Source organism: Alnus glutinosa, chromosome 3, assembly GCF_958979055.1.
Source record: "Alnus glutinosa chromosome 3, dhAlnGlut1.1, whole genome shotgun sequence".
In the NCBI taxonomy this organism is placed as follows: domain Eukaryota; kingdom Viridiplantae; phylum Streptophyta; class Magnoliopsida; order Fagales; family Betulaceae; genus Alnus; species Alnus glutinosa.
Window position 1 is genome coordinate 21,606,421 of NC_084888.1, and position 61,987 is coordinate 21,668,407.

At 37.2% G+C, this 61,987-nt stretch overlaps 2 protein-coding genes across 2 annotated transcripts; one reads left to right on the forward strand and one right to left on the reverse strand.

Annotated features, from left to right (window-relative positions):
• The first annotated feature begins 14,177 nt into the window (after window positions 1-14,177).
• On the forward strand, window positions 14,178-43,193 carry LOC133862399 (mannosyl-oligosaccharide 1,2-alpha-mannosidase MNS1). Its single transcript, XM_062298198.1, has 14 exons — window positions 14,178-14,744; window positions 28,728-28,775; window positions 29,140-29,295; window positions 31,166-31,278; window positions 31,365-31,430; window positions 31,589-31,760; window positions 32,252-32,341; window positions 32,629-32,753; window positions 33,289-33,354; window positions 34,079-34,187; window positions 34,363-34,461; window positions 37,593-37,673; window positions 37,748-37,918; window positions 42,577-43,193. The coding sequence occupies exons 1-14, from the start codon at window positions 14,583-14,585 to the stop codon at window positions 42,814-42,816; spliced, it is 1,698 nt and encodes a 565-aa protein (XP_062154182.1). The 5' UTR covers window positions 14,178-14,582; the 3' UTR covers window positions 42,817-43,193.
• Window positions 43,194-55,783: 12,590 nt separating this feature from the next.
• Window positions 55,784-57,174, reverse strand: LOC133863261 (uncharacterized). The gene is made up of 3 exons (XM_062299218.1): window positions 57,013-57,174; window positions 56,472-56,694; window positions 55,784-56,073 (listed from the first exon to the last, which is right to left on the reverse strand). Exons 1-3 carry the CDS (start codon window positions 57,172-57,174, stop codon window positions 55,784-55,786), a joined length of 675 nt encoding a protein of 224 aa, XP_062155202.1.
• Window positions 57,175-61,987: the final 4,813 nt, after the last annotated feature.

A 61,987-nucleotide genomic window follows, 5' to 3' on the forward strand; every position in this document is an offset into this window, starting at 1 on the left:
TCGATCATTTGATCGTATCACAATCGATTAGGCATCCAATTGTAGGCATTTTTGTAACGGGAGGAGGAAGAAAAAAAGTAAAAAATGAAAGAATTAGTGACGTTTTACATTTGGCACACCACTAATTAGTGGCAGATATTCTATCGATCCTATGATTCTGTCATGATCGATCGAACTAGTACTTATAAGGATCGATCGGACATTAGATCGAACATTCACTATGTCAAGTACAATTGATCGAACTCTATCACGATCAATCAGACTAATTAATGCACTATGATCGATTGGATAATCTATCAATCATGTTGATCTATCATGATCGATCGGATGATTTATTAATCCTATTAATATATCATGATTGATCCAATGATCTATTGATCCTATCGATCGTATTGATGTATCATGATCGATCGGATGATCTATTAATCCTATTGATCTATCATGATCGATCGAATGATCTATTGATCCTATTGATATATCATGATTGATTAGATGATCTATCGATCCTATTGATCTATCATGATCGATCAGATGATCTACTATGATTGATCGGATGATCTATCGATCCTATTGATCTATGATGATTGATCGGATAATCTATCGATCGTAATAGAGTTTGATCGACCAGACTTGACACAGTGAAGGTTCGATCGAAAGTTCGATCGATCCTAATGTAGTAGACTAATCAATCATGATATAACAATATGATCGATAGACCATCCGATCAATCATAGTGCATTAATTAGTCCGATTGATCGTGATAGAGTTAGATCAATCATATTTGACATATATAAAAAAATAAATTGAAATTAAATTCTTTAATGATGTGCGAATTTAGTTAATTAATAATATAATTATATTAAATAAAAATTATTTAGTAATGTGCCAAAACTTGCCAAGTTATTTTTTTTAAAAAAAAAAAAAAAAAGAAAAACAACAAAAAGAAAAACAACAAAAAAAAAAAACGAAAAAAAAATGGATTTTTCTTTTAAAAAAATAGAAACAAAAAAAAATAATTGAAAATTATGAAAACAATTTTTTTTTTAAAAAAACGAAATATATATATATATATATAAATTTTTTTTTTATTATTATTATTTCTTTAAAAAAAAAAACTCATGATTAACCATTTAAGCCTTTGGGGGGGGGGGGGGGGAGCGTCTCCCGTGCACGCCACTTCCCAAAAGTTAAAACCGAGGCTTCTTTTTTTTTTTTTTTTTTTTTTTTTTTTTTCTTTTCCAGCCTCTTTGTCTTCAAGATTGAGTAATGTTTATCTCCTTACATATTCTTTGCACGTTCTTCTTTCTCCTACCTCATTCTTTTTCTTCATTTTTTTTCCTAAAAGGCCGAGAGAGGGAGATTGAGAGATCGGGAGCGGGAAACATTTCTGGTGGGTCGGCTGCCGTTGGGGAGGACGCCGATGCCGGCGACCTCAGAGAAGGATTTTTCTGGCGTTTTCATGGATCCCAAACAGCGAGGAGGATCCAATTTTTGGGTAAATAGCTTCTCAGATTTTGAATTCCGGTTGATGGGTACCGAATTTTTGGGTAGAAATCTCTGAGAAAGCCGTATGGGTATGCAAAAATTTCCTAAGTTCTTGAGGGTTTTCCTGTAAAAAATTTTGGACCAAAGGGGCTTTGAGTTTGAGTTTAATTTTTTTCCTTGTTTTTTCCCTAGCAAATTAAGCATGCCCAATATTTGGCACATGGGTTAGATGCCAGATTTGGACAACAAGGGATTGTTGCTTCAGTTCGGGTTTGATGTTCTCTTTGTTCGGTTGGAAGTATTAGTAGCACTCTTATGTCTTATGGTGCAAAATGTTATACAGGGGCACACACCATTGGAAGGGCTTCTTATAGTTCCATCCAACAAAGGGTCTTTAACTACAGCGGGAAAGGGAAACCAGATCCATCCATTGATGGAAAATATTTGAACTTCTTGAAAAGAAAATGCAAATGGGCGTCGGATTTGGTTGACTTTGATGAGCGATTTTCTGTTTGGAGGAGCGATTTCCGGCGAGTAACGTGATTGTCGTCGGTGTCTCTCTCCGGCAACGAGCAGCTCTTTTTTTTTATATATATTTTTAATTTTAATTTTTTAATTTAGTAACGTGCAAAAGTTTTTATCATGTTACTCATTGTAGTAACATGCAAAAATGACAGGTTACTATTTAGTAACCTGCAACACTTTTGCGCGTTACTAAAAATTTAGTAATGTGCAAAAGTTTTGCAAGTGACAATTTTCATGTTACCAAAATTATTTTAGTAACCGAAGGTGTAACTTGAGCATCACGTTACTAAAGTAAGGTTACTACACGTTAGGAACCTGCAAATGAGTTTTGCACGTTACTAAAGTAAGGTTACTAAAACCTAAATTTTTTGTAGTGACACCGTAAATTAGAAGTCTTTTATTTTTCAATTGGTATCAGAGCGGATACACTCGTGTTTGGATTAAATTCCTGAGTGTGATCTATATTTTTATCGACTTCGTTTATCATGAATCGTTCTCAACTATCTGAAGAGAATTCTGATAATGAGCTTTTTGAAGATTTTCTTAAATTGAGTAAAATTTCTAAAAATTCCAATAAAGAGCTCAAAAGTTAAGCAAGAAAAAGAGTCTTTGATCATTAAACTGTCTGAATGACATGCTTTGATTGACTCTTTGAAATCTGAGAATACCATGTTGTTTAACACTATTAATACACTTGAGAATAAATTAAAAGATTCTGAAGATCTCTTGAATAAATTCTCTAGTGATAATTTAAAAAGCATGCTTTGTATTCATACAGATATTTCTAACAAGCCTGACTTGATTATTAATGATTTGAGTGCTTCTACTTCACATGCTTCTGATTCTGAATTATATTCTATTATTATTAAGCATGTGATAGTAGATACAGCTTGTTCGGATAATTTTGAAAATTCTTACTTAATTGATGGTGAGAAGCCTAAATCCAAGGAATCACGAACACAATGTAAGTTTATTCCTACTTGTCATAATTGTGGGAAGATTGGTCATATTAAACCAAACTGTTATTTGTTAAAATTCCACTGGTCTTGGAATAAGCAGGTTGCTCCTAAAAAGGAAAATATTGCAAAACCTTCTTCTGATAAATATGTCCCACCCCATAGGAGACATTTATTTCAAGAAAGTAAGAACTTTGTCTTGTGTAAGAATGCTAGCCTTAAAATTGTATAACCTATCAAGAATTATTTCAGCAAACAAAGTCAACCTACCTGCCATTATTGTGGTGTCACAGGACACATTAGGCCACATTGTCATTAAATCTGGCATTAGAAGCCTTGAATCAAGAAGAAAGAGCCAAAGACAAATAAGTGTAGCTCTAAACCTTCTAAGCCTCATCAAGCTTCTCGACAAAAACGGCAATACCCTCAAAGGGGTTCTCCCTCATGCCGTCACATTGGCAAGAATGGCCACACCAATGCCAAATACTTTAAAGAAAAGCCTCACAAGCCCAAGAAAGTTTAGATCTATGAATGGCTTGTCTACATGATGAAGAATGTCCTAGTAAGTTTGGACAAATTGGACATGGCTTATACCTCTCAGGTAAAGAAGGTATGGATAAGGAAGGATGAGACCATTCACCCCTTGAGGGGGAGTGGACTCACCTAGTAGAGGTGCAGTCTCACCATGCCTAGGATTTTGGTTCCTATCCTAGTGCATGTCAGGTACTTTTGCATTGCATTACTTATCATGTCATATTCATGCCTTACATTCTATTTGAGGAACCATTTATTCTATTCCCATACTTTCTCTTGTTGTCTTGAGAAAATTCTGAATAAATTTTTTTGGGGATGACAGATAAAGCACATAGGGCGACTACTTTTCTGTCTTGGTAATTCCAAACCTCTTTCCCTGAGGTCAAGTTTGATCTTACCTTACATGCTAGTACTAGATATTATTTCTTCTCCATAAGTATGTCGTTGTTAGTTTTCTATCTATTTTTTTTCAACATAAAATATATATATATATATATATATTGGGGGAGAAGATGCTGAATTTTTATATTTTCTTTTGATGGCTTTTCAGATATTGCATATATTTTTACCTGATAGCTCATTTCATTGTGCTTTGATTAAATATGCTTATATGTGATTGGGAGTTTATGTCTGATATCTGTTAAGTTTTTCTATTGCATCTTAATGCTAGATAGTTGTTTTTCTCATGCAATCAAAAAGTGTGCTTTATCCAAAGCTCCCCTAAGGTACATTTTTTTTACTCTCTGATTTTTAACTTCTGAAAATTCTAATGAGAGAGATTTTTTTGCTAAGATGGTCAAATTGACCAACTCGCTAGTTGAACCTATAACCCATAAAATATGGTATTCCTTCTAAGTTGCAGCATCAAGTGATAAAAAGCATTTAAATTTCAGTAAATATGGATATTTCAAAAGATCCACTGCTTATTGAGCTATAAATCTGTTCTTAAACTTGTCCATAAAGAAACAGTCAGTGGCCAAATCATTGCGGAAATAGACGGTCACTAAAGGACTAAGTAAAAGAAAAGTGTTGCATCTTAGGGGGATTGTATCAAATGAGGGTGACTATGCCCTAACAAAATAAGGTTTGACTTTTGACTAATCTATCATTAATTTTATCTCTTGTTTAGAAAATTCAGTTGCTTTAAATCATATCAACGAACTTCTTACCTTATTGAGAAAACTTTCACACACACACACATTGCATGAGTTGAGTAATCTATTTAAAATTTCTATCTGCAGGGAAATTTGTGCTCATTTAATGCTTAACTCTCAATTATATCTTTGCATATTTTTGAATTGCTATTTGACTGTCTTATCAGTTATTTATACATGTGTGTTTTGAAGCTATCTATAGGGAAAACCTATTTTTTTGCAAATTTTTCTCTAATTTTCAGCTTTTCAGTGTGAAGTGTCCAGACGGACTTGGCTTGCAGTCCGGACGCAAGCGGCCCTACCGATTGCTAATATGGCAGTGGACCATCCGGATGAGTTGGTAATGCGTCCGGACGCGATCCTTACAAGTATTTTTCGCCGCTTTCTTTCTCAGCCAGCCGCACACCACTATATTTTTATTGATTTATCATGTCATGTTGTGTGTTTTTCTCCCAGATTTCTCCCAAGATTTTGGCAGTCTCTGCACATCTCTTCTCATTCCATGATATTCTCTGTGTCTTCCTTTGTTCTTTTAAGTTTTTGTGCTTTTTAGAATATTGGTATATTTATTGATTGAAATATTTTCTTGAGATATTGTGTATGAAAATCTTATTCTGTCTGCATATTGGGTTAGTCTTGATTTATCTGGGCCATACAGATTGCTGCTTTACTTGTGTAAATTATTTTGGCATCCATTTGACAACCGTCATAATACCACATTGTTTTTGGAAGTAACAAGATCTAATCTTTCTTGGTGGTGATATTTTTGGAAATATTTCTGTTTGAATTTTTTCAAGAATATGTCCGCCAACGTCTCCTTACACAAAGTTCGACAGATGGATCCTTTGAAAAACAGACTGTTGTTGAAAATATATGCTCAAATTCAAAAGGTCTTAGGATTTAGATGAGGTTTTTCCCCCCAGCTCATGCAGAGCCTTCCGTAGCTTCTTTCTTTAGATCTATACTAGTTAGAGATTTAATGGTGAATCTTCTTATTTATCTTGTAGACCAGTTGACTAGAGGATTTCAATCTGCAGTGATCTGTTTCAGGGTTTGCAGACTCAAGTGACTAAAGGTTTTCAATCCATGGATTTCCGACTTCAGGAGCAAGAAGCCGAAGTGGCTCAAATTCATATCAATGTGTAGAACACTATCCGTCACTTAATGCCAGAGGACTAGTGAGATTTGGAGCCTTGAGGTTTTTGCTTTCCTCCTATGGTTATTTGAGTTTCCGTTAAGACACTTTACTATTATCCTTGTTGTTTTGGATTTTAATACTTTTTGTGTGTGGTTTTTACTACTCTGTTTACCCTTTGTCCTTTTGAGACAAAAAATTGGAGTAATTTTTTTTTATCGGGAACGTATTTTTAAACCGGTTAAGTGATTTTTGTCCCAAAATGGCCAAAGGCGGAGTTTGTTAGTTTTGTTGGCTGCATTCTGTTGACAAAATCACTATCATGTAATGTTGCTGTCATAAACAGGAATGCCGTATATTTCAGAATCTTACAAAAAGGCGTAGGTGAAAATTTCTATTTTCACGTATCGTTATGACATCGTCAATGATGTCATCAGAGTATAAATTGGCAGCGGAAAATAATTTTTCTTTACAATGACACATCAAAGCTGACAGAATAACCTTAATATATAAAATAATAACCTTTCGTTCTGATATAATAATTACATTCAAATTAATAACATGTGCCACAAGCGGCAGTTAATAAAGTATTAGTCATACCGTAATAAATATCATAGCACCAAAGAAACATATGAAAAGAGTCTGACACATGTGCATGAAAGGATAGACTAAGCAGGGTAGTCCATCACATCCAAGAGTCCACAACATAGGAGGCAACCTAGCCTCAAAAGACCTCCACTAGGATCCATCTAAGAATCTGAATAGTCCTAATACTCTTCGTCCTCAAACCATGTATTAAGAAATAATACAAAAATACCTAAGTGAGTCAGCTGTTTCCAATAATATAATGAATGCTCATTTATTTATGAAATGCAACCCAATGAAATATAACTCTATGATTATATGTATATAAAATTTATGTTCTGGGCATGAATTGAAGATATATATATATAATGTTAGTTTGTAATTGACTACATTCTATTTGACAAAATCACTTTTATGTAATGATGCATTTAAACGGGGATTCAGCTATTCAGAGGTCTTCTAGAAGATTCTGCACAATCTACAAGTCAGAGAAATCGGATCCCTTACAGCCGTTCGAACGACGTGATATACCGTTCAGACGCCCAACTGTCCAAAGCATTATTCTTCCGAACGACGAGAGCTTTCCGTCCGGACCTTCCTCTGTGTCAAGAAGCTTCAAACTGCTCCAGTTTGCATCCGTCAAGACGTTTCAGCAGCACCTCCGGACGACACTCGGTGTTTGATCAGCTATGTGGTTTCTTCCCAAAACACATATATAGGAAGATAGCTGCAACCGTCCGGACGATGTGGTTTCCCATCCAGACACGCTCATCCATAAGGCAAGTCTTGCATTCAAAATCAAGACGTCCGGACGCCAGTCTTCATGGTTCGGAAGTGCAAGCTACATATATGGAAATTGCGTTCATCAGATCAATCGTCCGGACGCGCGAAACCTTAATATGGAAATTGCGTGAAACTAAGGTACGATCGTCTGGGCGACAGGGCAACACTGTCCGGATGCAGCTCAAATCAGGAAAGAATTTCAGCAAAATTTTGAAAACCCGATCGCACAATTGTCCGTCCGGACGCCTTATGTCTACCGTCCAGATGGCGCCTAGGTTTTTCAAGCCAGACGCTCATTTGACCCTGCAGCCTATAAATAGAGGTCCATAGGCTTGAGAACTGTAAGAATTCGGTATTGAATTCCTTAGTGCTTAGAGAGTTATATTTTAGAGTTGCTATGCTGAGTTAGTCTCTCTCAAGTCGTTGTCGTTGTGTACTGTTGTTGCGATAAATTGAAGTCTATCTTAGGGATTGGCCCTAGGGTTAAGGATTCCATTGAAGACCCATTCAAGTAAGAGACTTGGTTGGGAGGCGTTCGTGTTGGGTTACACGTTAGAGTTCAAGGTACAACCACTACATAAGTTTGTGTGAGTGCTACTACTTTGTAACTAGTCTTATCTTTTGAATAGTGGATATCTTGGGTTTGGCTGCCCAGAGTGATTTTTCTCTTGATTGAGCTTCCACTTCGTTAACAAAATATCTGTTCCTTTAATTCCGCATTTTGATATTTTGTTGCACACATTTTTGCACACACTTGTTTATATTAGAAGTCATTTAATTTTTCAATTGGTATTAGAGCTTGGTACACTCTGTTTAGATTCAATTCTTTAGTGTTAATCTTTCCTCTTTGACTTCTATTTGATAAAATGTCTCAAAGTCTTAATAATGTTCCTGCCTTTTGGTACGAACTATGGCTATTAGAAATCTCGTATGCGGTTCTTTTTAAAATCTATTGACCGTTGGAGCATTGTTGAAACTTGTTGGACTAAGCCAGCAGATGCAACTCTCAAACGTGGACCAAGTGGGCATGTCAGTTGATTATACATGAGTGTTCTGAAGCTAACTTTAGGAAAAATATTTTCTGCGAATTTTCCTTCAGTTTCTGTCTTTTCAGTGTTAAGCGTCTGGACGGTCTCTCATTGCGTCTGAACGGAAGTGGCTCAGACGGTCGGACTGTAAGGTTACACGTCCAAACGTGTGCGGCTCAGACAGCCGGACGGTAAGGTTACACGTCCGGACGCGCGTGGCCTGTCTCATGCTTATGTGGCAACGCGCGTCCGGACGGGTTAATGAGCCGTCCGGACTGGGACCCCACAGGTTTTAAAAACCCTAGCCGCCGCATACCCCACTCATTTTTCTTAAAATTTTGTCTTTTGGTGCGATTTTCTCGTGGGTTAGTGCAAAATCTCTGCTCTTTTTGTCCTTTTGTGCATTACTCTCTTCATTCTAGGTACTTTCTCAAGTTATCTTTATTCTTTTCAGTATTTTGATAACTGTTAGAATATTGATTATTTTCGGGAATGTTGTTGAGAATAAAAATTACATATTTGTGATATCTGTTGTGTTGGGATCACATGCTTCCGTGGTATTTTGGACTGTATTGTGTTTTTGCTGGTTGTAATTTGTGGAAAAGTCCATTTTACTGCCGTTATAATGTTGGATTTTCTTTTGGAACTAACAAGAATCTGATCTTTTTGGATTATTTTTGGCAAATCTTGTTGGTTTATTTTGCAGAATCATGTTTGCCGGTAGTCCACAGCGTAGAGTCCGACAGAGGATAGAAGGAGATAGGATAGCCCTTAGAGCTAAAATTATGGACAGACCAGTCATTGCTGAGAGAAATGAGACATCATGGTGGCTCCTCTGGACAATATCCACAACATTATCCAGACCTACCACTAGGGGTATCTGCACAACTGTGCCTGTGTTGTGTACACTAGGCTTGTCAAATTATTCGATGCCAACCTCAATGTTATTCAGACTGATGATCATGGCGCAGTTCTTCAGTCTTCTGTGGACGGACATATTATGACTGTTGATCCCTAGATCATTAGTCAGTCAGTTCATCGAGGTGCCAGTACTCCAGATTTCTGCCAGTCCATATAATGAGGTAGTCTTGCCTCCATCTCTAGATGATCTCAGAGAATTCTTTCATGTTGTCCCTCAGGGAGAGGAACGTGCCACTTTTATTAGGATTGGTGCCCTGACTGCTCCACATCGCATGCTTGCCAAGATTGTTCAGTACAACCTCTAGCCCGTTGTTAGGCGCAGTGTTCTGATCTTGAAGAGGGCCCAGTTTGTCTATGCCATCTGCCTTCGCTTGCCCTTCTGCCTGTGCAAGCATATTTTGGGGGTTATCCTGGAAGCCCGTGATGAGGGCAATACCAGTTTCCCGTTTGGCTGCCTGCTTACACAGATTATTTTATAGTCGGACATTGGTGTAGCTGGTGAGCCAAAGATGAAGATTCAGGATCCGATCAGCAAGCAGACTCTGATGAAGTCCAATGCCCAACTGTGGCGAGACGATCCGGATGATGATGTGCCACCACCCCCTCCTATTCCTGTAGAAGTACCTGATATGGCATCCTCTTCTCAGCCTACTCCTCCACCTCCGCATGATGTCAGTTATGCTCAGACATGGGGGTATGAGTTCCATGCAGCTGACCATGTCATCTATACAGCAGTCCATCTCTACCATGCAACAGGAATTTCACTCTATTAACCTCCGTGTAGAGCAAAACCAGCTAGATCTCCAGGAATGCCTCAAGTACCATCATCCATCCAGTAGTGATGATGAGGATGATGCACCTATTACAGAGGTTGCTTGACTTTTATGTTGTGTTTTTTTTTTTTTGAGACAATTTATTTTTGGATAATTTGTTAAACATGTTGAACTTCTGGATTTTATTACTCTGTTTACCCTGGTCCTTTTGAGACATTTTGTAATACCCCAGATTTTAAGACAGGGCGTCTTAAATAGAATTTAAGACCTGTGGCGAGCAATTCACACTTTTAATCACTCGATCGACAATTATCGTCGCTCGATGGACTTGTCAATCGATAACCACTTTTAATCACTCGATCGACCACTTCTGCCGATCGATAGACTTATTGCTCGACTAATCGGTCGATCAACCTGTCGATCGATAAACACTCTTAATCGCTCGATCAATTTTATTATTAAGTCGCTCGATCGATTATATAATCGATCGATCTATTTTATTCGCTACACATTCGCTCGATCGATTGTGAAGTCGCTCGATCGACATTATTCTGATAATTGCATATTTATGTGTCACCTGTTCTTATTTGATGATAGACAAACCTAAATATTTAGTAAATTAGATGGGATAATAATATTCCTAATATTATTATATGAGAATATTTTGTGAAATAATATTATTGATATATAATATTATTGTGAAATATTTATTGTACATAATATTATTTTGGCATAATATTATTTGGTATAATAATATTATCAGTGTAATAATGTTATTCAAAAATTAACATTAATTATGAAATAAACTGGACTCAAAACGGGTTTAAAATTATACCCTAGTGAGTTATTAATGAAAAAGACCTTGTATAAAAATACTCATGATTAATAATAATTAGTTTTTATTAAAAAGTAACTCGAGTTGATTTAACTAGATAAAAGTTAACTATAGGTTAACTAGATATTTTTAAATGTTAACTAAGGTTAGTCTAACTAAGGTAAATTTAACAATGAGTTAATCCGATATTTTACTTTTAACTCAGATTAATTTAACTGAGGTAAAAACTAACCATAGTTAATTACACTTTCTATAAATTAAACCCACTTCTCCTTCAACAGAATTCGCACCACTCAGTGTAATACCCCGTATTTTAAGATATTGAATAAAATATCTTAAAATATGATTTAAGACCTAATAATAATGTAAAAGAATAAATATGAATATAAATATTCATTTATAGTTTCAGTTTAATAAAAGTTCAAACGGACCTTAAACTTTGAAATAACGGAAACAGGGTCAAACGAACTCCGTTTTGGTCGATTCAGTATTATTATTACTCATATCACAAGATTTTTCCATTAGAAACAAAGAAGTCAATAAAAGATCACACTCGAGAAAATAAATCTTAACCAGAGTGTACCAAGCTCTGATACCAATTGAAAATAATTATTGACTTCTAATTTTAATCAAGTGTGTGTATTTGTGTGCAAACAAATATCTTAAATGTGGAATTTAAATAAGACAAGACATTTGTTACGAAGTGGAAACTTTGTGAAGAAAAAAACCACTCTGGGGCAGCCAAACCCAGGAAATCCACTATCCAAAAACAAAGCTAATTACAAGACACTCGTACTCACATACCCTTATACAGTAGTCATACTTCTAACTCTGACACGAAGCCCTTCGTGAACGCTTCCCAACCAGATCTTCCACTTGAAGGGGTTTTTGATGGATTCCTTTACCTTAGGACCGACCTTAAGATAGACTTCACACGAACAGTTGAGCACACAACGGCAACGGCTTGAAAGTTAGCGAATCTTCGATTTACCGTAAACGCCATCTCAAAACACTATGGAATTCATTGTCGAATTCTGTACAAAACACAAGCCTAGGGCCCTTTATTTATAGGCTTACAAGAAGCTTAAAACTACTGAGATTCGAGTTCTGACTAGCGAGCGTCTAGATGATTTTTTGCTATATCCTTTCAGAAACAGCGTAATTCTATTTTTATCAGGTTCACGTTCTGACAGCTTGATTGAGCGTCCAGATGGTCTTTGTTAAAATCCTTTCCGCCTTCGAATGGAACTCTGGACTATTCTGAAATACTGGACATCGTCCGGACGTGTTGCCATGTCGTCCGGACGGCTTGCAGAGACTTCCCAAATAGTGTCGACTTCTGAAATCCAACTCCTTGTTGAATATTGATTGACCTAACGTCCAGACGGTGTTGCTCTGACGTCCAGACGTCTTCATCGTTATCTGCTGGACACTGAAGAGCGTCCGGACGCCTTCAAAGGCCCGTCCGGACGGTTGCACAGGAACCGACTGTTTTGTCTTGGATTTTGCAAGGACTCTTCATGGACATCTTTTAGAAGCTTGTGATCAGATACTTTCTTTGATTGAACATTGTCTGAATACATGAAGATTCTGAATTGAAAATCGTCCATCTTGTTAAATTGCAACCATTACATAAAGTGTTTTTGTTTATCTAGAATGTAGCCAATATAAAATACTAACACACCGAATCACAACTTACCTCATAATCTTTCTCAAGTCAAGTCCATTAGCCTTAGCTACTAAAGCCACATAACACAAGGATAACAATTGCAATTTACAATCTTCGCTAATAAACCCAATAAGCATTCGGCCATTATAATAATTCCAACCTGTTAACACAAATATCAATTCTCTATACAAAAATCAATGAACCTAAACTCAAAACCTCCACAAAACTAAATCCAAAGAACCCATAATTAAATCGCAAGCTTAAGATACTAAAAACATAAACATCCCCAATCAATTGTTCACTCAAAAACCCAAGAGAGCCTCAATCCTATAAAACCCGTTCTAAATTATTACAAAGCACGTCCAAAACGAAATCCCAATTCAGTAACTCAACCCAAAACTCAAACAATCAAATCAATCTTTTAATTTTAATCGGTCATACCCAATTCACAAGTCTGAGATTTATCAAACATAAACCGATCAAAACTCAATGAACCCATTCGGTTATCCCCAACCGAAGCCCCCAAAAATCAACAGTCAAATGAAAACCTGAAATCAATTTTCATAATCGGTTCACATACAAGAGACCCAATAATCAAGCTCTAGTTTTAACTGGTATAACGAAAACATAGAGAAAAATTAGAGATTTACCTCTCAACAACTCATGACCGAAACCCCTCTTGGCTTCACCATCTTCTTCTTCTTCTTCTTTCAATCTATGCGTCTCTCTCTTAGATCAGCTCTTTCTCACCCTTTCCCTCTACGGTTTCTTTCTCTCCCTCTCGCCTCACTTCTCTTCTCTTTTCTTTACTTTTAGAATGTGGTTTTGTGTTCTAGCGTCAGGTGTGTTTTGAAAGCCAGAAAGCCAAAAATCAAGCATTTTCTCAAACTAAAATCAACCTCCCATTTCATCGGCCAAATCCCATACCCATTCTCCAACAGATTAGGGAAACAACACATATCCAAGTCGTAATAAAAACTCACATACTCATTATCTCTCTCACTCGGTCTTGTTTGGTTAAGGAATGAAATGAGGAGGGGATGGGTTACAAAGAAGAAGGGGAAACAGGGGAGGGGAATCAAACCTGGGTTGAGGTGGTGGTGAACGTGTTGGGCGGTGCTGTGTTGCGCTGACGTTGGTGAGAGATCTGAAAAAGAGATACGAGAGCTGTGTGTGAATTTTTTGATGTTTGAAAAAATGAAGCTTTAACTTTTGTTTCGTTTGAATTTTTCATGTTGTTGTACCATACTATGGAGGAAAGGGCCGAAAAGGGGGAGTAGAGGGGGTAAAATAGGAATTCAGCACACGTTGGCTTCTTCAAGAAGCCAGAAATTTCGGTCTTGTTTCAAATCCATACTGATAGGCACAAGGGGAAAGGGGGGGAAAGGGGGGGAAAGGGGGAGAGATTACTAAACAGGATTTTAGTAAAAAGTGATAAATATGATATAGAGTAAAAATAATTTATATAGAAAAGTGAAAAAATTTTGTATTGTAATAGATTTTTTTATTTGAATAGTAATAAAAAATTATTTATGTGATATAAAAAGTGGAAAAGTTAGAATGTTTTGATATTGATTGTTTTTGAAAAATATAAAAATAAAGTTAAAAATTTTTGTATTGCTTGCGGATTAAAGTTAAAGGAAGCTAGTGTAGTGGAGATTTATTTAGCAAAGCAAAAATATAATTTTATTCCGGAAAACGTGGGTGACTTTTGGGAACGTTCTTAGATGGCAGAATTTCATTGGTTCACTGAACGTAGTTGACCAGGAATCGGAGAACCAAAACTTACTCCGGCAGGCCCCCCCCCACTGACCATACTTTGACCAAAAATCAAATACCAGAGATTTTCTCTGCCCGAATTCCATGTTCCATTTTTATCCAAACCCTCTCTCAACCAACCTCCTCCTCTCCCGTTTGTCTTCTCCCACTCCAGAAACGCACATCTCACCAAACGTTTCTTTCTTTTTCTGCCTCTGTTTTTCTAATGCTTTTAGATTAGATGTACTGACCTTTACAATTATCGCATCGAAACGTTTCAATTTTCCTGCTGAGACAGATTTTAGATCGGCCAATACAACACAAAAATCAAGGAAATGGTTCTGAATCTGAAAACTAAAGAGATCTAAAAGAAAAGAAAAGAAAAGCAAAAAAAAAAAAAAAAAAAAAAAAAAAAAACCCAAAAGCTTTAAGGGAAAGGAAATGGCAAGGAGTAGCAGATCGTCGTCTGCAAGCACCAAATGGAGGTACTGTCACCCGTCGTATTACCTGAAGAGACCGAAACGCTTGGCTTTGCTCTTCATTGCATTCGTTTGTTGCTCTCTCCTCGTTTGGGATCGTCAGACTCTGGTCAGAGAACACGAGGTAAATATATTCTCTGTTTGGTTGCTGGGGGAGTCCGAGGAAACGAAAAATGAATCTTGGGTTTTACAATTTCTAGGACCTGAGAGTATTTGGAAGTCAAATCAACATAAGATTTGAGATTCAAATTTTCTTTTCTTTTCTTTTCCGTTGTTTATTTAATATTTTTGCATTTGAATGGAGGGTTATTTTTTGTTTTGTCTGCTTGTGAAATGGGATCTGGTTCTTATTCTCTGGATTTGGATATTGTTTGATCCTGATCGGAGGGAATTAGGAAAATCTGTTTTTGGTCTTGTTCGGGGGTTTGGGGGGTTTCGCATGCTTTTAGGGTTTGATTTTGTTAAAAGGTTTTGCTATATGGCAAGTTTTTGAATTTGAGGACGCCGTATAATATGGGTGCATTCGAGCGAGAGGTACTGTGGTCCAATGATAGGAAGCACATAACTTTGGTGGTTATTTGTGTCTTACTTTAAAAAAGTGCTTTTAAAGATAAATCCCTGAGTCAAAGTAGGAACCAAAATGACATGGTAGATCATTGGGCATTTCTTAAGTCAAATATTGAATGTGAGAGGTGAAGCTACGGTTTGCTACTTTTCTTGTATCATTTCAACTGGGTACCTTACGTGGTCTAATATTCAGAAGATTTCCTCTTGGTCTTGTATTGATAGGTTTCTTGTTTCTCCAGATTGAGAAGTCAAGTTTCCAGGTCTATTCCAAAAAAGGCTTCATAGATTTTGCTCTGATCACTTCCCTATTCTCATTGATTATGGTGGTATTCAATGGGGTTCTAGACCATTCAAGTTTGAGAATATGTGGTTAAAGGCTGATGGGTCTGTGGGTAGGGTGAGACTTTGGTGGTCGTCTTATCGTTTTCAAGGTTCTCTTAACTTCATTTTCGCTTAAAAGCTTAAGGCTTTAAAGGTTGATCGTAAGAGATGGAACGGGTAGGAGTTCGGAAATGTGGAGTCTCTTAAAAAAGTTTGTATGGAAGAGTTGTGTGCTCTTTATAGATTGGAGGAACAACGTGGTTTAACTCTTGAAGAGAAGGTGAGGAAATGTTTGGTCATTAGAGATCTGGAGAATTCTATTCTTTAGGAGGAGATTAGTTGGAGACAAAAGTTAAGGGTTCTTTGTCTTAAAGAGGGTGACAAATGCACCAAATTATTTCACCGGGTAGCCAACTCGAATTGGAGGTTCAACTCCATAGTCTCTCTATATCAACGGCTCAGCTTCTTTCGATCAGCAAGTTATTAGGGATTATGCTGATTAGTTCTATGAGTCCTTGTTTGCAGAACAATAAAGTTGGCGGCCTAGGTTGGATGACATCGCTTTCGACTCTTTGGATGTGGTGGAGGCCTCTTCATTAGAACTCCCTTTTGAGGAAATGGAGGTTTTAGAGGTGGTTAAAGGCATGCACCGTGACAAGGCTTCAGGTCCTGATGGGTTCTCTATCGCGTTCTTCCAAGACTGTTGGGACGTGATCAAAACTGATATCATGGGGGTTTTCCAAGACTTTCACGCTTATAGCAAGTTTGTCAAAAGCCTTAATGCCACTTTTATTGCTCTAATTTCGAAGAAGTCTGGGGTTTTGGATCTTAAAAATATTTTCGGCCTATTAGTCTCGTAAGTGGAGTTTACAAGATCATTGCTAAAGTTCTTGTGAATAAATTGAGAAGGGTTGTGGAGAAGGTTATCTCAAAACCTCAGAATGCTTTTGTGAAAGGTAGGCAAATCCTTGATTCAGTTCTCATAGCAAATGAGAGTTTGGATAGTTGTATCAAATCTGGTGAACCAGGGTTGCTTTGCAAGCTGGATATTGAGAAGGCCTATGATCATGTCAACTGGGATTTTTTATTGTATATGTTGAGATTTGAGAAGATGTGGTTTTGGGAAGAAATGATGTTCTTGGATAGCGCACTGCATCTCTTCGGTGCGTTTCTCCGTCTTGGTGAATGGCACCCTGTCTGGTTTCTTTATTAGCTCTTGTGGGCCAAGACAAGGTAATCCTCTGTCTCCCATTCTGTTTGTCATTGTGATGGAGGCTCTAAGCAAGTTGCTCTCTATTGTATATGTTGAGAAGATGTGGTTTTGAGAAGAAATGGTGTTCTTGGATAGCGCACTGCATCTCTTCGGTGCGTTTCTTCGTCTTGGTGAATGGCACTCCGTCTGGTTTCATTAGTAGCTCTTGTGGGCCAAGACAGGGTGATCCTTTGTCTCCCATTCTGTTTGTCATTGTGATGGAGGCTCTAAGTAAGTTGCTCTCTGCTACTATTCATAGAGGTCTCCTAATAGGCTTCTCTTTGGGTTCTAGAAGCTTTGAGGTGGTTAACATTTCTCATCTGTTGCTCGCGGATGATAATTTGGTTTTTTGTGGGGCTAATCCTGACCATCTTTGCTATCTACGTGTGTTGTTCTTGTGCTTTGAAGCTGTCTCAGGTTTAACGGTTAATTTCGCTAAATTTGTTTTGGTTCCTCTGGGTTGTGTGGATAATGTGGATAGTTTGGCTGGCATCTTGGGTTGTGGGGTTTCCTCTCTACCTTTACAGTATCTTGGCCTTCCGTTGGGGGCCTCTTTTAAGGCCAAGTCTATTTGGGATGGTGTTGTTGGAAAGATTGAGAGGAGGTTGGCTAGTTGGAAGCAGATGTATCTATTCAAGGGTGGTAGGGTTACCCTTATAAAAAGCACTCTCTCCAATCTTCTTACGTACTTCTTGTCTCTTTTCCCTATTCCTGCTAGTGTGGCTAATCGTATAGAGAAGCTCCATCGAGATTTCTTATGGGGAGGATTAGGTGAAGAGTTCAAATATCACTTGGTTAGTTGGTCCAAGGTTTGCTCTCCTATTTCTGAAGGAGGCTTGGGCATTCGGAATTTGAGGATCTTCAACAGGGCTTTGTTAGAGAAGTGGTTATGGTATTATGCGCATGAGAGAGAGGCTTGGTGGAAATCTATTGTGGATGCTAAGTATGGTACTATGTGGGATGGGTGGTGGAAGAACTCTAGGAAGGGATGGAGTTTGTTTTCTAGTAATACCAGATTTATTTTGGGAAATGGGTTCAGGATCAAATTTGGGACGATGTGTGGTGTGGAGAGATGTCCCTCAAGGAAGCTTTCCCGGTTTTGTTTGGCATAGCCCGTGATAAGGATGCGCTCGTTACAGCTCACTTGGTATTGGAGAGTGGTTCCTTTCAGTGGGATGTTAGCTTTTTTTGAGTAGCCCACAACTGGGAGGTGGACATCCTGGCTTCCCTCTTCACCGTGTTGTATTCCATTAGAGTGGGAAGCGAAGGGGAAGATAAGCTTTGGTGTTCTCCTTCTCACAAAGGGAAGTTTGATGTTAGATGTTTCTATAAGGTTCTTGCTTGCAAAGAGGTAGACTCTTTCCCTTGGAAAAGTATTTGGCGAACCAAGGTTCCTTTGAAAGTGCATTTTTTTCGCTTGGTCAGCTGTACCAGGGAAGACCCTTACCTTGGATAATCTTAGAAAGAGGCATGTCATTGTAATTGATAGGTGTTGTATGTGGAAAATGAATGGAGAGTCTGTGGATCACTTTCTTCTCTATTGTGAGGTTCACATGCTTTATGTAATGCTATCTTCAGTTGCTTTAGTTTGTCTTGGGTTATGTCTCTTCGAGTGGTTGATTTATTTGTTTATTGGTGGACGGGTGGTCGCTTTTGGAGTGTTGTTGTGTGGAAGATGGTTCATTCTTACCTTTTGGAGTGCTTGTGAAGGGAACGAAACGATAAAAATTTCAAGGACAAAGATAGGACGATTGAGGAGCTCATTACTTTCTTCTTTTTTTCTTTGTTCTCTTGGACTATTACGTTCCTAGCTCCCTTAGTGATTAGCTTTAATGATTTTATTGTTCTTTTTTCTTCTCCTTCTTAGTTGCTTCTCTTGTATACTCTTTGTGTATTTGACTGCGCGTTGCGTTTTTCTAATGATATTTCTCTTATAAAAAAAAAAATATGGATACCTTACGCTCATCCTGCATTGTTTGGGAGTAACTAGCATACCATAGTGGACAATTTAGTTCTTTTTCTATAAGTAGCAATCCATGGTCCTAGTGACATTGAGAGTGATATCACTAACGGAATGAGATAAGCTTATAGAAAAAAGCATGATGCTATCAAGAATAGATGGTGAAGATAGTTGGATCGACTGGAGCTGAATAGGAACTAATCTGTCAAAGAGGGCTCGTTAATGCTTAATGCCTAAGCTTGTTTATTATGTAAACACTTATTTTTTTGCATCGATTAAAGGTTTTGGGGCTTTTTATGCAAAGAGGAATAAAATAGACAGTAAACTTAAACATGCCAACAATCTTAAAATAGAGGAACCACCTACTAGAATTGAAGAATGTGTAAAATTATCAAGACTGATAATGGTGGAGTTGTCTCATTGAAATTGGGCAGAATCAATGTAGGGAGGAATTATCAGGATCTCTTAGGAAATAAATGTTTCCATTCATAATCACTTTTTTGTTTCCATGATTCGGGACAAAAAACTTTAGGTTCAATGTTGCGAGAAGCAAGAATGACATCAGTCAGGATAGAGAGACTCTCTCTCTCTCTCTCTCTCTCTCTCTCTCTCTCTCTATCTCTCTCTCTCTTCTTTTTGATAAATTGAACACACACCCAGCTAGTCTTGAATCCACAACCTAACATTTTATCCTTTTTTTGTAGTGTAAGGAGGTGATATTTTTAGCTAGAGCTCAATGTTTCTGTTCGGAATGAGAATATTAGAAGCTCTTTTTTTTTTTGATAAGTAAGCAAAATTTTATTAAAGAAAAAAGCGTAAGACAACCCTAAGTACATAGGAGCAATCACAGCTAACCCACAAGGACCACAACAACCCAACAAAACCCACAAAACCTAAACCCTAGAACCCGAAAGATACACCCAAAAACAACCCGCAAAAGAACCCAAACAAAAACGCGAGAAAAAAAACCAAGGGCCCGCAATACAACCCACAAAACCCACCAAAGCTTACAACCCTACATCATGTGAGCCTTACCTTTCCTACGCCTAGAAGAAGCTTCAATGTCGCCATAATTGATGGAGCTTTGCAAAAAGGGGTTTTGGATGATTGAGCTTGGAAATCTTGAAAGCTTTCTAAATATTTTATTTGAATTCTGTATTTGGAACTAAGCGAAGCTATAGAAATAATAGGTGTTAGAACGTCACCTGCACGTTTGGATATTCTTGGACATGCACTACAACTTGTCTCTTGACTTACCACCAATGGTGATAATGCCTTTTAGTCTTATAGTACAATGTAGATCTAACTATTTATTGCCAAAATACCACGAGGCCTGCATGTAGACCCATTGTGCTGACATCACTAATGCCTTTTCTATGTTGCTAGAGCATTAGGCATTATCCTTCCACACCTTATCCTATTTTGCAATCTCATTTGAAATAATCCACCAAGCTACTCCCAAGTATGCCATAGGCCTGCTTCTAGATCCACTACATTTACTTTACTGACACCTTCATCTTCCTCAGCTAGCTAGAGTGATAGACACTATCCTCCCGCTCCTTATCCTATATTGTGATCTCATCTGAAATAATCCTCTAAATTGCTGATGTTGTTGCTACCATGTCATCCACCTCCTGAGGTAATTCAATGCCATATACAATTTGCAAGCACATTAGATCTTGCGTCTTGGCACGATTTATGGTGACTTAGATGGGCAACATAAATGGTTTTGTGACCTTGAGTGGCCCTTGCCACATGTAATCTGCTGAGATCTTTCTAGCAAGTATTTAGAGCCCTCAAGTATTGGGTTGAAATTTGACTTATCAAAAAAAAAAGTATTGGGTTGAAATTTGTCCTACAATTTTAAAGTTGCATAGTGTTATGTCCCAAAGGTGAACTTGGAATAAATGAACCTGAAATTCTACTCAACCTGCAAGATTGGCGTAGCTTTTCCATATCCAAATGTACCTTCAATGTCATAGATTGGAGTGGAATTTCTAGCAAGTGTCGATAGCCCTTCAATGTTGACTTGGCGTCCTAGAATTTTAAAATATCCTTGTGTTATGTCCCAAATGTAAACTTAGCATAAATGAAACTAAAGTCTTACTCAACCTCCAAATTTGGCCCATCTTTTCCATATCCAAATGTAGCTTTCTTCGGCGGCGGTTTCTCGGGCCCTCACCTGAAGTGTCGGTTGCTTCGTCGTCGGCTTTGCCTGTAAGGGAAGATGGGGTGGAAGAGGTTTTTCCCTTCCCTTTGGATGATTGTTCCTCCGTCATTCTAGCTGTTGACAAGGGTGGTGATTCTAGGTTGATTGGTTTGATTCAGTGTTAGAAGTGGCCGGTAGGCTTTGGTCTGTCTTTGGAGACGATTGTGTGGGATCAGGGAAATGATTTATGGGATGGGGAGGATGGAGATTTCCCTTACCCTTTGGGTGTTTTCCCCCTTCCATGCCCTTGGATTGGGCTTGGGGTTGTGATAAGGATGTTTGTCTTGTGGTGGGGGTTTCGAGTAAGGGGTTTGAGGATACGTCTTTGGCGCTCCTGACAACCATTAAAGAGGATCTTCATCAGGTGGTAAAGGGCACACGTCCTAAGACTAGAGGTAGAAGGGAGCTGCTGAACTTAGAATGCTCCATAAATTATGACATTGCTTGCGCGCCCTCTAGGCGTGGGGAAGGCAAGGCTCACGTGTTGTAGCGTTGAGTACTTTGCGTGTGTTTTGGGTCGAAGGGCTTTTGGTGTTTTGTGGGTTTTGGGTTAATGTGCTTGTTGGGTTTGAGGGTTGTGGTTTTTGTTGTTTTCTTTTTGTTTTTGTTAGATGTTTCCTGTGTATGTAGGGGCACCTTACACTTTTTTTTTTATAAAATTTCCATTACTTAGAGAGAGAGAGAGGCATCTTATAGTTTTCAAGGCTCTCCTAGTTTGATCCTGGCGTGTAAATTGAAAGCTTTGAAAACCGACTTGAAAATATGAGAGAGAGAGAGAGAGAGAGAGAGAGAGAGAGAGAGAGAGAGAGAGAGAGAGAGAGAGAGAGAGAGAGAGAGAGAGAGAGAGGCATCTTATAGTTTTCAAGGCTCTCCTAGTTTGATCCTGGCGTGTAAACTGAAAGCTTTGAAAATTGACTTGAAAAAATGGAATGAGGAGGTTTTTGGTAGGTTGCAAAGCAAAAAAAGGTTCTCTTGGGCGAACTCTGAGGTCTTCATGTTGAAGAAGAGAGAAGCTTATCTGATGTTGAGAAGTTGAGAAAGGATCTGGTTATTACTTATCAAAAAAAAAGAAAAAAGAAAGGATCTGGTTATTAGGGGATTGGAGAGGATTACTCTAATGGAAGAAGTGAGTTGGAGACAGAAATCGAGGGTTCTTTAGTTGAGAGAGGGAGATAAGAAGACAGTTTTTCCACCGCGTGGCTAATTTGAACAGAAAAAACAACACAGTTGAATCTTTAGATGTTAATAGCTCTGTTTCTTCATATACCATAGCAATAAAAGAGCATATTCTATAATTTTACAATTGTCTTTACTCTGAACAATTTAGTTGGTGGCCTAAATTGGATGGTCTTCCTTTTGATTCTGTTGGTGATGAGGAGACTATATGGATGGAGAGACCTTTTGAGGAGGGTGAGGTTTTAGAGGGGGATTTCTCTATGTGGAGATAAGGCCTTGGGTATTGACGGTTTTTCTTTGGCCTTCTTGAAGACTTGTTGGAAGGTTCTTAGAGAAGGTATCATGAATGTATTCATGAGTTCCATGTTTGAGGTAAGTTTGAAAGAAGTCTCAATGCAACATTCATTGCCATCATTCCTAAGAAAACGGGGGTTGTGGACATTAAGGATTTTCGTCCTATTAGCCTAGTGGGTGGCGTCAACAAAGTTATCTCTCAAGTCCTAGCTAACAGGTTGAAAACACTGTTGGAGAAGGTTATTTCCAAGGCTCAGAATGCTTTCATTAGGGGGAGATAGATTTTAGACTCGAGGCCCGTTGAATAGACCCTTGGAATTGAATGACTATTTCTATGGAATAATTATTCTTTTATTTGGTAGGGACCTATTCCTAGGACATGGGAATAACTATTCTCTTGCGAAGAGGAATACTAGTTCCTATTAAAAATGAGAGGAATAGCTATTCTTAAGGAATAGACAATGTTTTATGGGGAAAAAAAAAAAATTATTTTATTTTATTTTAACCCTTCCACCTAAAAAAAGTTAAAACGTTGAATTGTTGTGGGTGGCCGGCCACCCACTGTAGAACCCGAGGGTGGGGGGTGGTGCAGCCACCCACGACAATTAAACATTTTTTGTATTGTTTTTTTTTTTTAAAAAAAAAAAAAAATAGTTTTAGAAAAAATAAAAAAATCATGTGGAGTTTTTTTTAGTAATTTTGATTCAATTCTATTCAAGGTATATCTTTTTTGTTTGATAAGTAATTGCAATTTATAAAAAAGCGTAGAGGGGCTCAACCCTTATACACGGGAAGTATACAAGAGAACCCCTAAAAGAGACGAACAGAGAATAACTTTAAAAAATCTACATAAGTAAAAACATTCAAACTATGATGGGACGCTATCCAAATATATAACGTATTGAGCAACCGCTTCCGTAGCTCCACCATAGATGTCTCTACATCTTCAAAAAGCCGCGCATTCCGCTCCCTCCAAATACACCACAATAAGCACAGAGGAGCTAACTGCCAAGCTTCTTTAGCACGACCACACCCTATCGCCGGCCCCCAACTATTCAACAACTCCAATACCGATCGTGACATAACCCACTCTACCCCAAATAAAGTATGTAGCTCCAAAGGTCGCGTGTGATTTCGCAGTGAACCAACAAATGATTTATAGACTCCCCACTCTTCTTGTACAAACAACACCACTCAATCACTATAACATTTCTCTTACGCAAGTTATCATGCGTCAATATTTTGCCCAAAGCAGCTGACCAAACGAAGAAAGCCACCCTTGTTGGAGCCTTAACACGCCATATATTCTTCCAGGGAAAAGAGGGAAAAGATGGGCCATCTTTCCTAATAAGCTCTTCATAGAAGGATCTCACCTCAAATAAACCTTTTTTAGAGGGATTCCACACTAACTTGTCGCCCTCTCTATGTCGAGCTGAAACGGAGTAAAGTCGATCGAGGAAAGAAAGGACCATATCCATCTCCCAATCCTGTATTTGACATGTAAAAAGAACATCCCACTGAATTACATCATTATAAACAGCCAAATTATCCACCACCCTTGCATCTTTGTTCCTCACTATACTAAAAAGAGCTGGAAAGCATTGCTTCAGTGGTTTATCCCCACACCACCAATCATGCCAAAAACTAATATGTGATCCATTCCCCACTTCAAAATGAACAAAATTGCGAAACTTCTCCTACCCCCTCCTAATCAAGGCATATCTTTTGTCACTAAACTAAAGAATGAGAATAATTATTCTATTCCACACTTATAAAGAAAAAAAAAATTATTCTATTCCACACTCCTTTATTTCTAGTAATAACTATTCATTTTTCTAATGGAATACCCATTCCACGAACCAATCGAGGCCTTAGTCCTTATTGCCAATGAATGTCTTGATAGTAGAATCAAATTTGGGAGTCTAGGTGTGCTTTGTAAATTGGATTTAGAGAAGGCTTATGATCATGTTAATTGGGGTTTCTTGCTGTATGTTGAGGACATGGTTTTGAGGGGAAATGGTTTGAGTGGATAACACGCTGTGTCTCTACAGTGCGTTTTTCTGTTTTGGTTAATGGAACTCCCATTGGCTTCCTTGACAATACTTGTGGCTTGAGATAGGGGATCCTTTAACCCTGTTGCCTTTTGTTGTTGTTATGGAGGCTTTGAGTCGAATGTTGTTTACTTCGTTGAATAGGGAACTGTTTTTTTTTTTTTTTTTTTTTATAAGTAAGAAAAGTTTTATTAGAAAATGCGTAAGGCACCCCTAAATACACAGGGAGTATACATAGGAACAACCAAAGCCAACCCACAAAAAGCACCCAACAAAACCCTTAAGCCCAAAAGAAGCACCCGAGAATAGCCCACAAAGGAACCCAACAAAACCCACAAGGAGGTAAGCCCTAAAACTCAAAAACCCGAAAACCTCTAAACCCATGAGGGCACAAAACCCTACTACATGAGAGCCTTGCCTTTCCCGCGCCTAGAGGGAGCACTTGCAATGCCGTAATTAATGAAACTTTTCAAATTCAAAAGCTCTCTCTTTCCTTTGGTTTTTTGGCGTGCTATAATCTTGTCCCGATGGAATTCATCTTCCATGGCATCAAGGATTGCCAAAGACTCCTCGCCCTGAACCCTATCCAACAACCAGTCTAAGAGCAACCCATCCCAAAAATCATCATCCTTCTCCCAAACAACTAACTCCCCATTAAGATCAAACCCGACAAGCCATTCCTGAGATTGAGAAACACCATTGCCCTCTACGGATGAAGGAATGATGCGACATCCCAGGGGGGAGTGAAGCCCTATCATCCCAACATCCTTGGCCTCATGAGACACAGTAGGGGCTATCGCAGCCGGGTGAGGGTTGAGGAACTCCTTTCGAAGGAAACCCTTCTTCACAGAACCCACAGATTCAGCTACTTCCTTTTTAGCAGAACAGATAGGCGTCTTCAAAGTAGCTAGGGAATCTGCTAACAACCCCTCATTCCACTTCATTGAGTGACCTTCCCTGAGATCCCTAGCCTTTCGGTAATAGCTCTGGAAAGGTTTAGTAGACTGTATCGTGGGGAGAGAAGAACAAATCTTCTCACCCAACTCAGCCGCCCCTGAGAGATAAGGAAAAGAGAAGAAGAGCAATTTGTGTTATTAGGTTTTTGGTGGGGTCGAGGAGTAATGAAGAGCAATTTGTGTTTTATCTCCTATTTGCGGATGGCACCTTGTTCTTTTGTGAGGCAAACCCTAATCACCTCTGTCATTTGCATTATCTTTTTCTATGCTTTGAAGCTATCTCAAGATTGAAATTAACGTGGTTAAATCAGAGCTAGTCCTTGTTGCCATGGAAGATGTTGAAGGCTTGGCTCATGTCCTTGTTGTAGGGTTTCTTCTTTGCCAATGAAGTACCTAGGTCTTCTATTGGAGTCTTCTTTCAAGGCAAGATCAATTTGAGATGGTATTATTGAGAAGATGGAACGTTATTTGGTTGGTTGGAAGCAACTTTATTTGTCTGAGGGTGGTACGATTACTTTAATTAAAAGTACTCTTTCTAACTTGCCTACTTTTTGTTTGTCCTGGTTCCCCATCCTTGTTAGTGTTGCTAATTGTATTGAGAAACTTCAGCGGGACTTTTTGTAGGGTGGAGTCGGTGATGAATTTAAATTCCATCTTGTCGTTGATCAAAGATGTGTACTCCAATATCCTCAAGTGGTTCAGGGGTTAGAAATTTGCTTATGCCTAACTGAACTCTTTTGAGGAAATGGTTATGGCGTTATGCCACAAAGAGGGAGGCTTTGTGGAGATCGGTTGTGGATTTTAAATATAGCAACATGTGGGAAGGGTGCTGTTCTAATGCAGTTATTGGGGTTTTTAGGCTCGGGTGGTGGAAAAGTGTTAGGAGGGGGTGGAATCAGACTTTGAAGGCGAGTTTCCCGGAGTTGTATAGTAAGTATATCTCGCTTCAAGGAGGCTTTGGTGGCAGATTACTTGCAGTTCTCTAACGACACTTTACAGTGGAACATCACCTTCATTAGATCAATGAATGAATAGGAGGTGAAGTTGATTACCTTGTTCTTTATTGTTTTGTACTCTTTCTAGTTGAGATGCGATGGTGAGGATAAAATTTGTTGGACCCCTTCCAAAAGGCAGGTGTTTGAGGTCAAGTCTTTTTATAATGCGCTTATTCCTCCCATTGGCTCTCCCTTTTTTTTGGAAGTGCATTTGGAGAAATAAGGCTCCTGAGAGTAGTGTTGTTTGTTTGGACAACAACTTTAGGGAAGATTTTAACTTAGGATAACTTGAGAAAGAGGCACATCATTGTGGTTGATTGGTATTGTATGTGTAAAAAGAGCGGGGCAACCAGTGATCATCTTTTACTCCACTACAACGTGACTAAAGACTCGTGGTTATTGATTTTCCATCTTCTTGGGATTGAGTTGGGGCATTTTTAGAGGTTAGTTTAGAGGCCATTGCAATATAGAAGTTTGGAAGATAATTCGTTTGTACTTATTGTGGTGCATTTGGAGAGAATACAACGCTCAAAACTTCGAAGATTGTGAGAGGATGGTGATAGAGTTACAAGCCATTATATTCAAAACTCTTTATGTTTGGATGACTGCTTATAGTTGTTATCTTTTTTCTAATTTCTTAGAATTTCTTTAAGTGTTTTTATTTTTTATTCTTGATTGGGTGTTTTACTCCTATATGCTACTTGGGTTGTGCGCCCCTCTTGCGCCTTTCTATGAGATTGAATTACTTATAAAATAAGACATGAGAGAGCAAATGCAGATTGACTGATGTTGTCTTCAACATCTTTCATACTGGATTATAGGTTCGGCACCGGATTTGGGTTTTCCGGCAGATCCTGCTTCTTATTCGGCTTCTGTCTTTAAGTTCACTCCATTGGGGACGCTTCAGATTCCTAAACTCTTTTCTGCCCCTCCGTCTCTCGCTGGAGCAGCTATTTTGGGAGAGAAGCTGCGTTCTCCCCTCCCTGTGGTGGTTTCTAAGCCTTTTCAATGTTACTACAGGAGGGTGAAAAAACTGAGGGAAGGGCATTCTGTGAAGTGGAATGATGTGCTACTTTCTGATTCCCTAGAAGTCGTGAAGATGTCTGTTGGCTACGTTGATAAGAGGGTTATGGGTACAGAGCCGCCAGCTGAGAAGGCGGCAAAGCCTCTTGCAATGAAGAAGTCAGTGACGCTAGTGAATCAATGCCTTTTTAGGAAAGGGTTTCTTAACCCTCCCCCGAGAGTTTCAGTCCCTCCCGCGTCACCTCAGGAGGTCAACAATGGCGGGGTGGTAGGTCCTTCCACCCCTTCGAGTGGTTGCTTAAATGGTTTCTCCCAATCTCGGAATTGGCTGATTGGTTTTAATCATAACGGGGAGATTGTGGTGTGGGAGGAGGAGAAGATGATTATTGGGATAGTTTGCCCTTAGATTGGGCGATAGATGGGGATTTTGGGGAGGATGCTATGGTTATTCGAGATGTCATGGAAGAGGAGTTCTAGTTTTTTGCGCGCCAGAAGTCTAAAGGAAAAAGAGAGATTTTGAATTTGCATAGCTCCATCAATTATGGTGATGCGAACTATCCTTCTAGGCGTAGGAAAGGCAAGGCATACATGTTGTAGGTTTGTTGTGCCTTGACGGGTAGTGGGTAGTCTTGTTCTTAGTTGGGTTCTTTTGTAGTTTGTTTTTGCTTCTTTCGTGTTCTGGGGCCTTGGTGTTGTGGGTTTTCGCGGGTTAGCGTTGGTTGTTTCTGTGTATACTTCCTGTGTATTTAGGGGTGCCTTACGCTTTCTTTAATAATGTTCTTCTTACTTATAAAATAAAAAAAATAAAAAATAAAAAATAAAAAAAATACTGGATTATATTTCTGGAAAAATTGTGATCTTAGGGATTTAAAGTGGGAGGGGGTTATGTGACTATCATTTTAGGATGAAAAATTATAAAAGACGTGTGCTTTTGGTGATGTGTAAAAATTGCAGCTGCTGGAGTCATATTAAGGAAAGAAGAATATGATGATATTCTAGGCATCACAACAAGAGTTAGAAACTTCCCTTATGCTACGTACCTAGTTTTCCTATTGTATTTTAAGCGTTATTTCGGTATAAATTGGCTTCCGGTACTCCAGCTTCTGATAGGGCTGCACTTCATAATTAGAAAATATATGTTAAACTACTAGTTTTGAATAACTTTTTTCTTCAAATGTGGATTTATAAGGAGTATTTTTCTTTCATGTGAATTTTGCTCTAAAAAGTTGAATTATAGTGCAGAATGTTTCTCTGAGACTTGTTTCTTTCTTGCCTGTCTGATAAACTTCTTTCTAATTTGCAGATAGAAGTTTCCAAGTTAAATGAAGAAAAGACCCATCTGCAGAATTTGGTAAGAAATTGAGAATGCTTATCCTGGACTTATGGTCAAACTTATGCCTATCCTAGGAAAATCTGTTTGATCATATTCTCGAAATAGAGAGAGTTATGTAGTCATAAAATAGCCTTGTAACTTTTTATTTGTGAATAAGACAGCAAAGTTTCTGACTAATCTTGTTGTTGTTGTTGTTTTTTTTTTTTTTTTTTTCAAATGGTCTATTGTACTTTCCATGGTTTTCTAAATTCATATTGCTCAAGTACTTTTAAGTGTGGACAGAACTGTAGGGTAGCATGCAATAACTCTTATTCCACAGTAATCTTTTATCCTTTTTTAAAGTGCTAGACGTGTTGGACTAATTAGTAAATTTTACTTCCAGTTGAAAGAGCTAGAGAATACACATGGTCAGCTTTCCAAGAAAGAGGTTGTTCCAGATGATCCAATTGACATTCAGCGAAGAGAGAAAGTTAAAGAAGCAATGCTTCACGCCTGGAGTTCATACGAGAAATATGCATGGGGCCAAGATGAACTTCAGGTACTCTAAACCTTTTTTTAGTATGTTTTCTGTTCCATCATTATTGTTTTCATCTGGTTTTAAATTTTACAAGAAATATGCATCGACTGTAAAAATTCAAGCAACGCTGGGCTATATAAGCTTTGGCACCCCCCCTGGGTGATCCATAGAATTCCTCCGAGCCCTTTGCTAGAAGCAGAGCTTTCATGGTCTCCAACAGTCATTTTACACAAACACAACCCAGAGGAACAGAATGCACAGGACACCTGCTTCTTTCAAAAACTTGAGCAACTGATATCCCCTCCTCACAAATGAGCTTGAAAGACTTGGCTTCCACATAAAATCTACTTAATACCCCATTGCACAAACCAGAAGGAAGACGAAGCTTACAACGATGCTGGGAAAACCAACAGAAACTAAGTCGGGACTCGCCCCCACATGCCAACCGGGGGGGGGGGGGGGTAGAGAGAGAGAGAGTTTGCAAATCATTATTAACAATCTGCAACTGATATTGCAGTGCCATGACCAAAATCATTTAGTGGATGAAGCCATACGGTTTTCCTATCTTTCCTTAAGCTATGCTTTATTTTTTCAAGAGTAAAAGACTTGCCTGTGAGGTAGTTTCCCGTTAGTTTCCCGTTAGTTTCATGTGCTGCATTCATGTGTAACATCAAACGGAGACGAGTTTTGTGTGGTTATGAAGGTCAAGTCATTAGAGTCTAGGGTTAAATATGTTTGGAATTAGGTTTTTATTTCATGAGCTGCAGTTAGTTTTATAATGAGGGTCAGATCTTTAGTTTTCCCAACCCCTGCAAATTGAGGGTATTTTGGTAATAGAGTCAAGTTAGAGTTTTCTACAAGTTTATATCTGTCGTGGTTTATTTTCTTTGAGTCCCAGTTAGGTATTTTACTCGTATTGTTAGAAATTGTATGCTAATAGTCATAGTAGGTTAAGGAAGAGTCAATGAGCTTGTATAAACATGCTTTCTTGTATCCAAAAGTCCTTACCTTGATTAATGGTATATTGAGTTTTTTGAGTATTAAGACACAATAGTGTTTTTTTTTTCTTCCAACCTTTCAGATTGCAAATCATCACTCGAAACATCCTTAAAAGCACAACCTTTATTGCAGCCAGAAAAATCCGTGCAAGCTGTATGCCTCGAGAGACAGTCCCTTCACTCTTTTAACCCTATCTTTTCCAAACCTTAGTTTCATACAAATCCTGCGATATCCGTTCTATAATCGCTAGCCCTAAAATTTTTACTTGCAGCCCCAAAGCCAAGACAAAACGCGCACAGATATTTCCAAATCTGTCCTAGTTTGGCCTTCAGCAGATTACAGGTAATCTGCCTCTAGAGCTTATCCTATCTTTATCTAACCATTGTAGTGTATAGGACACCTAGGCTTTGTAAAGCAGTTGATGATGGAAAAGAAATGCCAGCAGTCTTAGGGAGGTAGATAGGATCTATCAAGGAAAAATATCAGAGTCCAAGTGCTACTTTTATACTTGGCCGAGAAAGATAGGTGCACAAGTAGACTAACAGATATAAAGATATAGCAACAATAAGATTCATAATGGATCAAGTACTAGAACTTGAATCACCATCATACCTATAAATCTATTGATTGCTTCTTGCTGCTGAGTTAGTCTTCTTTTCACTCCTAATCCACCTATATTTATTTTCCTTTCTTGTGCTCAACAATGTAATGGAGCATTGAGGTCTGTCTAGTAACAATTGCAGAGGGAGACGTGATGATTAATAAATTATATATCTAGCCTGAAAGTTTTAGATTGATGGCATTTTTTTTTTACTTCCATTATTATATCAATGTTATTTTTTTTTATGCACACAACATTCACAACTAATGCACTTACTCATTTTGCTACCAGCCACAGTCGAAGAGTGGTGTAAATAGCTTTGGTGGTCTTGGAGCCACTCTAGTAGACTCACTTGATACATTATACATCATGGGTCTTGATGAGCAATTCCAGAAAGCTAGAGAGTAAGCTTAACTTTCATGTTTTGTTTGTCATTCTCATGGGCATTAATTTACTATCCTCGTATATCATTCCCCATTTTTCTTGGCAGGTGGGTTGCAAATTCATTGGATTTTAACAAGGATCATGATGCTAGCGTTTTTGAGACAACCATAAGGTTGTGTTATAAGGTTTATGTAGTTGAATTTAAGTTATCTTGTTCCCTCTTAACATGAACTGTTATGGGCTGTGGCTTCTTGTGGTTTTAAAAGCAACATAGGGTGAGAGCCAGCCGTGTTGCATCTGCTAAATCCCGTCTGCTTTCCTGAAATTCAGAGTTGTAGGCGGACTTCTTAGTGCATATGATCTTTCAAGGGACCAAGTCTTCCTCAATAAGGCTAGAGACATTGCAGATAGATTGCTGCCTGCATGGGATACACCTTCTGGGGTTCCTTATAACATAATCAACTTGGTACATGGAAGGCCACACAACCCTGGATGGACCGGGGTAAGTTAATCTATATGCAGAGTTAATTATCCCATATAGTTGGGGTTAGGCTTTCATGATTTGATTTTTAACTATGGCTGTGGATATTGTTGAAGGCTGTTTATGTTTTGGAATCTCTTCAGGGTGAGTTTAGCTCTCAAACTCTCACCCTGAGGGTCATTGTGAAGCTCGCCAATTACCATTGGACCAACATGTCATTGCTACTTTATTTTTTTCTTTTGCTTTCACCATTTCTTTTACACATTAAGATTTGTTTGACTGTCATTTTATCTCCCTATTTTAATAGCCTGGAAGGGTCCTGATTGCAGATCGTTGTCTTAGATTTTCTCCAGTTACACTACATTAATTTATTGAATCCATAATTCTATCATATGCATAAACCTTGATTTTGTAGATAATACTGAGATATTTTGTCAAACATTCACAAGTAGTATTTTGTAATTTGATTAATTTATTCTTGATATTTGATTTTTAAATATTTTTGTTCCTAGGGTGAAAGTATCCTGGCAGATTCTGGGACAGAGCAGCTGGAGTTTATTGCTCTATCTCAAAGAACAGGAGACCCCAAGTATCAGCAGAAGGTATTTGATTATGCTTATATGCAGAAGATTATTGAACAACAGATATGGTTTATTATTGTTTTTCATATGTATTAAATGTGCTTAAATGATAGTTGATGAAATTTTAACAATCATCGACCTCCTTGTCTGCATAGAAATCCTGGCTTGTATAGTTAAGGATTTTCTGTTATGGAACTATTCTAAGGGTTTGGCACTCCCAAAATGGTTGTCACTTCTTGATAAAAGGAATATTTCTCGGTGTTGGTGTGCTGCCAGTGAATTGAATGGCTTGCATATTCATGTTTCAGGTGGAGAACGTTATACTACAGCTTAATCAAACTTTTCCTGCAAATGGTTTGCTTCCTATCTTTGTTGATCCTCACAGAGGAACTGCAATGCACTCAACCATAACCTTTGGTGCTATGGGCGACAGGTACTCGCCATTCAAAATTTTGTTGTGATTTAGAGCATTCTCTGCAGCTTCTCTAAAGGGGATTTGTTCCTTAAATTTTAGAGAAAATTTCAAGAAAATTACAAAAACTCCTAAACAGCAGCTCCCCTAAAATTTTCGTTTCCCTGGGAAGTGAGTAGTGCTTCCCAATGCATTGGGAAACACTATTCACTTCCCATTCAATTGTTTATTCTAAAACTATATTATCTCTCTCTCCTACTTTATCCTCTTTTTCCTACTTCTAATTAAAGTAAAAGTAATAAAATAATATTTTAATGATATAAGGAAAAATGAAGGAAAGCTGATGTGAGGTGTTTTTTGATAGAGAAGTAAAAAGTAGTTTTGTTCCTTATATTTACAGAAAATGATTGGGAAGCTGCTGGGAATGCTCTTACACTAACTTTTGAGTTTCAGATTTAATTAATTGTGTTGATTTCGCACTACTTAGTCTATGTCCCATAAACTAGTCTTGTATTTTTTACTTGGGTTTATGCTTAACTCAAAAATTTGATTGCAGCTTTTATGAATACTTGCTCAAAGTCTGGATACAGGGGAATAGAACTTCAGCTGTGAAGCATTATAGGTGAGAAGACTTCGCCATTTCATCTTTATGTATATAAGACTGCATACCCCTGGTGCTTTGCATGAGTCTAAGGTTTATCCGACAAGGGTGGGTATACGAAGTGGCCCTGCCTTGAGGGGTTCCTCATCATCAAAAAAACAAAAAGGACTGCATAACCTTGAGTGCGATATCAATTATGATGTTAGGAGTTTTGGTTCTACTCGGGGCAAAAGTAAGAGGGCTTTGTTGTGATATAATGTAGCTGAGGGTTTTTGGGCTGGTTCTTGCTGGGTTGTTTTGGGATTTCTGTTGTGGTTGGGTCTTTGCGGGTTTTTTACTTGTTTCTTTGCCTTTTCTGTTTTTGTGTCTTTTGTATACTTCCTGTATGCTCAGGGGCGCCTATGCTTTTTATAAAATTTCTCTATTTACCTTAAAAAAAAAAAAAAAAAAAAGGGACCGCATACCCTGCTATGAAAATCATATTTGCTTGCAAAAAATAGATTTCTCATGCTACTTTTTACTTGGATTCAGGATAAAGAATCTTATCTTTCATATTTGACACCCCTTTTTTTTCTTTTTTTCTTTTTTTTTTTTTTAAATTTAATATGGTACACAATTTCTATTTGCCTTTCTGTTTTTTCAAAACTTTAGATTAAACTATTCATCCAGTTTTATATACATTAGTATTCTTTGTTCGTTAAATTTCATCTTGATGTCAAGACTTCTTGTGGAATCTTGGAAGCAGAGAAATGTGGGAGACATCAATGAAAGGTCTGTTAAGCTTGATTAGGAGAACAACACCATCATCATTTGCGTATATTTGCGAGAAGAATGGTGATTCTCTGTCAGACAAGGTAAATTATTGGGAGCGGTACCAATAGTATCAAATTAATTAATATATTTTTTTATTTTTTTATTTTTTCTGAGCAATACAAAGGAAAGGGGAAGGGGGAGTATCAAATTAATAATTTATTATCTGATGCTTCTTTTTTTTTTTTTTTTTTTAATCTTTCTCTAATTTATACGCAGATGGATGAATTAGCCTGCTTTGCTCCAGGAATGCTGGCTTTAGGATCGTCTGGTTATGGTCCGGATGAGTCTCAAAAATTCTTATCACTTGCAGAAGAGGTATATTAATTCCTCATAATATTTTTATAATTTGTGAACGTTGATTTATCATGGCTGTTGTCAAAATTCAAGATCAATTTGGACATGGTCTATTATTTGTGTGGAAGCCGTGGGTTTTTCCAAATTTTGCCTGGGTGAAATTTTTTGAGGGTAGGGGATGAGCTAAAATGACTGAACAATTAGATATTTGTGTTCATTCAAGTTTTGTTAAAGCATCTGGAAGAATCCTCGTGTAATATGCAAGGGTTCTTCTAAAACTCATACTGTACCTACAATTGTTTGTGCTAAACAAGCACTTAATTTGTTTTTCATTACTCTTGAATCTGAGGGCATTTGTGATTTGTCAGTTCAATAACATCGATCACTGGTTTCCTCCTCATCTCGCTCTCCACCATTTTCTTTCTCTCAACCTTCCAATTGTCACTGAAGTGGTTGAAGTCTGTTGCTGTGATCTTTCAATTACCACTCACAAGCCCTAGCCAAGGATGCTGCATACAGCAGTCACAATTTTCCAATCTAATTGCTATCAACATTTGTGGACTCCAGGTCCAATTAACAAGAGTATTACCCGACATCTCTCTGCCTTGATTATCAGTGCTGACTGGACTTGCAGCTACCATTACTTTCTTTTGCTGCCTTGACCATCACAGCATCACCCAAACCACCACCTACACACTTTCACAAGACTCTACCGGCAGCTATGGCATCCTCTGACATTTCAACATTTTTCGGGTAAAGCTCTGGAGGAGGAGAAATTTAGGATAAGGAGATGAGAGATAGGTGAGAACCAGGTTTTTAAGATGAGAGATAGTGGGGAAGAGAACAAATTGAGAGCAAAAGGCTGGGGCTCCGTTTGTTAACATTTTCTTGGGGGTGTTTTCTGTCTTTATCCAATAGAAAACAAAAACACGGGCGTTTGTTAACGTTTTCTTGAAATGTTTTTCTACGTGCCACAAGTCTTTTCTTCAGCTGCTTTCTGAAGCGAGGAGTCTTCTCACCGAAGCAATTTTGCACGATTGTACATGCAGAACAAAATTAGCTGAATGGCAGTCAAAAAAAAAAAAAAACCAAAAAAGCAGGCTAGTAGGTGACAGAGGTGACAGAAACTGTTTATATGTTGAATGGCGTGTGGCAATAACAGGCTATGGTTAGTAGGTGGTGACTGAAAACATTTGTAGTTGGATGGCATTTGTATGTTGCCTTTTCGGGGGGAGGGGGGGAAGAAGAGAAAACAGGTGAGGAGGTGAAAGAGGGAAACGTGCTATGGGTTAGTAGGTTACTAGGCTAAGGGAAAGTAAAAAAAAAAAAAAAAACACCAAAAAACACAATTCAAACTTTCAAACAGAAAACACCCCCAAGAAAAGGTTAACAAATGAAGCCTCTATTTCTCAAAGTGATTGACGGTATTGCTGCTAATGTGCTCAAATGGTGTATACGCCATGAGTCTCAAAATTTTGAACCATAATGAAGTGATCTATGTGAAGATCACATGCACAATTTTAACATCCTGTAACATGTTGGCTTGCTTAGTAAGACTGATGCAAATACAGACCTTGTGTATGTAGAAAGAAAACAGGAACTAACACCAAAATTGAAATTCAAACAACTGGTATTTTAAAAACCAGACTAGATTGGTTGGTCTGACCAATTGAACTACAGATGGAGCCGAATTGTGGTCTGGAAATGCTGACTTACTGCTGTGTCAAAACATGACCCAACAGGTGACCCATTTGACCTAGAGCATCTGAAGGATCCGCTCAATTTATTTAGACTTATATTTAAAATTATTAAACGATGTGTGTGGCATTACTTGAACTCCTACAATTGGCAGGGGATTTTCAGAAGCAACACCCTGAATATCAAACCTTATAGAGTGTCGAACATCAAACCTTATAAACGTTCCCTAACAGGTTTCATTATTCAAATGTGTTTAGCTCATAAATTTATTTACTAACCCCGAACTTGATTAGTTTCTTTATTCATTACTTTAATTTAATATATTGTAAATACACATATATTAAAAAAGTTACCCGCATGGAGGTTTGATGGACTTTGTGAACACTTCACATATCGAAAGCTTTCTGTAGTTGTGAGAGACAAGAGGGAGGATGTATGTCGCCTGAATTGGTTGGGGCCATTTTTTAGGATGGATATTAAAGTATTTAAGCTTGACAGATTTTTTTTTTTTTATAAGTAATAAAAGTTTTATTAAAGAAAGCGTAAGGTGTCCTTAAGTACACCTGGAGTATACACAGGAACAACTAAACCAGCCCATAAAAAGAAACCCAAAAAACCCTCAAGGACCTAAAACCCTCAAACTCTAAACCCACATGGATCATTCAATGCTACAGTACATAAGTCTTGCCTTTCCCTCTTCGAGAAGATGCGCTTACAAAGTAGAAATACTTGTAAGTCATTATCTGCTATTAAAAAAAACCACGAGACGTTTTTCTTCGCAAGCAATTTTTTTTTGAGAAGTGCAAATTTTATTAAAAAAAACAGCGTAAGGCACCCCTAATACACACGGAGTATACAAGAAGCAATAGCCTCAACACCGACCCGACCCAAGCACAACCCACCAAAAAAACCCAAATCCTAAGCCCCTAAAGCTCACCACCCTCAATCTTATCCAACCGCCTATGCTCGTCATCAAGTGCAGAGAGGAAGGCCACATTTTCCGCCTCCTGGCCCTTATCCCCGAACCCCATCGAAGAGCAAAAGATTATATGATAAAAAGTATCTTTTATATCATTTCTTGGTTTCTGATATTGCCAAATGTCTATTTTTCTGCATTTCTCTCTGATGGAAAGCGAGACAAATATCCTATTGTTTTTTCGTTCTTTTTAATTAGTAATCTAGAAATCTTCTATGAATTTTGCATACTGGCCTTCAAGCCATGCTTCATGCTTTTGGTTTTCTTACTTGTATAATTTGTTTCGGGAGTATAATCAAAAAGATTTTCCATTTCTCTCTCTGTTTTGACCCTTTGTTCAAAGGAGCAATTTACTAGTGCAAACTTGGTGAAGGAATATTTCCTTGCACTTGTTGATCCCTTTTGTTCCAATAGTTCACATTTTGTAACAGCTATCCCTCTTTATTTGACTGGATTCTGCCATGTCTTGTTTTAACAGCTGGCCTGGACCTGCTACAACTTCTATCAGTCAACACCAACAAAATTAGCTGGAGAGAATTATTTATTTCGTCCTGGGGGGGTGAGTTATTCTTATTTCTTGTGAGAGACACTATTTCCATTATCTTACAGTATTTCCATAAATGTCTCTCTTAGGACATGAGTGTGGGTACATCATGGAACATTTTGAGACCTGAGACGGTTGAATCACTCTTTTACCTCTGGCGTGTTACTGGGAACAAGACATACCAAGAGTGGGGTTGGAATATATTTCAAGCATTTGAGAAGAATTCCCGCATAGACTCTGGATATGTCGGACTGAAAGATGTAAGCCCTCCTCAAATCCACAGCTAAACTTATGCATTTGTGCTCAACTTTTGTTATGCATTTATTTCAGATTATCTTTTATGAAAACTTAGAATTACTATATCGGATATACTTTTATTTTATTTTTAAATAAAGGTGGGGCTTACTTAACTAAAGATTCCTTTGGCTAATGAATAAAGCATCTGTACTGCGCTTTCTAATATTGTCTCAAAGATTGCTTCCATATGTTTATGGTGAAGAATATGGTATTATCCTCAGGGTAGAAGGGATTTGACTGTAATTCTGCATACCAGCCCCCATGTAAGAACATAAAACAATTGAACATAGAAGCACAGCTTGCAGTCCACTGTTTATTATAAAAGAAAAAAACCACTTTCAAGCAGTTCATGGTGGCAAATTACCATTGACTTAATCTAGTGGAATTTTTTGGTCATTGTGCCATTCAAAATTGATCAGTGATCTTGAGAACTTAATTGTTTAACTTAAAGTAGTGTTACTTGGTTTCTATTTTTGAATTTTAGTTGACTCGTGTAGATTACTCTAGATTTAACTTGGTTTTTATTCCTGAATTTTAATTTTTTTTTTTTTTTTTTTGTAAGTAATAAATTAGTCTTATTACTAATAAATTAGTCTCCCGCTTTGGTATTTCGTGGGTCATGCCTAGGAGTGTGCTTGACTTAGTTGCTTGTTGGTGGAAGTCTGGGAGATCTGGGAGCGCTACTTCATGGAAGATGGTGCCTATTTGCCTTTTTTGGTGTATTTGGAGAGAGAGAAACCTTAGGTATTTTGAGAATTTAGAGAGCTCCCTAGAAGAGGTGCTAGAGTTGTTTCTCCATACCTTGTATGTCTGGTCGATGGCTTATTTGTACCCTTTATCTATCAGTTTTGCTGAATTTCTTGCTTCTTTTTCGCTTTCTAGTTAGGTGTTTCCTGTTGTATACTTCTAGTGTACGTAGGGGCGCCTTACGCTTTCAATAAAACTATCATTACTTATCAAAAATAAATAAATTAGTCTTATTAAAAGTGTAAGGCGCCCCTAAGTACACCGGAAGTATACAAGAGGAAGCACCTAACTAGAAAGTGGAAAGCGAACAAGAAAATCACCGAAACTAAGCGACAAAAAGGATAGAAAAGCCACCGTCCAAAGATACAAAGTATGAAAAAACGAAACTAGAATATCCTCTTAGGACCTTCCAAGTCCTGGAAACACCTATTATTTCTTTCCTTCCAAACACACCAAAAAATACAGGTCAGCACCATCTTCCAAATCGGAACACTCCTCGACCTTCCAGACGTCCACTAACAGGTAAACAAGTCAATAACTTTCTTAGGCATAACCCAAGACATGCCAAAGCAAGTAAAGAGAACAATCCACAGAGCGTAAGCCACATTGCAATGAAGAAAGTGATCCACTGATTCCATATTTCGCTTGCACATGTAGCATCTATCCACCATAATAACATACCTCTTCCTGAGATTATCCAAAGTAAGGATTTTGTCTAGGGCCGTCGACCATGCAAAAAAAGCTGCCCTCGTAGGAGGTTGAGCCCACCAAACACTCTTCCAAGGAAAGTGACTCCCATCAGAGCAAGCCAGAAAGCTAAAGAAGGACCCAACCTTGAACAATCATTTTTTGGAAGAGACCCACCATAGCCTATCTTCACTACCTCTTCTTATACTGGTTGAGTGCAACACCTGGAAAAAAGAAGCAAAGACATCCACTTCCAGTCATGTGCCTCTTTAGAAAGGCTCACGCGCTACTGATTGGAACCACCCAAGAGCTCCAAATTATCTACAATAGAGGCGTCCTTCACACGAGCAATACTAAATAAAACAGGAAAAGCTTCCTTAAGAACCATATTCACGCACCACAGATCATGCCAAAATTTGGTCCTAGCCCCATCCTCCACCTCAAATCTAGAAAAGTCTAAGAATGTCTCCCACCCTTTCTTGATACACAACCCTACCACAAAGGCATCTACAGGCTCAAAGGAATACCAACCTCCCCATAAACTGCCAAACTTGGAGTCTACCACAACTCTCCACCAAGCTTCTCTCTCAGTCCCATAAAACCGCATCCATTTTTACCTAACATAGCCCAGTTGAACATCACCAAATTCTTGATACCTAGCCCTCCCTCTAAAATTGGGGTCCAAATCTTGGATCAACTCACCAACTGATATTTGAACTCTTTACCAATCCCTTCCCATAAAAAATCTCGATGTAGCTTCTCAATGCAAGTACGAACACATGCCAGGAGAGGAAATAGAGACAAATAATACGTGGGTAAGTTGGTGATGGTACTTTTGATAATGGTGACTCTACCTTCGTTGGAAAGGTATAACATTTTTTAGTTGGCCAATCGACGTTCAATCTTCTCGATAACACCATCCCATATATGAATAGACTTATAGGAAGCCCCCAACGGAAGAGTTAGATACTTCACCGGCAGAGTAGCAACCCCACACCCTAAGATTCTGGCTAAACTTTCCATTTGATCTACATCCTTCACAGGAATTAAATCTAACTTAGCCAAATTAACCTTCAAGCCCGAAGCAGTTTCAAACAGAAGAATGACTAATATACATCTTAATTTACTTGTATACACCTTTAATTTATTCACGTACATTTTAATATACATCTTTAATTTATTGATGTAGATTACGCACAACTTAGTTGACTCAAAATTTCTCTTGGTTTCTATTCCTAAATTGTAATTGATTCATTTAGATTGCTCAAAATTTAGTGGATCATTTCAATGCTGACTCATATACATCATCGTTGAGTTTAAGAAGTCTTAAGTTTGTTAACATTTTTGGGGAACATTTAGATTTCTTAAATGTTCTGAAGTTGGTGCGAGTATAATTTTTTTTTCTCCTTTATGAAGTGGGATTTTGAAGTTGTAATTATGGAATTTGCAATGTTAGTTTCTTTGTTTGGGTTAACAATAGAGTTTTTCCAAATCCCTAGTTCAAATTTAATGAGAAATGTCAATTTTTTTATTATTATTATTATTTTTTATTTATTTATATATATATATATATATATATATATATATATATATATATATATATATAATTGTCATATCACCGTTATTACTCTTTGAATCGGTACTATTACTTTTGTTGCCTTTATTGCCACCACCACACTCCAACACCACCTCTACCGCACCACCATCATCTTTTGTTACGGCTATCACCAAAAGATGACACGATACTATTGCCATCATAATATCATTTTTACAACCAATACCATCATCATTATGACTAATACAATACTTCAATTTTTAAATAAACTCATGTGAACAGCTGAAATTTAAATTGATGGGATTGAAAATGCCATCAGATTAAGTTCTATTATTTTAGGTCTAAGAATTTTTCAAATTCTTCATCCAAATATAATCTTAGTAAATTATGTTGCCTTTCGGGGGAAAAAAAAAAAAAAAAGAGTTGTCTTTTTCTCATGGGAAAATTTTGTGTGATTTCTTTTCTGGTTTTTTTTTTTTTTTTTTTTTTTTTTTTTTTGGATTAGTGAGGTTAGCTCTAAAGGGAGGGGATGTTGGAGATTCGAACCAGCAACATTTACTTCATGAGCTGTGATTTCTAGTCAATAGTACTATCCTTTGGGGTTTTGAATATATGATGTCAATCACTTCGCTTGATGTTGTTTTAAGATATCACTTCCTGATGCTTTCTTTTTCTTTTTTCATTGTGTTTTGGCCTCAGTGTAGAATTCTAGTTAATATACACTTGACTTCATCTTTATTTTTTCATTAACCTTGTCTAAATAAAGTTTACTACTAACAAGTACATTAACAAAAAACTCAATACAAAATCTGTATTCTTCCCATATTGTAGAAATATTTTGACAAAACAGGTGCTAAGTTGTAAAAGTCATAGCAAACATATTATTAAAAATACGAAAAAAAAAAAAAAAAAAAAAAAAAAAAAAAAAAAAAGAGAAGAAGAAGAAGAAGAAGAAGAAGAAGAAGATTAGGTGGCAGTGTGGCCACCCTAAGTGGAGGGGGTTGGCCACCCTCATGTGGTTGGGGTGCTTGCTTGTCAACACTTGTGCTTGTTAGTTAGCCGCATCATCAGGGTGGCCTATCTTTTTTTTTATTTTCCTCTTTTTAATTTCTTTTACAATTAGGGCTTTACATCTGTTTGGGTTTCTCAAAATAAGCAGGTATACTATATAAAGAACTTTTTTTTTTTAAAATGTGGACCCCACCAAAAAACATTTCTTAAAACAGTTTTCACCTTTATGTCATATCAGAACAATTTTTCAAACAAAAAATACTCTCTAAAACACATTAACAAACATACCTTATGGCTCTGGGTGATCATTTTTTTTTTGTTTGTTATAGGAATCCCAAGTGATCCCACTTTGACTCCTTTTTTAAGGAGGTGTTTGAAATGTGATTACTTTATGGTTTAGAGAAAATGCTTATAAATCAGAAACAGTTCAAGTTGAACTACTTTTTTCTGGTATTGGTTTCAGACCAGACTGAATCAGTTTTGTGGTTTTCCTGGCACCCCCTAATATTGAAATATCCATGCTTAGAACTAAACTGGTAACTGCTAAATGTTGAACTGAATCTTTTCCTTACTTGATAACTATGTGACTGTTCGTTTACTGCCTGCTGGTGGTGTTCTCAGGTTAATACTGGTGTCAAGGACAATATGATGCAAAGCTTCTTTCTTGCAGAGACTCTCAAGTATCTCTATCTTCTTTTTTCACCTTCTTCAGTCATCTCATTAGATGAATGGGTTTTCAACACAGAAGCTCATCCTTTGAGAATTGTGACCCGACATGATGGGGAAAGTTTTGGAAAATCAGATGGGAAACCTAAACCAATTGTTAGATTAGGTGGCAGGAAAGAAGGTCGAGCCGGTTAATTTAAGTAGCTCTTTATGATTTTTGGTCAAACCCCTTTCTGTAATTTCAGTCTCCAAGGAGATGGAGAGCTAAAGTTCATTCATAGTTACTGAAATTGGATGTCAAAGAATAATGCAGCTCAACAATTTCCACTTGTTGGTAGTCGTATTCTACAGTAAGATTTACGGGCGCCTTTATACAATGATGGATTTGTAACATAGGAATAGGTCATTGCCTACAGTTACTGTAATATGTTTCATTGAGTAGGGTGATATCTTTTTGATGGATAGCCATTTGTAACTTTTAGAAGATAATCTTTATTGTCCTTTTCCTCACGTTTCCTCTTGGGGGATCATTGCTGAATAAGTCATTTAGTAATATTTGCTTGTTGGTCTCATTTTGAAACATAGCTACATGTGTAAGATCCATTTTAGAAGAGGGATGCTAGGTGTACCAAATTCTTTTACCAAAAGATGAGTACCAAATGATGTGGAGCTTATTCATTGGAGATGATCAAAACAATTAATAAAAAGAAATGCTACAAGTACCAATGAATAAACTCCACATCATTTGGTACCCATCTTTTGGTAAAAGAATTTGGTACCCCTATCATTTCTCTTTTAGAATGATTAAACAGCTTTTAAGAGTTATCTTTTTTCCTGATGAGGAATGCTACATGTACTTAAACTTTTACAAATAGAGCTTTACTAACTGATGTGGAGCTTATTTAATGGAGATAATCAAAATAATAAAGAAAAAGAAATGTTACGAGTACCAATGGATAAGCTCCACATCATTTCAATAAGACTCTCTTTGTAAAAGTTTAAGTACATGAAGCATTTCTCTTTCCTGATTCATTATTTTTCCACATTCTTTTTTTTACTTTCTTTTTTTTTTTTTTTTTTTTTTTTTTTTTTTTTTTTTTTTTTTTTTTTTTTTTTTTTTTCTTTTTTGGCTTTAGTATTCAATTATTTGAAGATTGGTTTGCTTTCATTTATTAGCCCGGTCTGTTTCTATATTAATTATGAACAACGGAGGGTAATGAAATTAAAAAATTGAGCTGTCAGGTGTCTATTTTAGTCAAATGTATCTAGAATTGAATTTTGGAGGCATATATTTCAGATTCCAAGCCCATTTTCTCCCCCCTTCATATTCGGAATAGGGAAAAACATACCACTTTTACAAAATTATCGTATTTTACAAAACATACCTCTTTTACTCTTTAGAGCATCTTGTAATAATAGTCAAAGTAGTTATTGAAAAAGTATAACTTTCTACTTTAACTATTTTTTTATTTTTTTGGTACTCTAATAGATTTTTTATTCTACTATTTACTTGCAATTTAAATATTATTTCTAATTTTTTTTTATTATATTTTTGATATTGAATGTTCATACATTCTTTGAGATACATCGTACAAGTGTTGCACTAGTTCAATATTCTAGCAAAATTATACAATTTATGGAAATTATACAATTTATGAAAGCAAAGCAATAAAAAATAAAGCAACTAATCATTTAAAAAAAAACTAGAAACATTCAATAAGACTAGGGATGTAAATAAATCAGTTCGTTCAACAACCTGTTCGATACCTGCTCGGTTTAGCCCAATCCGAACTCGAGTTTGATACTGTAGAATCTCAATCGTTATTGTAAAAACCTGCTCGATCGACGATTAATAAGTGATATATACTTGACTTGCTCAACAAAACTAGATAGGGGCTCACGAGCTCAGCTCGTTTAGAGCTCGATCGGATCGCTCGTTTGGCTTATTAGTTCGACTCGTTAGCTCGTTCATATCTTACATATGTATTAGTAAATAGTAAATATAGTATAATATATATAGTATTACATATTAATTATAATACTTTGATAACAATATTTAGAATGTTAAATTAACATATTAAGTTATTAATAGTTAGTATATAACAATATTAAATAGTTAGCATAGAAGTATGTGTATATATATATATATATATATATATATATATATATATATATATATATATATATATATATATATATATATATATATATATAAACACATATATCACTTCACACATAGTTAACAATAGTTATATATTATATTCATATTATAATTACTTAGTTACATAAAATATATTAGACTTACTCTTTGTTCACATTATACATATACCATAGTTTATACTCTCTAGTTATATATAATAACATATTGTTAATTTGTTACTTATAAACTATAGTTCTGTACTATATTTTATAATATGTCTTATATAGTTACATATTATATATTTATGTTATTAATAAATGCATAGAGGTTGTTCATAAACTTGGACTTGAATTCTGCTTTGATCACTCATTGAAAAATTTAATAGTCTACCTCGAGCTCTAGTTGAGTCGAGCTTGTCAAGCAACCCGGCTCGGCTCAAATGTCATTTTCAATGAACTCCAGCTTGAGCTCAAGCTTGCCCGAGTTTTAAACGACCCGATCTGAATATGCAATTTATAGTTCTGCTCGAATTCAAGCTCGATTATTTATGCTCGACTCATAAACGAACCAGTCTTAAAATCTTCAACCTCGACTTGGCTCGGCTCAATTACATCCCTAAATAAGACTAATAATTGTTAAGATTGACCATGCAATTGCCACATGTGCTTGATAAGGTCGGATTATAGCTGAGAATGAGTTTGATCGTCTCTAATGTTAACGTGCCTTTCAATGAACTCGAAAAATCTAGAGGTATGCTCGTAAGAAATTTGTACATAAGGAGTTTCATCGATTTGTTTATATTCAATGTCACTAGCATCGCTAATATTTCGTTCGTCTTCAATAATCATATTATGCATTATTATGCACTCTTTTATAATGAAAAGTGAATAGGAGAGGGAGTGGGATAAGTGAAAATCATATTCTTTTAATTTTAGTTTTTCTCAATATTTTACTAGTTATAAAATGAATATTGAATAGGCTCTACAACCTATTTCACTATTCATTATATAAGAAAAATAGTTACTTTGACTATCTGTTGGATTGAAAAATTAAAAATTAAAAATTGATGATAATCAAATTTGACTATGTTAAAACATTTGACTAAAGGTAAATATGTGTTTTCTTGGCCGCTAACCTCTCCGGAGGGTAGTCATGAGAAAACTATTACGTGAAATGAGTGTTGGGATGGACTTGGTGTTTATTCAATATAATAATAATATCTTGTTCAAGCATTTCATCGAGCACTCATTGCATTCACATGCCTCAAATCTTTTCTTAGACATTGACCAACCAAACCTTCTCAACTAACAGTAACACTCCCTTATATTTTCCCTGCACAACCAGTTGGTTCCAAGTAAATAGTCATAACAGCTCATTCCAATTAATTGACTTACCTTCAAAACACCGTACCAAAGAATAAAGTCTCAAATGAGGTATTGACATATAATAGATTTCATATACATGTTACAATCTTAAATGCAATCTTAACGACGTGTATATAAGCTCTTGAGCGGTCTCTTCTTGCAAGTGGTTTTTAAGAGTGATTTCTATTTGAGGCCTATATCATTTGGTATCAGAGTCAGGAACTATGTCATTTGTTTGAGTCACAGATGGGTAATCTATAGGATAGAATGGACCGCCGTAAACGTTGGCTACAAAGCGTGAATATATGTTACAATTCTAAGTGTTCTACATGGCTTAAGTGAAATTTTAATTATGTGTATATAAGTTACACTCTTTTTGAAAGCCAGTTTTGAAGGATAAGTTATATCTGAAGTTTTCTTGAAATCATATTTGCAAAAGATACCAAAACCGCTAACTGCAACCACTTAGGCGGTTATTCAAAGTTGAATAATAACCGCCGATTAGCGGTTATTTTTAACCGTTAACCGCTTTTGGTTTTTTTCCTTTTTTTTTTTTTTTAAAATAAAAAAAAAAAAAAAAAAAAAAGCTTGTTGGGGCAAAAAGAAAGAACATGAGAAGGCTGTAGAAGAAGTAGATGAGCTTCTGAGAGTACTAGAAAATGAGCTGAAGGAAAAGATCAAGGTTCTTTGGAGGAGAGAATATTGAAGGATGGATTTATCTAATGGGATGGGAATCAATAAAAAGAATGGCAAAAATATATTTATTTCAGATGTTAAAGATTCATTCAAAAAAAAAAAAAAAAAAAGATATACCGTAGGCAATAGAAAACCTCTTGAGTAGGTAGAATCCCTCGATAGATAAGGGCGACGAGAACATCATGAAGCTGCAATTCTCGCATATGATTTCTGTAATGGTTAAAGGTGCAGATCATAAGGAATGAAGAAGATGACCATTTCATAGTGTTAGTATTTTATATTGGCTACATTCTGGATAACAAAAAACATGTTATGTAATGGTTGCGAATTAACATGATGGTCGGTTCTCAATTCAGAATCTTCATGTATTCAGATAGTGTTCAAATCAAAGCATGTGACTGATCACAAGCTTCTAGAAGATGTCCATGAAGAGTCCTTGCAAATTCCAAGCCAAATCAACTGATTCCTGAGCAACTGTCCGGACGAGCCTTTGAAGGCGTCCGGATGCCCCGCAGCGTCTAGCAAATTAAGTTGAAGATGTCCAGACGATAAAGCAACACCGTCCGGACACTAGGTCAATCAACATTCAATACGGAGTTGGATTTCAAAAGTCGACACTATTTGGTAAGTCTCTGCAAGTCGTCCGGACGACGTGGCAACACGTCCAGACGCTGTCAAATATTCTAGTGTTCCGTTCGAACGTAGAAATGAGTTATAGCGAAGACCGTCCGGACGCTCGGACAAGCCCTCCGGACTCGGACCTAATAAGGATAGAATTGCACTATTTCTGAAAGGACATCGCAGAAGACCGTCCGGATGTGGCTAAACTTCCGTCCAGACGCTCAACAGCTAGAGTCCGAATCTCAACAGTTTTAGGTCTTCTATAAAGCCTATAAATAAAGGGCCTTAGGCTTGTCAATTGTACAGAATTCAGTATTGAATTCTCTTAGCTTTGAGAGGGTGTTTAGGAGAATCGAAGATCCGCTAGCTCTCAAGCTGTTGCTGGTGTGTGCTCAACAACTCGTATGAAGTCTATCTTAGGGGTCGGCCCTAAGTTAAAGGAATCCATCAAAACCCCTTCAGGTAGGAAATATAGTTGGGAAGCATTCATGATAGGCTTCGTGTCAGAGTTAAAGGTATGACTACTGCATAAGGGTATGTGAGTACGAGTGTCTTGTAACTAGCTTTGTTTTTTGATAGTGGAGTTCCTGGGTTTGGCTACCCTAGAGTGGTTTTTCTCTTCACAGAGTTTTCACTTCGTAACAAATATCTTGTCTTATTTAAATTCCGCATTTAAGATATTTTGTTGCACACAAACACACACACTTAGTTAAATTAGAAGTCAATATTTATTTTCATATAGCATAGGGAAGGAAGGGCATGAAGGAAGCTATAAGAAGGATGAAGATGTGTGGTAGCAGTCAAATGAGTCATGAGAGGAGTAGTGTGAGACAACTGTGGTCAACGAACAGCCCAGGCATATGTGGGAAATGTGATTACAATTGGCTCCAGCTGGAAGAGCTTGAAGATACGAAGGGCAGTTTCCGGTTAGCAGTTTTTAAAGCGGTTTTAACGGTTTTGCAGTTATAGGCGGTTAGCGATTAGCTGACGGTTATTAGAGGGCGGTTATTTCACCCCTAATTCAAATAATCAGTATGGTAGTAACATTGAATTGTTTTTGTCAAGTAAAAAATGATGACAACAAGAAAATCAACATTACAAGTAGACAACAATTCACTAAATTATCATGCACTACTACCCCTATAACAAAGCTATACATCAACTCCTTTAACAAGTTTAGGTATTACATAAAATTCAAACTATCTTGTCTCGTTAGTAACAGGAAAACAAACAACTGCCACAACTTGTAATATACATATGCACACACGTATTTATTGGAAACAAAAGGATGAGTTTCGTGCTCCCTGGTAGAATCCAACTGTGACACCATAATATGATGTCATGACCTGTTTAGATCCTTCATATATGTGTAACTCCAAGTCTTGTTTTTTCATCAACTTCAAAGTAACTGAACAAATTATTTATCAGAGTAAAGCAAGTGAAAAATCCTTTAGAGTGGGAAAGGAAAAATGAAATGACTACATAGTCCCAGGTATACCTCAATAAGAAGATCAAAAGCTTCAGGGCTAAGAGTCTCTAAAAGATTTAGCTATCCTAAGCAACAGTTAACGAAAAGAACAATAAATAGTATTTTGAAAAATCAGTAGGCTCACAACATAATAATAGAGAATTTGAAATAAAAGCTCTGACAGATTATATTAACATAACATGCTCAAAATGGTTTTCTTGTCCCAGTTTCGTAAGTATTTACTTACCTTGACCACTCAGATGAATCCTCAGACATCCTAACTTTCTCCACTGCAAATAAACCTATAATCAACTAAACATTAATCACAAACATAAAACATACTTAGAAACCTAAAATACACATTGGAAACCCTAAAACAGGCTTCCAAGAAAGTTAGGATCGATCTTAAGGGTTTTGGGATCAATCCTAACTGGCTGGGATCGATAACAGGGGACTATAGATCAATCATACATGGCTAGGATCGATACTAAGGGACCAAATATCAATCCTAAGGGGCTAGGATCGATCCTGTTGGGCTGGGATCAATCTTGCTTGGCAGTGCAAGGATCAATCCGGGTGCTTCCTAACACTAATTTTGAGTCTTTCCAAGCCCCTAAACACTCATCCAAACAATCCTTAACGCCCCTAGGGTTCTTACAACGCCCAAGAACGTCCAAGAATAATGTAGGTGTCAAGGTTATACTCTTGATGTAATGTCTAGAATGTTCTTTAGTGTTTTAAGTGTAAAATCTAAGTAAATGAACTATTAGGATTAATTAGAAGTGTAGAAAATGCAAGAAAACACATAAAATGGCCTAAAATGGTGCTTCTGGCACTGGCTTCCGAATGTCATGGACTTGTGTTTGGACAATCACCAAACGCCCATCGAACGGGTGAGCGAACACCAATTACAGAGAACAAAAATTACTCTCTGGAATAGGTGTCCGGAGAGGACACCAAATAGCCAGCAAACAACTACAGCTGCAGATTAGTGTCCGGAAGGTAGCAAATCCCGTCCGAACAGTGTGTCACGGCTAATGAAGAAGCACCACGTGTGCACGCGTCTAGACGACTTACTTGTCTTGTCCGGACGACCCTGGACTTAAGTGCGGAACTGAGTCCTTTTTGGCTCATTTCTCCGGTTCCTCTCTTCACCCACACGTTTGTCTTAAGGTTTTTCATACAAAAACCTTGATTCACGAAGATCCAAGGGTCCAAACTCAAATCCGACTTCGGAACGTGATATATGCGTTAGGATCTACGTTTCTACCGATCATTTTGAGATAAAACATTAAACTTATGTTTTGGAGATTTTTGGGTAAAATCTTGTAAATGTGAATTTAATCCTCAATATTCTTTAGGTGTTTGACTATTTGGAGCTTGCTAGAGGCTACCCAAACCTTGAGTATTGGTTTGGTGAAGTTTTGGTAAGTTTTCTCTAAAACCCTAACTTATGGGTATTTTGTTTAAGTGTTGTTTGTGAGTTTAACCCTGAGGAAATACTTATTAGTTAACATTATTGTGGTTGAGTTAGTGATTAGAAGTTATTGGTAATTGTCTAGAATCCTTAGAATTTTATGGGTAATTTAATAATGTAGCCCTTGAGCGATTCAAAGTTCTACTTACGGTAATTATTGTCTAGAATACTAAACAATACAATGTATTGTATTTTTAGCAGCACTTTGTGGGTTGAATTTAGAGTCATTGGGAGTTAATGAACAAGCGGCCTAAGGTGAGTATTCTACTCACTGAAAAAAGTATTACATTTTAAGTAATTTATAAAATGAAAGAATATGTGATTTTCTTACCGAATCGATGACATGTTAAAATATATGTTTTGGATGATTTGAGTAGTTTCGAGTATGTTGAAAATTATGCCAATGACATTATTGCAAATTGAATTATGTGTGCGAAATGTGATTTGAATTGTGATTTAAGTGTTTGACTGCTTGCTGGGGTTGGGAGTTAAATGTATGTATTTGATGCCTGCTGCGGTTGGAAATTTATGTTATGCAGGTTTGAGAAAATGACATGTTAAATTGTTTATGTTTTATGAAGAAAACATGTGTTAAAGACATGATCATGAAATTAAATATATAATATTTGAGCATGAGCATTGAGCATAAACAAACCACTGGGGGACCTAAGCTCCAGGGTACCTAACAGATATTATTGGGGGACCTAAGCCCCATGGTATTTGTCAGGGAGGGAAAACTAGTATTGGGGGACCTAAACCCCATAGGAACGTATAAACTAGTATTGGGGGACCTAAGCCCCATTGGAACACCAACAGAGAACAACAACAAGCATGCATAACATTGTTTTTATATGTGTGATGTTTTCATGATATGATATATAGCAGTTTTATGCTACACGTATTGGTATGCATATGAGTCATAATGGGCAAGAACATATGTATATTTCTATCGACTAGTTGCATGGTTTAAAAGCATTGAACTTTAACGTACATAGATGTTTACATTGCTCAGAATTGGAAAATGTTATGTCTTTGTATAGAAAGGCAAACTTTCATTTGTTTATCAGCGGAGACGTGCTTGTATCTCAGAGTCCTACTCCAGTGCATGCATGATCGAACTGTTGCATCAAAGGCACTGAGCTTCAATATACCTAGATAAGACATTAACCATTTTTAGTAATGCTAAGGTCTTTGTATAATTAAGCGAGATGCCATTGTTTTATTGCTTAAGGCTTATGTGTATGCGTGAATCCGTAACGGAGTAACCGTGTGCACGTATGTTTGAGCTACCAATCAAAAGTAATATAGTGTAGTTGGGTATATATGTAGAAGCATCCAAGGTGGGATGTCTGGAACTTCTATATATGTTCACAACTGCATAATATGCTTTAATGTTTTCTTAAAAGTCGGTGTTTACATTATCAGCTACATGTGTTTTCAAGAAAAGAAATTCATAAAAATGGGTAGTTGTTATTGTGCATGTAAGACAAAAGAAAAATCGGTTCTTTGCGAAAACTCAGTGATTAGTATACTACTAAGGTCTCAGTATGTTTTAAACTGAAATAGTGAACTCATTCTTTCACTTATACGGATGTGGCTACCACCACAACCGTATAGATGCTATTCCTTTGGGTGATCACCAGAGCGGTCTTCCTTTTGGGTGCTTGGTCTTGAGGATCTGCCAGCAGTATGTACCAGATATTCTTACTCTGGAGCCGGTGCAAAAACCAAAGGATTCATTTGGCAGGCACATAGTTATGAAGTCTGATGCCCAGTTGCCACGGTATAAGGATCCACAGGAAGCAGAGTCTCCTCCACTAGCTCCATCGGCCCAGTTTGATCCATCTGCAGCTTCTTCCCCACAGGTTGTCCCTCCTCCTGCAATTGAGGAGATGCTTTCCAAGATTATAAGCCAGCTACAGACTCTCCAGCGACAGTATTCGGATCTTGATGCCAGAGTATAGCAAGTCAACCTCAATGTCGAGAGATGTTTACAACACTTGGAGCCTGAGGATGATGATGATGAGGAGGATTGAGTGCTTTGATCACTCATATCTTACAATTGTTTTGTTTTACAAACTTCTATTTATTTGAGCTACTCTTGAGATTATTTACTTTTATTCCTATTTTTTTGAATATTAGTACTATTTACTCTGTGTTTTTTTTAATACTATGTTTACCCTTTGTCCTTATAAGACAAAAGGGGGGAGTATTTTTAATTTTAGACCGGTTTTTGTATTTTTCAACGGTCAAGTGATTTTTGTCCCAGAATGGCCAAATGGGGAGTTTGTTAGTTTATTGGCTACATTCTGTTGACAAAATTACTACCATATTAAAGTACTACTGAAACAGGTCCACTGTAATTCTGAGATTTTTCCATAGATATTCAAAATATTTTCTCCAATATGGAAATGGCTTAATATGACAAGTTCAGTGTCACAAGTATCAAGAAAGTCAATTTTCGGAAGTCGAGGAAGATTCTAATGCGCTTATAGCTCAGCAAAGGCAGTTTCCATTGTGACAATTTGGACGGCCAGAGGAAGCGTCTGGATACCCACCAGTGTTCGAAGAAGTGTCTAAACACCTCAGTAGACACCAATCACAGAGAGCACATGTTCGCACTGATGTTCGGACAGCCCAACGAACACCAACTCCCTAGAGCACTTGTTCACACAGGTGGCCGAATAGCAAACTGATGGCTGGCAACAGTGAAGACAGCATGCAACCGTCCGGACACTAGGGCTATGTCGTTCGGACGCGCTACTGAAGACTTCTGAAGAAAAGCGTGTTATTTGAAGTCGGTTACGCTTAACGTCTAGACGTCCTCTGTCCTAGTACAAACGCCGCCTAGTGAAATCATATCAGTGTTGATTTAAGGTTTCTAAAATCTATTTAAAGGGGCTTTTAGGCTATTGTTTTGTAAGGAGTATCATATAAACTCCATTGTGCTAAAAGAGGGTGTTTAGGCAAAGATTGTGAGATCAACTAGCTCTTTTAAGCCTCGTTTGATTTGCGGAATGACTATTCCATTAGGAAAATGAATAGCTATTCCTAGGAATAGAAGGTGGTGGAATGAAATTGTTATTCTTAATATTTAATTTGGTAACAACTCATATACTCTAATTGGAATACAATCAAAATTACTAATAAAAAAAACCCACATAATATATATATATATATATATATATATATATATATTTTGAAAACTATAGGGTGGCCGACCACCACCCACGAAATAGCCAGGGGGTGGTCGCAACCACCCCAGAGTGGCCTCCGGGGGTGGCCGCGGCCACCCCCGAGGGACCTTAGGCCACCCCCAAATGGTGCCATATGTGGATGGACGACCACCCCATTGGGTGGTCGGCCAGCCATTGTTAAGGGGGGGGGGGGGGGGTTGGGGTTTCGTTTTTTCTTCTTCTTCTTCTTTTTTTTTTTTTTTTTTTTTTTTTTTTTTTTTTCTTTTTTAAAAATAAAATAAAAAATAAGAGTAGTTTTTTTCTAAAAAGTCTAGTCTATTCCCATTGGAATAGCTATTCCTCTCATTTTTTAGAGGAATAGGTATTCTAATGGGAATAACTATTCCAAGGAATAGACTCCTACCAAACATAGGAATGACTAGGAATAGTCATTCCATTTCAAGGGTCTATTCCACGAACCAAACGAAGCCTTAGAGTTTTTCTTTGTGTGTGATTCAATGAACTTGAAATCTAGTTTAGGGAGGAGCCCTAAGCTAAAGGAGTCCATTGAAGACCCCTTAAGATAGGAGGTCTGGTTGGGAAGCATTCACGTATAGGTACGTGTCAGAGTTTGTGGTACGACTACTGCATTGGATTATATGAGTACTACTGCCTTGTAACTAGCTTTGTCGTCTGAATAGTAGATTTCTTGGGTTTGGCTGCCCCGAAATGGTTTTTCTCTTGGATAAGAGTTTCCACTTCGTCACCAAAATATCTGTCTCATTTACTTTTTCACATTTATTTTTTGGTGAATTATTGATCACACACACACATTTAAATTAGGAGTCAATTTATATTTTTCACCCATGTAATACGCATGCATGATTCAACATAAAATCCTAAGATAGTAAACCTAGATGTTTTTGTGATGCCCTAGTGAAATTAATTAACTTCATATTTTGCATTCGTGGTAATTAACTTCAGGATTTACACATGCATCTCTTTATACATCAATCCTTCTTTAATCTCCAACGGCTCATACTCGACCACCAAAATTTGTGTTAGGGATATACTTCCTTAGCATTGAAACATGGAAGAAATCCCACATCCCTGCCAGATCTAACGATAGGGTGACTCACTAAGCTAGCTTCCCCACCCTCTAGGTAATCTCAAAAGGTTCAACAAATCGAGGGCTCAACTTTCCCTTCTTCCCGAATCTCATAACACCTTTCATTGAGGATATCTTCAAAAGTACTTGGTCCCCTACTTCAAATTCTAGCATCCCTCTCAATTATCAGCATAAATCTTTTGCCAACTATGGGTAGCTGTCATCCTTTGTCTGATAAGGACTACTTTGCCTCGAGTGTTCTGAATCATTTCAAGGCTCAATAATTATAGCTTCCTGACATTACTCCAATACAAGGGCAACTGACACTTTCATCTGTAGAGCGCTTCATAAGGTGGCATCCCAATAGTTGCTTGGTGACTATTGTTATAAGCCAATTCAATCAAAGGTATATATTGAATCCAACTACCCTTGAAATCCTAAACGTAGGCTTGCAACATATCTTATAAGATCTGATTGGTTCGCTCCAACTGGCCATCAATTTACCGGTGAAAGGTGGTACTAAACTTTAACTCTGTCCCCATCTCCTTCTACAAACTCTTCCAGAATCTCAAAGTCAATTGAGAATCTCTATCCTAAATGATTGCTAAAGGTACTTTGTCAAGTCGTACCACATTCTGAACATACAACCTTGCCAATTTCTCCATTGGATCCATCACCTTCATGGGGATGAAATGAGCACTTTTTGTTAAACCATCCACAACCACCCAAATGGCATCTAGCCCAGTTGATGTTCTTGGTAGACCCAATATGAATTCCATTGCAATTTCATCCCACTTCCACTTGGGCACGAGTAGCGATTTGAGCATTCCTACCGACCTCTGGTGTACTGCCTTCACTTGTTAACATGTGGGGCTTTGCTCGACGTACTTGGCAATACCTCGCTTCATCTTACTCCACCAGTTTCCTTCAAATCCTTGTACATTTGGTACTCCCAGGATGTACAGTGTATAAGGAATGGTGAGCCTCGTTCATAATTTCTCTTCTCAGTTCCTCGCTTCCTAGCGCACATACTTGTTTGAAATGGGTGACATCTTATCATCCCTTAGATGAAACTCTTGGGCCTTCCCTTCTTCAAGCTGTTGCTTGATCCTTTAACACTCTGGATCATCAATCTGACCAATCTTAATCATCTTTAGCAATTTTGGTTGAATCACCATGCTGGATAGAAGTGCAGGTATGCCTTTGCCAACGACTTCCAACTTCAACCTCTTGAGCTCCATTATCAACTGAGGTTGAGAAATCCCAATAGTGGCAAGCTCAATTGTTGATTTTTTGCTCAATGCGTCGGCATCCACATTGGCTTTACCTCGGTGGTAATTTATTTTGCAATCATAATCTTGATCAATTCCAACCACCTTCTCTGCCTCAAGTTCAAATCCTTCTGAGTGAATAAATACTTTAAGCTTATGTGGTTCATGTAGGTCTTGCACTTTTCGCCACAAATAGTGCCTCTAGATCTTAAGAGCGAAGATAACGGCCGCCAATTCCAAATTGTGCGTTGGATAGTTCTTTTCGTAACTCTTCAGTTGATGTGAGACATATGCGATCACCTTGCCATTATGCATAAGTACCCACCTAGTCCTTTTGTTTGAAGCATTGCTGTAAACCATGAAATTCCCTAAGGTAACATTATTACAGGCGTTGACACTAACTGTTTCTTTAATTCGTGGAAGCTTTCTTCATAATTGTCCATCCATAAGTAGCGAGCGTTTTTCCCTATGAGAGCGGTCAAGGGCCTTGACAATTTGGAAGAGCCCTCAATAAAGCATTAGTAATAACCAGTAAGTCCTAAGAAACTCCAAAATTTGTGTACGCTGGTCAGCTTTCCCCATTCAACCACCACCTTTACCTTTTCAAGGTCTACCAATACCCATTCTCTAAAGATCACATGTCCAAGGAAGGACATGCTACCTAGCCAAAACTCACACTTCTCGAGTTTGGCGTAAAGTTGTTCTTGTTGAAGCCTCTCCAGAGTTTTTTCTAGGTGAATTCCGCCCTCCTCCTGATTTTTAAAACAAATCATTTTACAAATCAGGATCTCGTCAATGAAGGTCACTATCAATTGATATAGATAATTGTGGAAGATACAATTCATTGTGTCCATAAATACTGTAGGGGCATTAGTCAATCCAAATGACACCACCAGAAACTCGTAATGTCCGTAACGAGTTCTAAATGTTATCTTGGGAACATTCTATTCCCTTACTTTGACTTGGTGGTAGCCTAACCACAAGTCGACCTTGGAGAATACGCTAGCTCCTTGTAGCTAATCCAGCAAATCATCAATCCTTCACAAAGGATACTTGTTCTTGATCGTAACCTTATTTAGCTCTTGATAATTGATGCACATCCTCATTGATTCATCCTTCTTATTAACGAACAACATGAATGCTCCCCATGGTGATGAACTCGGGTAGATAAAACCCTTGTCGAGTAATTCCTGCAATTGGATCTTCAACTCCTTAAGATCCATTGGCACCATCCTATTGGGTGCCTTCGATCTAGGACTAGTACCCGAAACACATTCTATTCCGATTCAACCTCCCTTCAGGTGGCAACCCAAAGTAGTCAGTTGAAAAAGAAATCCAAAAAGTCTCATATTACAGGAATTTCTTGCAAGTCCATCTCCTTCTTCTTCACAATTTTGGTGACGACTGCCAAAAACGCCTAGTCTCCACTTGTGATAAGCCTCATGGCCCAAACTACTGATATGATGGAAGGTAGGGACCTTACTCTTGATCATACAAACGTGACTTATACTTTTCCCCAAGGCCTAAGCGTCACTTGCTTTCGAGCACAGTCGATACTAGAGTAATGCTTTACCAACTAGTCCATTCCTAGGATAATGTCGTAACCGTGCATGGCAAATACTACCAAGCTTTTTTTTAAAAGAATCCTTCTGCAAATGTTTACGGGTTATCCGCAAACCACTCATTTACATACTACAGTTTTTCCTACTAGAGTAGCTTCTACCAAACCAACTTCTAAGGGTCTTAATGCTAATCTAGATAGTTTTACAAACGTACTAGATACAAAAGAATTGGTAGCCCCTAGACCAAACAAAACTGATGCCTTAAATCCAAAAAAAGGGATGGTATATGTCACCACATTTGATTCTCCCTTTGGCCCTTCTAGAACAAGTGAATAGACTAGCGCCGTGTAACTCCCAAGAATATAATTAGAAGGTTTATTATAGTTTGTATGAATTAAACAACAATTAGAAATATGGGAAACATATACTTTATCCCCTTGAACTATTATCACATTTAAATTTACACCTCCAAACTTTAAAAAGTGACATTGGGGCCCCTCATACTACCACCGCGTGTCAAATTCGAAACATTTTCATTTTTCTCCCCAAAATACCCATAAATTTATAAATAAATAAAAAAATTAACATTTGAAAAAAAATTAAACAAAAAATGGAAAACTAAACATACCAAAAGGGGTGGCCCTTTTAATATTAGCCCGTTTATTTTATTTTTATTTTTTTCAAATGGTTATTATTTATTTTTTGATAACTTCAAGGATATTTTGGGAAGAAAAGCAAAAGTGTCCAATTGGACATGCGATAGTAGTTTAAGGGGTCTCAATGTCACTTCTTAAAGTTTGAAGGCAAAAATGAAAATGTGGTGATAGTTCAGGGGGTTAGAATATATTTTGCCTTAGAAATAATAACATAGGAGTTTTGCTTAAAAAGTTTGTAGAAAAACCCAATTTTTCAATGTTTTATTCAAACTAGGAAGATTCTTGTTCAAATGAGACTCTAAATAAATAGAATATATTTTGCCTTAGAAATAATAACATAGGAGTTTTGCTTAAAAAGTTTGTAGAAAAACCCAATTTTTCAATGTTTTATTCAAACTAGGAAGATTCTTGTTCAAATGAGACTCTAAATAAATAGAAAAATGCATTCCAACAAGTCTCGTTCCAAGTTCTTTCCATTTTCATTTAAACAGTGACATACAAATGTCTTGTTCCATTTTCGTCCGAACAGGTGACAGACAGATGTCACGTTTTAGCTTATTTTGAAGCTGTTCAAATGAGAAATTAATCTGTTCAAATAGGGATCGCCATAAATGACTATATATGGGCTGAATCATGAATTTTCAGCCCTTTCCCCTTATTTTTCCCAAATCCTCTCTCTCTCTCTCTCTCTCTCTCTCTCTCTCTCTCTCCACGTTTCCTCTCATCTCTCTAGGGTTTGAACCCAAATACTTGGGTATTGAATCAAAGGGTGTTCTTGAGTCTTGAGTAAAATCCAAACTTGGGAATGCGATCCTCGGTGTTAAAACTTCGTTTTCACCGATTAATTTAAGGTAAATTCATAAACCCTAATTTTTCCTCTGATGGAGCTACTTTTTAAATTATGCAAAGTGGATTTTTTTACTGTTACGCGTAAAGCTTTGCTATGGGTTAAAGTTTGTTAGCTAAAATATGTCAAATGGAACCCCAGATTTCTATGGGTTGCCATGGGGGGTTAACACTTGAGATGATTAAGTACCTATTGGGTGTTTAGAGTTAGAAAGTGTTATGAGTTGAGTCTTAATGTGTAATTATAATGTGAAATGCAGTAGTGCATTGCAAGTATTGCGTAGGGAATCCTTCACAAGCTCAAGTTAAGCATATTATTATAAGTATGTAGCTTACTAAGGATGATACTATATTTTAAGGTTTTAATGTTTTATAAGTATTTTACTTACTAAGGAAAATGAATAGTTTTTAAATGTTTTCAAAGAACATGCTATGCATACTTTTAATCGAGCCGATGTTATGTTGTGATAATATGTGTTTTATGAGATACTTTTGATGTTTCCTATGAGTTTACGATATGTTTGCAAATAGTGTTGAAAGAAATGTTGTTGAATGATGCTTGAACATGAAAGTATGAACATGAAGATTCTATTGTACGAAGTATGATGCATAAATATGAAATGAAACAAAATATGAACACTATTTTAACGGTTCCTTAGTTGTGATAAAGGTTACCCTCACGATTGTATGAGCAAGTCCCTCATGAGTATGTTACGAATGAAACAGCGATTGAGGAAAAGGGTACTTAGTGCATGATAATGAAAAGTTATGAAAAGTAGACCGGGGCAAAGGTTCCTCAGATATGATGACATAAATGAATGAACAACTTTAGGCAAATGTTCCCAGCATATGTTAGGTACAACAATGTAAACAACAAACAACGAAGCATGTATTCCATGATGATGTTGCATGTCATTGTTGTACAAATATCTACTTAAATAAATAGGTAAATAAAAGTATGTTTTACTTGCAAGTGCACAAGATCAAAACAATAGTATAGAACGCAAGTATGAGATCATTTCCACGAGGATTTGTAAATTGTGTTTGAAGAGAATTTCCTAAGATAGATATTTGGAATGAAGTAAAATATGATTTCAATGGAGTAAAGTAAACAACATAATTGAAAACAATAAAAAAAAAAAAAAAAAAAAAAAAAAAAAAAGGGTAGGGCTCCGATATTCACCACTAATCATACCCTTTTTAGGAAACGATATGCACAATGCTACAAACCATATTGCGATGCTTAATGTTTACCGGCCACAAGAGTATAACATCTACTCCTAAAGCTATTGATTTCCCTAAACGAGTTAGGCATGACATCTACTCTAACTCTTTTCTTTTTTGAAGGATTTAGCATGGCATCTACTAAGTTGTTCTTCAAGAAAGCATAAAACTGTAGAAATCGGTAAACACACTCAGGCTATAACATGACATCTATTCCAGTTGTCCTCATGTTGATTAATCCAAGAACTTGTGATGGGGTTCTTTCATTACTATATTATGCTCAGGATTCAGCCATCCAAATTGACATAAATAACAAATTCATACCACATGCATATGTTGATCAAGCATAAACGTGCAAGGAATTCAAGAAAATCGGAAATAATCAATTAAGAATTACAAATAATTGTAGCAAGGAAAATCAAAACCTTAAAGAAACATGATTAGGGCTTCAATCGAGCCCCGACAAGAGTAATTAAGTACAACTAATTCGGACTAAAAATATATGCATACAAAAAATAAATAAAGGAAGAAAGAAAAACCAAAACTCTTCTTGATCTAGCCTCCGATTCCTCTCCCAAAGCTTGTGCGTCTTTTCCTTAATGTTTAGAGGCTTATTTATAGGAATTAGAAGAATCCTAGAAGCCTTAGAAATCCAAAAAAAAAAAATATCAGAAGTCAGTCTCCTAGTTCAAGTAGAACTGAAAACCCAATCCAAGAAGGAAAATGATTCTAAATTCGTCTAGATTTTTGGTCCTTTATTGCGGGACGATTTTGGCATAATAAACATCTGAATTATATATATATATATATATATATATTTCTGACATATTTGTTTCCTGTTGTATAAGCTGTCCAACCTTGCTAATTTCACCACAACCCAATACTTGACCAGAAAGTTATGGTTAAAATACAGAGACATGCTCATTTTGGAATCTTTCCAAAAATAACAAATTTTGCCGACTTCTCTTTTCTACAGGAAACAAGTCCAAAATTGAATTGGATTCGGATCTTTCCAAGAATGAGTCTACCAACTTTAGCTTCTTGCAAACTTTGTTCTAAGCTTGGAACTTGATAGATTTTGAGTGCTATTCTTTCAAAACCAACAAAATACAAAGGGTTAATTGCACCATTGGTTCTTGGGATTGGCCTAAATTACGAATAACTCATTGTTATACAAAAAGTTCATAGAGGGTCCTTGTGGTAAACAATAATTACAAAATCACTCCCTGAACCCGTTTTTTGTCCACCAAATTAACAGAATCCATTATGCAAACACATCCTCAACCTTATGCTGGAGATGAGAGATGATCACTCTATAGGGCTTCCATTTGCATGCTTGATCACAAAGTTCTGTCTTTAGGTTGTGACAGACATCTCTGCAGAGCCCTTGATGTGAGTGCAGGATCCTTTCGATAGCCAGACTCTCATGAAGTCTAATGCTCAATCGTGGTTCGAAGGTCAAGGTGAAGCTCATCAGCCTCCTCTAGCTCAGGATGATTAGCATGCAGCAGCTTCCTCTTCTTAGACTGCTCCTCCGCTTCCACTTTCTGATGCAGGATTTGCTCAAATTATGGCTGCATTGAGCTATATTCAGGGGGATGTCAGCTCTATTCAGCAGGAGGTCCGCTCTATTAGTACTAGAGTTGAGCAGTGCCAGCTTGACATCCATGAGTGTCTCCAGCACCATCATCCTGATGACAATGATTGATTTTTTTTTTTTGTTGGTGTTTTATTGATTTATTTTGAGACAATTTTTA

Excerpts from the sequence above, each read along its gene's own strand:
- LOC133862399 (XM_062298198.1), top strand. The coding sequence starts at position 14,583 with ATGGCAAGGAGTAGCAGATCGTCGTCTGCAAGCACCAAATGGAGGTAC. Across the intron at positions 29,296-31,165 it reads GGGGCCAAGATGAACTTCAG|CCACAGTCGAAGAGTGGTGT; the intron begins GTACTCTAAACC and ends TTTTGCTACCAG. Across the intron at positions 31,431-31,588 it reads GTTTTTGAGACAACCATAAG|AGTTGTAGGCGGACTTCTTA; the intron begins GTTGTGTTATAA and ends CCTGAAATTCAG.
- LOC133863261 (XM_062299218.1), bottom strand. The coding sequence starts at position 57,174 with ATGGTGCCAATGGATCTTAAGGAGTTGAAGATCCAATTGCAGGAATTA. Across the intron at positions 56,695-57,012 it reads ATTATCAAGAGCTAAATAAG|GAGGAGGGCGGAATTCACCT; the intron begins GTTACGATCAAG and ends TTTAAAAATCAG. Across the intron at positions 56,074-56,471 it reads GAGTTTCTTAGGACTTACTG|AAGGATTTGAACTTGAGGCA; the intron begins GTTATTACTAAT and ends TTATTCACTCAG.